The 68,938-nt window shown below is 39.7% G+C and overlaps 4 protein-coding genes across 5 annotated transcripts; 3 read left to right on the top strand and 1 right to left on the bottom strand.

Annotated features, from left to right (window-relative positions):
* Positions 1–8,903: 8,903 nt before the first annotated feature.
* On the top strand, positions 8,904–10,647 carry LOC149228277 (disease resistance protein Roq1-like). The gene is made up of 2 exons (XM_089378140.1): positions 8,904–9,705; positions 9,798–10,647. Exons 1-2 carry the CDS (start codon positions 9,164–9,166, stop codon positions 10,645–10,647), a joined length of 1,392 nt encoding a protein of 463 aa, XP_089234266.1. The 5' UTR covers positions 8,904–9,163.
* A 114-nt stretch (positions 10,648–10,761) lies between these two features.
* LOC149228276 (uncharacterized) lies at positions 10,762–13,274 on the top strand. 2 transcript variants are annotated; one of them, XM_089378139.1, is made up of 3 exons: positions 10,762–10,892; positions 11,021–11,250; positions 11,332–13,274. In XM_089378139.1, the coding sequence occupies exons 2-3, from the start codon at positions 11,050–11,052 to the stop codon at positions 13,114–13,116; spliced, it is 1,986 nt and encodes a 661-aa protein (XP_089234265.1). In that variant the 5' UTR covers positions 10,762–10,892; positions 11,021–11,049; the 3' UTR covers positions 13,117–13,274. The 2 variants fall into 2 exon arrangements, with proteins under 2 accessions (XP_089234265.1, XP_089234264.1); XM_089378138.1 differs by lacking the exon at positions 10,762–10,892 and having other exon boundaries at positions 11,008–11,250; positions 11,332–13,273.
* A 14,795-nt stretch (positions 13,275–28,069) lies between these two features.
* Positions 28,070–28,883, top strand: LOC149228275 (uncharacterized). Its single transcript, XM_089378137.1, has one exon. The coding sequence runs from the start codon at positions 28,101–28,103 to the stop codon at positions 28,641–28,643; it is 543 nt and encodes a 180-aa protein (XP_089234263.1). The 5' UTR covers positions 28,070–28,100; the 3' UTR covers positions 28,644–28,883.
* An 8,528-nt stretch (positions 28,884–37,411) lies between these two features.
* On the bottom strand, positions 37,412–40,597 carry LOC149228274 (uncharacterized). Its single transcript, XM_089380723.1, has one exon. It carries the CDS (start codon positions 40,595–40,597, stop codon positions 37,412–37,414), a length of 3,186 nt encoding a protein of 1,061 aa, XP_089236849.1.
* Between the last annotated feature and the right edge of the window lie 28,341 nt (positions 40,598–68,938).

Here is a 68,938-nt window from a genome sequence, read left to right as displayed (position 1 = left end):
TTGAAACACATCGGCAACTCCCTCGGGAAATTCATTGACCGGGCAAGCAACAAGGATCAGTATGACTGTGCCAGGATCTGCGTGGAGGTAGATTTAGAGGAAGGTTTACCAGAAGTAGTCAAAATTAAAGTAGGCAGCTGGTCCCACGTGCAGATCTTGGATTATGAACAACTGCCTTTCAAATGCAGGAAATGCCATGTGTACGGGCACTTTGCTAGAAACTGCCCGACCAATCCAGAGCCAGAGAAAGGAAACGAAGAAGGATGGAATCAAGTAAGACGAGCTAGAGGCAATCAAAAGGGACAGAAGCAGGGTGGGCAAACAGGCAAATCTAATGCTCAGAAACCCCCTGCAAAAAAGGCGCAAGAAAACAAATTTATCCTCCTAAGTCAACCGACAGAAGACACTCCAGAGACAGAGACTCAAAAGCCAGAATCCTCAAGGAAAAGCACACCTCCAACTTCTCCAAAAGAAGCTGAGAACCCTAAAGACATGGACCCAGAAGATGAAGAAGAAGATCAAGAAATAGAGGAGTCAGAAGAAGAAGGCGAAATAGGAGATTCCCAAACCTCGATAAGAAGATCAGCAAGAGGGCGCAAAATAGATAAAGAGAAAAGAGAGCAGCAGACCTACAAAGACAAGCTACAGGGCAGCCAACCAACGCTGGAAAAGCTCCTCGCTTCAAAGCCTAAAATGATGAAAAATCAGCCCCAAGGCTCCAAGGGAGCCCACCAGAAACATAAATAATGAAGGTCATCTCCTGGAACTGTAGAGGCCTGGGGAGCAAAGTCAAGGAAGAAGCCGTAAGGAATTTAGCAAGAACAGAAGCCCCAGACATACTTCTCATCCAGGAGACCAAACTGGAAGACAAACTCTTCCTGCAAATCAGCAAAAATTTATGGCCCAGAAGCGAAGCAAGAGCAATCTCAGCCAGGGGTGCTTCAGGAGGGATCGGAATCCTATGGAATCCCAACATATATGCACTTAGGTATGAAGCAAGCAACACCCACTGGTTGATGCAAAAAATGCAGAACCTTGACACAAAGGAAATCATTACGCTTTTCAATGTATATTCTCCAGTCAACATAAGGGAGAAAAAGGAATGCTGGGAAACTATAAAACATCAAGCAGATCTGACAAGTATGGAAAATGTAATCATTGTTGGAGACCTAAATCTCACTCTCCACTCATCTGAGAAAAGGGGAGGAAGCACTGTTCGAGACCAGGCAAGAGAATGGGCGGAGGATCTGCTGCAAGATTGGGACTTGCTAGACATCAAACCCTCATCAGGTAAGTACTCTTGGTCTAACAAAAGAATAGGTCCTGGTCATATAGCTGCCAGACTTGATAGATTTTTCATCCAAAGCTCCTTTTTGCTGCTTGGTCTAGAACCTAGAATGCACATTCTTCCTTGCAGCATCTCGGATCACAGGCCGGTAAAGCTAGAGTTGTTGGCCCACTCAGATCTGGGACCCATCCCCTTCCGATTCAACCCTCTCTGGATAAGGGAGCCTCTTTTCATGCAAACAATCAAAGAATGTTGGAGCCAACCTGTTAAAGGCTCACCTTCCTACATTTGGGAGGAAAAACTCAGAAGGGTAAAAGGAGCCTTGAAGCGTTGGGCAAAAACCCTTTCAAATCCAGCAACAGAAAGGAAAGCCATCAAATCCTCCCTAGCCTCTCATCAATCTTGCATGGAGAGCGCCATAATTACAAAGGAGATGATGGACCAGGAATTAAATCTCCAGCAACGCTACCACAAAGCCTGCCTGGCCGAAGAAGAATATTGGAGACTAAAATCGAGGAATCTCTGGTTAAAAGCAGGAGATAGGAATACGAGTTTTTTCCATAAGCAAGCTCAAGCTAGGAGATGCTTTAACACTATCTCTGAGATCAAGGAAGATAATGATACGCACAAGGAATTTCCAGATATCAAAAAGGCAGCCTATTTACACTTCCAAAAGCTTTTTACTGAAGACCAGGAGCCGCTTCAGCACCAAGAGCTGCTAGGCATTATCCCGCAAGCAATCTCTCCTCGTATGAACGCGGCACTAGAGGCTAAAATCACAAAAGAGGAAGTTAAAAAAGCCCTCTTTGACATGGAGCCGGACAAGGCCCCGGGGCCAGATGGCTTCTCAGCCAGTTTTCTCCAAGTCTGCTGGCCAATTGTGGAAAAGGACCTTTTTAAAATGGTTCAAAAGTCCCAAAATTCTCATGAAATAGGAGGTAGCACTAATTCCGCTTTCCTATCTCTCATACCAAAGGAGAAAGGAGCCAATAATTTCAGCAGATTTCGTCCGATTTCGCTTTGCAACATTGGGTACAAAATAATCACCAAGGTCATTGCAAACAGGCTGAAGCCCATCCTTCCAAAAATTATCCTGGAAAACCAAGGAGGCTTCATTCAGGGAAGGCAAATCGTGGACAACTACACTCTCGTTCAAGAGGCAATTCACTCAAGCCTCCACCGAAAGGAACAAGGTATGGTGATCAAACTCGACCTAGCAAATGCCTTTGATCGAGTCAATCATAGATTTCTATGGAATGTCATGTATAAATTTGGTTTTGGGGAAAAATTTATAAAGTGGATCCAGGCTGCCATTTCAGAGCCTTGGATTGCCCCCCTAGTAAATGGAAGAGCCACAGAATTCTTCAAAGCCTCGAGGGGACTCAGGCAGGGATGCCCCCTCTCCCCCCTGCTCTTTGTCATCCAAGCCTCGGTCCTCAGTTTCCTGCTAGATAAAAAAATGCATGACCAAGAAATCAATGGCCTGAGTATAGCTAGAGGAGTCAAAAGTTTAAATCATGCCTTATTCGCTGATGATACCCTGTTATTAGGCAGCGCCACCTACTCCACCGCCTCCAAGTTCAAAGCCGCCCTGGATGTCTCCATTAAGGCCTCTGGTAGTGCCCTCAATAAGAATAAATGTCACATTTATAGCTGGAATACCCCGCCAAGGGTTCTCTCTGTCAAAGACTGGCATCCACAGCTTGAAAAGTTCAAATCTAAAATTCAATCCTGGGGCTTCCGCTGGCTCAACACAGCTGGCAAGACTGTTCTGGTGAAATCTGTGCTCTCCAGTCTTCCTATATTTCATTTTGCAGGTCTCATTGCCCCTCTAACCATTTTGAACAAGATGGAGGAGCTCATGCGCAGATTCTTCTGGAAAGGCGGAAAGCAAAATGAAAGGAAAATCCCCCTCATCAGCTGGGAAACAATAGCCAAGCCTCTGTGGGAAGGTGGACTGAATTTCAAAAGCATCAAGCACCAGAACGTGGCCATGGCTGCAAAGATCATTTGGAGGATCATTGCGCCCAAACCAGGATGGGCTCAGATCGCCTTATGGAAGAAGTACTTCAGGGGATATCGGCTAAGATGTCTAGAAAGTAATCCTCAAGCCCTGAACTCTACTCTCATCAAACAGAACTCAGCATTCCACAAAATCCTAGCTAAAGCAGGCCCCCTAATCAGAGAGCACTCCTATTGGGTCCCCGGAAACGGCAGAAGGATAAACATATGGACAGATCGGATTATGAATCAGGAGCCTCTGGAATTTAGGCTGGTCTCCAGGGATCTGCGCAGGTGGATGGAACTCAAAGGGCTGCGTACACTCTGGGACATCTCACGGTGGCAAGATGAAAAATGGGCGGGCTGGAAAAGAGAGACGGTGCCAGATCACCTTCAAACAGATTGGAAGGCGCTGACAGACCACCTCCACGGTTTGGCCCCCACGCAGAAGAGCAGGCACGATCAAAAGGGATGGGGGACAAACGTTAAAGGGTATACAGTGGCCAGCGGATACAGAAAACTGATTGAGATACCTCATGTGCCGCCCGATCCAGCACCGTGGCATGGGGTATGGCGCACCCCATCTTGGCCGAAGACCGATTCATTCGCATGGCAGCTCTGTCATGAGCGCATCCTCACGCAAGACATTCTCCAACGAAAAGGGATCTACGGCCCCACTATTTGCCACTTATGCAAGGCAAATTCTGAGACAACAGTACATATCATGCTGGAATGTATTTTCGCCAAGCAAATCTGGAGCTCCTTCGTGCAGAACCTGAGCCGCACCTGCTTAATGCCAAACACCATTGTGGAGATGTTCACGAAATGGACAGACAGATATCCAGGTCACCCGCCAAAAAACCAGGTAATTAAAACAGCCTGGGGCATTCTACCAAAAATAATTTGCTGGCAAATTTGGCTAGAAAGAAATAGAAGATTATTTAGGGGCACAAACCAGAACAGCAAGGTTATAGAGGGCAAAGTTATAAGTCAAATTAAGGAATGCCTGGCTGACATAAAAGATGATGCAAATCTCAGTCCACAAGATATCTCCTGGGGCTCAAACATTGGCCTACAGTTTCACCCAGCGAACAGAGCTGTCCCTCCTCATAAAAACTGGCACATAAGGAAATCAGAAGATGAATTTAAAGATTGGCTCAAAGCGATGTCAAGACATACCCTCTTCTTTGACGGGGCAGCAAAGAGAAACCCAGGCAAAGCTGGTGCAGGAGGAGTCATAGTAAATCCAAATGGGGAAACATCTCATTCCTTTGCATGGGGGCTGGGACACACAACCAGTGTGCAAGCTGAGGCGCTAGCTTTATATCAAGGCCTCAAGATCCTCCAAGAAACAGGTATAGAGACAGCCAACGTAATCGGAGACTCCCAAGTTATTATAGATGCAATGAAAACCAGCATTGAAGTAAAGGATCTTAAACTTTCTAGGCTGATAATCAGAATCAAGGGAATAGGAAAATGCTTCCAGAATTTAGACTTTTTTCATGTGCTGAGAGCACTCAATAAAGAGGCGGACAAAGAGGCCAATAAGGCCACTCTACTCTCAGCAGGAATCAAGCAGGAAGATAAAGAAGATTCATGGGATCCCATCCCCTAACCTGTAGGCTCCAATGTTTTATTGCCTCATTTTAAAGAAATTCGTCTGTATCTCCAAGTGGGGGAAACAATAAAAACCATGCAATCTAGAGCAAAGAAGAATTTTGTAAGAATAAGATGCAGGCTCACTCACAAAAGTGACCCGCATCAGAATACAGATGACCTCAATGTAATAAGTTTACTGGCTTTCAGTCCAGCAGAAATATAAATAACCCATACCCGTTTTCGTAAAGAAATATATATATATAAATAATCTGGTTGTTAATATTTATATAGTTATTAATAATCTTAAATATTGATAATAATGTCTTGTATAGTTATTAATTATCATAAATAATAAATAATTGGCCTTTATTGTTCTTATTATAATAATATATAATAATGATATTGATTATATTATTATTATAATAATAATTATATTTGTATATTATTATAATAATATAATATTATTATAATATTATAATCAAATATTATTAATAACTATATAAATATTAACAAGAAGATTATTTCTATATATTATTATATTAATATTATAATAATAATATAAACTCCTAATAATATTATAATATTATTGATTATATTATTATTATAATAATAACTATATTTGTATATTATTATAATAATATAATAATAATAATAATATTACTATTATTATTATTATAATTGTCGTTATTTTTTTTATAGTTTTATATTATTAGATTATTTAAATAATATAATGATAATCTAATATTATTATCAACTATTCTTATTATTAATTAATATATATTAGGAGTTTATATTATTATTATAATATTAATATATTATTTATATAATAATATATAGAAATAATCGTTGTTAATATTTATATAGTTATTAATAATTCTAAATCTAGTTGATAATATTTATATAGTTATTAATAAACCTAAATACCCATAATAATTATTAATGTGGTTGATATAAGCCTATCTGAGTATATCAACCACATTGGAAAATGTAGTTGTATATATGTTTCGTATAGGCCTATTGGCATTTATCAATCACATTGGTAAATGTGATTGTGCTAGTTATATTATAATCATAAATAATTACATATTTTGATAACAAATAAAATATTATTAACTATCATACATCTCTAAATCTATATATATATATATATATTTTTTTTTATTTTTTTTTCAGAGGAAAAATCAGCATAGTATTATATTAAGTAAATATAATGAGCATTTACATGAGAACCAAAATATGTCAGCGGCCAGAACAGATAGCTGGAGCCTGATTCAAGCTGAAACTGGGACAAATGCCGATAGAGATCATAACAAAATCATATGTGTAGACCCAAAATCAAGACAAAACAGGTAGACATCCAATAAAGATAAGGAGAGGCTGTAGAAAAGGATCAGCATAGTTCAGTGAAAGAGGCTGAGAGGGGAAAGAAGCAAAAAGTTAGAAAAAGAGCCATCATTGACAAGCGGGCTCGAGCATAGCTGAAATATGCACCAAAGTGGAGCTGATAGGGGCCTTGGAATCCTGAAAAATACAGGCATTCCTCCATTTCCAGAGGCACCAACACGTGGAAATAAATAAGGATCGCCATAGAGGGCGTTGAGCGCCCCACCACCGAAAAGCCTCTTGAACTGTAGGGAAAACCTGTGGAGAAAACCCGTGAGCTGAAGATAGATCATGCCAGATGAGAGCTGATGCTGGACACTGGAAAAATATGTGGTCATTGGATTCAGACGCATGTCCACACATTACACATCTGCTCGGTCCAGACCAACCCTTCCTTTGGAGGACCTCCCAGGTGAGGTTCCGGTTGAAGAAGATTACAAAATAAACCACAACAGACAAAGATGAAATTCAAGCACATTCAAACCCTACCAGCTGTCATGCTACTTTCTACAAACGCAATGGCCGTTTGCTTAAAAAAGCATTCGAGCTCTTGATGCATTTGCTTATCAATACAATTAATGTCCCAAATTTATCAATACAATTCCTCTGTCAATAAGCTTGTCAAAATGTGCATCTATGGAGGTCTACCAATCAAATTTCAAGACGGAATAGGTATTGCCTTCCAGGTCCGAAAAGAGCAAAAATGCACTTAAATTGTTTTTAATTTGTGAGCCTTTTACCGTCCGGAAAGGGGTTAAATTCAATCTGATGTATTTATAGAGTTAGGCAGTTTTAGGTTTTTCTCAATTTAACGTTTTTAAAATTTTATATTATTTCATTTATAGAAAATATAATTTTGTAATAGATTTTTAACACAGAAAATTTGGGAAAAAAAATAATAATATGAAAAATTGATTAGGTAGATGGATATCCATATCAACATTGGGCTAGACTCACAACTTTTTTTTTAATTTTTGAAATGTTTGATTGTGTAAATTTAAAAACTAAAAAAAGCCAAACAAACAAAATATCACCTCATTATACTATTACTTCTTAATATAATTAAAAATTATCTACTCTATTATAGTAAATAGCAAATTTCATAAAAATAATTCTCATGATAACATATTCATACAGTTTTCACAGGTAAATGCAAAGAGCTAATTATAAATTTACATCTGAATAGATTGCAACCAATTGACAAGTTGGAGCTGATAAAAACACCAACATTATAATATAGCAAGTAGGATTTCAATATAGTTTTGTTAAATGCCAACTAATGGTTCGTAGTTATATTTTCGTGATGATAAATTACGAGCAGCTTGAACACAAGCTTGATACGTTTATTGGAGCATTAAGTTCTTAATCAGTAAAAAGTGAGGGTAAAATGATTTTTGCATGGTTTAAATTTTATAGATAAAATATTTGAATAATATTCTTTAAAAACTACTTATACATATATGGGTTGGATAAGAAATCTGACTTGACTTTATTTTAAATGTCACATTTTATCTTTAATTAAAATATTTAAAATAATAAAAAATATATATATATATATATATATATTTAACCTATTTAAAAAAATAAATGTGCATGGAAAAATGTAAAAGGTTCACGAAGATTGAAAGTAAATATAAGTATGATTGTGGTCAGAATTTCTTGATTAAAGATAAAGTGAAAGTAAGTAGATGACAGAAAAAGTGATTGTGGTGAGAATGTCTTGATTAAAGATAAAGTAAAAGTAAGCAGAGAACATTTGATTAATCGTAGATTGAGAATCAATTTTATATTTGGATGTTGGAATTTATTTTATTTTAAAAGGGAGGGGTTAGTTATGGGTTTTTTTTTTTTTACATATATACTATTAGGGAAGCTTTTTTGTACATATATACTATCAGTGAAGCTGATCACTGTCATAGCTAATCTATCACATCAATCGGAATACATTCGCAATGGAGAAGCATAGACTGCAGCGCAGCAACACAATGGAGGATCGAACCCGGGCGGGGTGCGAGTTAGCCGATTACCCCGACGACAATGGAGGATCGAACCCGGGCGGGGTGCGAGTTAGCCGATTACCCCGACTGCACTCATGTGCGAATTTGGACGTTGGAATTTAATTTAATTTTTATATTGTTTTTTTATTCAAGTTTTTGTTATGGTTTGTTTTTTCATCTAGTATCGATGATAAATTACTTTAGTTGATTAGAAACACATTAGTTAAAATTTGATTTATATTAAAAAAAATTATTTAATTTATTATAAATCACAAAAACCTAAATACAAAATTTAATTATATGGTTTAAATCCACCCTAAAACATTTTAAATTTTTTTACCTGAAATAATATCTTAGTGAAAAAGAGAAAAACCCAAAAGTGAAAACGCAGTTATTGAAAAATCTGCAGTGGGTGTGAAAAACCCAAAAGTGAAAGCGTAGTGGGTAGGCACGGCAAATTCCATCGCTCTCTGAACTGGCGGCCCACAGGTTGTTGGCTTCTGATTCTACCTACGCGGTAGAGCACGCGAAACTTTACATGTGCGACTATCACCTCGTATTTTGTCTTGGTGCACAGAGTATCGCTATCCAGGCCCCACTGGGTCTACTTTTTCTCATTTGAGGTTGTACATCATATTCACTTCAACCCATTCACGCAGAGGCAAGGTTCGTCTGTGAAAACGGGTTGAAACATAAGGGAGAGAGAGTTGGGAATATAGATCGCTCAAGAATTCAATCTCTGTAAATTCTGTGCAGAGCACTGCATTTTTCATTGCAATTATTCCCAGGATTTTTTTTTATTGTGTCAGACTCCTGGCTGATTTCCACCCTTTAACCTGATTCGGCAGCATCGAACATCCTTCGGATCGCCTCCATTTCTATTTTCTAATCGGCAATGTCTGAATGCTCGGCCTCCACCGCTGCTAATTCCAACCACGATGTGTTTATTAGTCATCGTGGTCCGGAGGTAAAGAAAACTTTTGCTAGCCATCTGTACAGGCGCCTTCTTTCATGTGGGCTGAGAAGCTTTTTGGATCAGCCCGAATTGCAAGCTGGAGAACCTTTCCCTCGTCAGATTGAAAACGCCATTAAATCGGCCTCCGTTCATGTGGCCATTTTCTCCCCGGGATATGCCGATTCAAGATGGTGTCTAGATGAGCTGGTCCAGATGTTGGACTCAAAGATGCCCATAATTCCAGTGTTCTACAACGTGAAGCCCGCTGAGCTTCGGTGGACGCGGGGCAAAAAGACAAGGTATGCTGAAGCCCTGGAGACACTCGAAAAGAAGATTGATTATGACCCTCAAATTGGTACTGAGTATGACCCTCAAACTGGTAAAAGGAAGTTGCGGTATGATTCCAGCATGATTGAAAAATGGAGAACTGCTCTTTCAAATGTTGCAGATATAACCGGTTTTGAGCTCGAAGCCTGTAATGGGTCAGAAATCAAACTCCTCTCTATTATTTTGTGTTAGATGTTATAAACATAGGCTTTTTTTTCTTATTAGTTTTATTTGTTTTTTTCACCAGCGATGAGGGCGAGCTGGTAGAAAAGGTAGTTGAACGGGTGCTAAAAAAGGTGAAAAAACCAGCCTTAGCCTTGGACGTAGCTAAATATCCAACAGGGTTGGATGATAAGGTGAAAGATTTTGAAACTAGAGTTTTATTGCCACAACAGCAGAGAGGGGAACCTCAGATCTTTGGGATCGCGGGATTAGGTGGTGTAGGAAAGACCACTTTGGCAAAAGAATTATTCAATACTAAGAATTCAGATTATAGTAGTTCCTGCTTCTTATTTGATGTAAGAGAAAATGCAGGTAAAGGAAGTTTAAGTTTGTTGCAGAAAATACTTCTTAAAAGTTTGACAGGATTGGATCATCCAATAAACAGTGTTGCTGAAGGTAAAGGGATAATCAAGAAGCATCTCTCATCATCTAAAGCCTTAATAGTTATAGATGATGTAGATCATGAGGATCAGGTTGATGCACTTTTGCCACATCAGACTGTAATCCACTCTGATAGCTTAATTTTGATTACATCTAGGGACAGACATGTTCTTATCAGCTCAAAAGTCGAAGACTCGTCCATATATACCCTAAATGGCCTTAGTCAAGAACATTCTCTTGAACTCTTCTGTTCTTATTCCTTCAACCGCCCACATCCACCCCAAGATTTCGAATATTTGGTAAAGCAGTTCCTAGAAGCCTGTGATGGATTGTCTCTGTCTTTAAAGGTGATTGGGGCACTTCTCAATGGAAGAGACACATTTTATTGGAAAGACCAATTGAATAAACTTGGAGGCACACTTCCTAGTGAGATAAAAGAAAAACTTAAAATCAGTTACGACGCTTTGGAGGAGGATGAAAAAAAATATTCTTAGATATTGCCTGTTTTTTCATAGGAGAAGACAGGGATATGGCGATCAGAATATGGGGCGAAGGTGGTTTGTGTGGGTTTCAAAATATAGAGGACAAATGTATTGTAGAAGTGGATAGTAGAAACAAGATAAAAATGCACGATCACCTTAGAGACTTGGGAAGAGAACTTGCCAAAGCTTCAGAATTGCCGCGTCGTCTGTGGCGTTGGACAGAGGACGACATGGATGATTTGTTGCAGCAATCATCGGTAAGTGTTAAATAGTGTTCTATTTTTTAAGTTCCCTCATCATTTTACTAGAAAGAATGGGTAATAACCGTCATGTTTCAAGATTGAATACGTAACAGCCGTGCGAGGATTTAAAATGGTTGATACAGAATACACTCATATTGATGACAATATTTGTATGAGGAGGCTTCAACTTCTTGATGCTGAAGGTGATCAAGTGGAACACATTTTGACAAAGGTGCAGTCTCCAAATCTCATATGGCTGCGCTGGAACAACTGTCCTTTCTCTTTCCTGCCTTCCTCTATTTCACTGAAGAATTTGAGGGTTCTACACGTGCGGGGGAGCAAATTAGAAACGTTGTGGGAAGAAGAATCACAGGTAAATCAGCGTTTCCCAGTTAATATTGATATTGTACCACATGGTCTCCAATAAGCTCTCAGAGCTGTCTTTTGTTTGCAGGCGCCTTTACAGTTGAGGGAGTTGCAGATTGATGCTCCCTTGTTGAACATTCCAAAGTCTATAGGGAGATTGAAGCACCTAGAACGGATTGTTATTGGTCCTAGTGACAAAGTGGAGTCTTTAGTACCTCTCACAGAATTGCCGGAAGGATTTTGTCTTCTGCAGTCGTTAAAGGCCTTGGTATTAGAAAGTTGCTCAAAAATTAAGTCACTGCCGGAGTGCTTTGGCAAGTTAACCAACCTCCACCACATCCAGCTGTTTGGGTGGTCCGCTTTAGAGAGGCTGCCAGAATCTTTTGATAATTTAACCAACCTCCAGCAGATGAAGCTGGTCCGGTGCGGGGCTTTGCAGAGGCTGGCAGAAACTTTTGGACATTTAAGCAACCTCCAACAGATCGAGCTGTCTGGATGCTCCGCTTTGGAGAGGCTGCCAGAATCTTTTGGTAATTTAAGCAACCTCCAACAGATCGAGCTGTCTGAATGCTCCGCTTTGGAGAGGCTGCCAGAATCTTTTGGTAATTTAAGCAACCTCCGGCAGATCAAGCTGTTGGGGTGCAATGCTTTGGAGAGGCTGCCAGATTCCTTCGGCAAATTAATTAAACTCCAATATCTTGATTTGAAGGGTTGCACCAATTTAAACATGTCAAGCCAAACACTAGGAGATATATGCACACTTGAGTACATAAATCTCACTGGCTGTGGAAAAATTGAAGTACTCCCTGCTCAAGTGGCATGTCAGAGTTCGCTTGAACAGTTACGTTTGGGAGGTACAAATTTAAAAGAATTGCCCAGTGCAATTGAAGAGCTAAGTGATTTGGAAGTTCTGGTGGTGGGAGGGCCTTTGCTGGAAACGTTGCCGCCTTGGGTATGTGGCTTAAATAACTTGAAGGAATTGCAGCTCTATGAATGTAGAAAATTGAAATGTTTGCCGTCGTCCCTGGGTGAGTTAAAGAACTTGAAGGAACTGAGGGTAGAATACTGCAATGCATTGAACTGTTTGCCGTCGTCCCTGGGTGAGTTAAAGAACTTGAAGGAATTGAGGGTAGAATACTGCAATGCATTGAACTGTTTGCCTGCTTCGCTGGGAGACTTAAACAACTTGAAGGAATTGACAATATGGTGTTGCCCTGAATTAAAATGTTTGCCAGTTTCCATTGGAAGGTTGACTCAGTTGACTGACTTGTACATATATGATTCTCCGTGGATACGCGAACTACTGTCTACATTGAATGATTTGAGCTCTTACATTCACAACTGCATACTTCCGCGGCTTCATCTGTTGTCTCTTGCCTTAATAGGGATATCAGAAGTATCATTTGCCCAAGGGGTTTGCTCCAACCTTCAAAGTCTTCGAATAACAAGCTGCGATAGTGTGGTGGAGGTTGGAACATTGCCAAATACACTCATATATTTAACATTCTTAACCTGTTATAATTTGAGGAGAGTAGATAAGATTTGTGGTCTTGCACAACTTCAATATCTGGACATTAGGGGTTGCATAGAATTGGAGGAGTTACCACGTCTTGAAACATTGGTATCTTTGAGGCAGTTGAGAGCAGGTGGATGTGTGAAGTTGAAGAGCATTCGGGGATTAGGGCAGATGACACAGCTCCATAGCCTGGCGGTTGATAGGTGTTCTGAGTTGGAAGAGCTGGAAGGCATTCATGATTGTATGTCGTTGGTTCAGGTTTGTGTCGGAGAAACTCCCAAACTGCAGTGGGGTGCAGGAGTATTGGAGCAACTGCGCCAAAGATGTTCGGTCTGGGATTTTGACCATCTGTTGTAATAAAAGGCTGTGCCACTTTACACACCGCCATAGAGGCTTTTTCCATCACTTCTTTGTATATAAATTTGAACCCATATCAATGGGTGGGGTGGATTCTGGCGGTACAATTTATGTGTCTTTCTTAGTTCTATTAATGAATCGATCAATCATATTAACAAAGTACACAATAGTTATAATATTCGTAAATCGGTTAGTTTTTTTCCCTTTCGGATCATACTTTACTGAACTGGGAGAGGCAAGGGCATTATGGGGACTTTTCTAGTTTGTTCTTTTTCTGGATATTCTATCAAAATGATTCACAGATGCTATGTCAGCCATAAAGCTACCATATGCAAATCGTTCTACAACGCTGGTTACAATAGATCACAACGCTTTGGAGTTCATTCCAGCACTTTTCAATTCAGCGTATTAGTAGGGAGTTCAATATAAATGTGGACACTCTCTCCAAAAAAGGCCTCATGGACAAACTGGATGGTCTTCACATAGAGATCAAGATGGGTGACATTTGGTTGGAGGTCGGGATGCTGCCACTACCAGGATAACTTTCTAATCCAAATATATATTTTTTTATCAGATAGATCTTCTCTATTTTTTATTAACTAGATACAACATTTCATATATTCCATACAATGTCTATTATCAGCTATACATGTCATTACTGTTATATTTAGATCTTTCTGAAAATCCACTATTATTATAGGTCATAATATTGCTACATGGACTGGTTATAGGGATTATATTTGTATGACTGCATGATCGCTAATATGCACTTATATAATATCTCTGATATTGCTGCTGTTTTGGATGCTTCGCTATGAAGAAAATGTAACTATTTTATGACTGAATATAAATTGAGCCATTTTATTTAAAAGTAACAAATAAATTGAAAAAAATTATATATAAATCTGCGATAATATTTTATTAAAAAAAATTATTAATATTATTTTATATTATTAAAAAAAAATTAATATTATTTGACTTATGCAGCTAGCTCTTGGGATAATCTATTTAGCTAGGGATTTGTCCAGACACTCGAGCATTTATTGTGAGGGTTCAAAAAAAAAAGAACCGATGACATCAAGCACATGAAGAAGTAATATGTCCTATACGCTATCTTAAAATAATTTTCTTTCCTTCTTTTAATAGAATTTTGAGAATTATATAGGTGAAAATTATAAAATAATTGGTTTTTAATTTTTAATATTTAAATATTAAATTTTTTATTATTAAAATTTAATAGGTATTAATTTTTTTTTTCAAAAACATTTATAAACAAGGCTATATAGTAAATAGTAATTGCCACTTAGCTTAAAGATAGCTTAATTAAACAAAAAAACAAAATAATAACACCTCATAATAGCATAACACAACAAATTTTTTAAATAAATAAGGTTCCTAGAAAAAGAAAGAGAAATAATTAATATAATAAATACTAAGGAAACAGTAGGCAACACCTTACTCTTGAAAGGGAAGATTAGTTTCACTATTATGAAAAAGAGATGTCCAAAGGATGAAAAAAAGATGTCCAAGTTGTTCTCAATCAAAATCCAAATGAAACACAAGAAGGTAAATTGTTTCTTTTTTCCTAATTCAAACTCAATTGTTTCTTTTTATCCTAATTCAAACTCTAACAATTTTTTTTTTTTCGCCGTGCTGTCGCTCAAGACCGTGCTCTGCCTGCGCGCGCCCCCTGAGACTGCGCCCTCTCCCTAGCTCCGCGGCCGCCTAGGCCTTGGCCTCCTGCCATGGCCCCTTCGGATTCTTCACGGGAAGGAGTCGACCCTCAGAGAGCCTTCTCAGAACTTGTGAAGTCCCTCCCTCCGCAACGCCCACGACCTGCACTATCAAAATTTGTTAAGAAATTGGATGTTCTTCAGGAAGTTCAACTACCTCCAGTTCTACCTCGCATGGCAACTTTATCTCTAGCTGAAAAAGGTCTAATAGGTCAATTTACAGGCCTTTGGCCCTCTCCCAGAACAGTCCAACGATGGGTCGAAAGAAATTGGTCTGACAAAATTCAAGGGAAAATAGCCATTAGGTTTTGTGGGAAAGGTTATTACACATTCCACTTTGAATCCAAAGAGGATAAGGACTTAATCTTCAGGAATGGGCCCTATTTCATGGACTCTAGGGGCCTCTACCTCAACAAATGGACCCCAGACTTTGATCCCGAACTGGACGTCCCCAGTGCTATTCCGGTTTGGGTCCGTCTCCCTCACCTCCCTCTCCACTGTTGGGGAGATGAGTCTGTTCGTGCTATTGGGAACGCTGTTGGCAAATACATAGATCGCAGCGAACCGAAGGACAACATGCAGGCATGCGCAAGAATCTGTGTCGAAGTGGATCTTGGCAGAGGACTCCCCGAAGCAATAAAGCTGAAAGTGGACGAATGGAGCCATGTCCAGCAACTGGACTACGAACAGATACCATTTAAATGTAAGGTATGTCACGAATATGGACATTTTGCCAATAGATGTACTAAACTTGTTGATGCAGAGAGCGGCGAACAAGAAGGCCAGTGGGAAACAGTTAAAAAGAAGAAGTCTGGCCCTCCTTCCAAGCCATCCTCTGAATCTGATCCTCCCGCTCCCTCTGTACCGCGACCCCCTCCTTCCTCCCCTTCTCCATCTGCCCTCCCCTCTCCTGATCCGCCCCTCCCCTCCTCTTCTAATCCCTTTCTAGCCCTTTCCTCCCTTGATCCTTCTGAGGAACCCTCCCTGCCCCCCTTGATCATATCCGAGCTCTCTGATCCACACCCCTCCCAGATCATCTCATCGCAGGCCTCCCTCGAGCCCCCTCTCTCCAGGATAACCAGAAGCTCTTCTAAAGACCATGGAACTTCCTGTGACAATCATAAAAAACCTGGACCTGGTAGAAAATCAGCCAAGCAGCACAGGGATGAGAACGCCCAGAAAGACTTAGCCATGGGAACGCAAACTCCAATAGAATCTTTCATTTTGGGACACCAAGAGAAAGAGACAAATCAAAAAGACAAAGAGAGGCGAGCACCTCTCCACACGCCAAGTACCCAATGATGAAAATCTTGTCTTGGAACAACAGGGGTTTAGGGCACCCCACTAAAGTTGCAGCCCTCAGAGATTTAGCTCATAATGAAAAGCCAGACATTTTATTGATACAGGAGACAAAACAAGACCAACAAGAAATGAGAAGAATAATAGATAAGCAGAAACAATACAAAGGATGCGCCAATGACTCAAGAGGAGCTTCCGGAGGAATCGCCACCATTTGGGACCATGGAAAATGGAACTGCACTGCAACAACCCTTCACCAGCATTGGATTAGAACTGCTCTGGACAGCAGAATAGATAATCATACAGTAATTATCTACAATGTTTACGCCCCCAACCACTACAGAGAAAAGGAAATCTGCTGGGAAGATCTTAAGGCCAGCATCGATGGGGAGTCAAACTCAAACATCATAGTGGCAGGTGACTTCAATCTTGTCCTGCATGCCAACGAAAAAAGGGGCGGGTGCTTCACGCCAGATCCCTTTAGAGGTCGACTGGAGGCTATATGTCAAGAGCATGAATTAGTGGATGTTGCTCCTAAAAATCGCAGGTACACATGGAGCAATCGCAGGATTGGCATCGGCAATATAATGGAGAGGCTCGACAGGTTTTTAATCAATATCTCGTTCCTCTCTTCCTTTTCAGTTGGTTATGCCAACGTTCTTACTACCTCAGCCTCCGACCACTACCCTATTACTCTCACTCTGGAAGCTCATCGCCCCCTAGGACCTATACCTTTCAAATACAGTCCCCTCTGGAGTTGGGTTCCAGCAGTCAGAGAAATTGTTCAGGGGGCTTGGATTCAGCATGTAGAAGGCTCCCCAGGCTTCATTTGGGAGACCAAATTAAGAAGAACCAAACAGGCGATTAAGGAATGGGCCAAAGAGAACTACAAGGAGCCTGAGGAGGCTAAAAAGAAAATTAAGAACGATTTAGAGAATGTCCAACGAATGATAGAAGAACATGGTCTTTCTCAGCAAAATAAGGAACAAGAAAGCGTGCTCTATACACAACTGAGCCACATAAACAGGGAGGAAGAATCCAAATGGCGCTTAAAATCTAGGCAGCTATGGCTCCAAGAGGGAGATAAAAATACAACTTTTTTCCACAAACAGGCCACAGCTCGAAAGCTCAGGAACAATGTAAGCTCCATCTTGGACAATGAAGGAAATCTGCACAACACCCAAGAGGCCATTAGAAAGGCTGCCACCGAGCACTATAGAGACCTCTTAACTGAAACTAAAGGAGAAGAGGACTATACTGATTTGCTCCAACATCTACCTAAAGGAATCACTAAGGAGATGAATGATAGCCTAAATAAGGAAATCGAAGAAGAGGAAATCAGAAGGGCGATTTGGAATCTGCATCCCGATAAGGCCCCTGGGCCTGATGGATTCCCAATATGTTTCTATAGAGCGTTCTGGGGATTAATCAAAAAGGACTTGATCAAGATGATTAGATGGATTCAGAGAAAAGGCAAAATAGGCGGCTACACCAACGCCACCTTCCTCGCCCTCATCCCTAAAGAAAATCGGCCCACCTCCTTCTCCAGATTCCGTCCCATTTCCCTCTGCAATTCCTCCTATAAAATTATGTCCAAAATCTTAGCATCTCGCCTCAAACCATTCCTCCCCTCTTTGATTTTTGAAAACCAAGGAGGTTTCTTGCCCAACAGGCAAATCACTGATTCCATTCTTCTAGTGCAAGAAGCCATTCATTCGAGCCTCTCCAGGAAGGAGAAAGGGTTTGTTCTCAAGCTTGACCTGGCCAACGCCTTTGATAGAGTTAGGCACTCCTTCCTTATAGCTGTCCTAAAAAAGATGGGGTTTGACTTGTCCTTCATTAGCCTAATCACTGCTTGCATCTCTGGGCCCTGGATTTCTCCCCTAATCAATGGCAGACCAGGTGAAGCCTTTCAATCCACACGGGGTCTTAGACAGGGCTGCCCCCTCTCCCCCTATCTATTTATCCTTATGGCGGAATCTTTTAGTCAAGCCCTTGACTACAACAGAAGAGCGGGCCTCATCACCGGAATCAAATTTGGGCATGGAGCCAAGAACATCAACCACTCTCAGTTTGCCGATGATACCTTGCTTATTGGAGGAGCCTCCACCACAATAGCGAGAAGGTTTAAGAAACTTCTTGACCAATTTATGGGGTACTCTGGAGGCCTGGTCAACCAGCTCAAAAGTTGCATATACGGATGGAACTCTTCAAATCAGGTTATTCATAATATAGCAAATATTTTTGGTGTTTCCTGCAACCTGGAATGGACTCATTTTTCTTACCTGGGCATGCCTGTGAGCCTAGGACCACTAAAGGCAGGAACCTGGGACAGTATCATTGATAAAGTGAAGCGTAAGGTGCAGCAATGGGGCTCATTGTGGCTCAACCCAGCTGGCCGTCTTGTCCTCCTCAAATCAGGTATTTCTTCTCTTCCTCTTTATCGTTTCTCTCTATACCAAGCCCCAGCTACCTTCCACCACAAAATGGAAGTTGTTCTCCGCCATTTCCTATGGCAGGGGGGGAAGAACGAAAAAAGGAAGTTCAACTTAGTCAGCTGGAAACATGTCATTCAAACCCAAGACAGAGGAGGTCTTGGTATCAGGTCCCCTAAGTTCTTAAACCTTGCCTTTGGGGGGAAGATTGTTTGGAGGCTCATAACAGGTCCTTCTTCGTGGTGGAAAAGGGTGTTGGAAGCCAAATACTTGAACTTCCCCAGACAGCAATTACTCGACACAGCTATTCCCAACAGAGACTCCTCAAAAATCTGGAGATTATGCAAAAAAGCTATTCCATTCATGATTTAGAACACATCCAAAGTCCCCATGGGGGGAGCGAGTATTAATATTGGGGCTGATAAAATCCTGGGACAGCAACCAATGAACAGGCATGAAGAAACAATTCCCATTCTAAATTTCTTCAACAACAGGGGTATCCAATATCTGGACCAAATCTCTAATTGGGATCCACAATCTCATATCTGGCTAGGGTGGTCTTTTCCGGTTATACCCAATGAACTTAACCCTAGTCTATGCTTCCTGCAGTCTCTCCTTCATAGTAAAGCTCCCATCAGGAAGAATGAGAGGGATAGCTTTCGTTGGGATTTGACTGGATCCAATTACACAGTCCAAGCGGGCCACCAGTATCTCTGCAACAGCACTTTCCCCATGACTCTATGGAATCATTGGAAAATGGTCTGGAAGTCAGAGGCACTTCCAAAAATCAAATTTTTTATTTGGGCTCTGCTAAAAGGGAAAATTTTAACAGCAGAGAATTTGCAAAAAAGGGGTATCAATGGCCCATCTCGATGCCCCAATTGTCACAACGCTGAAGAAACGATGCATCACCTCTTTGTAGACTGCCCCTTTGCTGTTAACTGTTGGAAAAATTTGTCTCCCACTGATAACTTACCTTGGAACTCTCAGCATTCTATAGGGGAAGTGATTCACATCTGGAAAAAAAGCTGTCCCTGGAAAAACAAAAGGAGCAATCTGGTGAAGAGAGTATGGAACACCCTTTCTTACACCATGCTATGGCGTATTTGGCTAGCGAGGAACCGGAAAATCTTCAAGAACAAGAGCTCAGCCATAAGAATAATTTGCAATAAGGCCAAAAATCTTGCCCTGGAAACTATCTCCATCAAAACTCATAGCAGCATAGACGCAAAAATGTATAGCTTGGAAGAGCGAAATTTCATAAGTTACATCTTGGATAAAAATAACATCGCTCAAAAAGGCAGCATGGTGAATGAGCAACGCAGCCAGGAATATCACTCCTGGAAAATAAGACTAAAAGAGGAGGAGTTCGTAAGCTGGATTCAAAAATGCAATAGCTTTTATCTTTTCTTCGACGGGGCTTCTAAATCAAACCCAGGGATCGCTGGAGCTGGGGGAATGATCTTCAACGCTAATGGGGAATGTATTCTATATTATGAATGGGGCCTAGGGAACATTTCGAATAACAGGGCGGAAGCGTTAGCCCTATACCAGGGACTAACTCAGCTAAACAGATTGGGAATAAGAACAACCAAGATCTTTGGAGACTCCTTTGTTGTCATTAATCTCATGGTTCATCAGAAAGAGTCACCCAATGTCCTTCTCCAGCAAGTCATATGGAGAAATCAACTGCTGCATCAGACAATGGACAATCTACAGTATTACCATATTCTTCGAACTCTCAATAAGCAGGCCGATAGACATGCCAACAGGGCTTGCGAAAGGACAACAGGTAGCCTACGTTGCAACGATGAGGAGAGCCAATAGGCCTTGCCATGATTCGAATCAACCCAATCAGCATCAAATTGAACAGCTCTAACAGAAAGGAGTGGACTCAGATATCCCAAATCCACAACATGATCACTATCTGCATAGAGATTCGACAAAGATATTATCCCTACAAAAATCTACACATTCTCAGTAATCCCTCCGGCTTCTCTCACTTCACCCTTGGCAATCGGGCTCCCCAGGACAATCATTTGATCACCCTGTGCCATACTATGGAATCCCGCTCCTTCCCCGTGATGGGTCTTCATCCCTCCTGCCTCACCTTATATTCTCCTCCCCTCATCCTTCTTCATGCGTCCCTATTCCTGTATGCTGCTCATAGCGCCCTCTTTCAGCACTCTTCTCCTATTTCTCTTCAGAGCCCCGCTGCCTGCGCTGCATTTTTTGCCCGAATCCGCAGACAGCTCCTTTCTGCTCCTATCCGCCTTTTAAATCTCTCTCCCCCGCCTACTTCAATGGCTCGCAATGAGGATTGTTTGCATTGCTCAGATCTTCAAGCTGAGCTGGAAGAAATCAGAGCCCAACAAAATATTTTGGACAACCAGCAGAGGAATTTGGAAGCAAGAGTCGACAGCCAGAACCGCGCCATCAATGACAAGTACCGAGCAGAAATTGATCTGTTCTTGCACAGGGTCTCTTCCCTTCATGAACAATTCAACCATTTGTCCAACAGGTGCAGCCACGCAGAGGAGTCCATAACGATCCTGAAGTACATGATGGACAAAAGCAACAACGCAGTCCCAAGCTCTTCAAGTGCCAAGCAAACAGAAGGGGATGCAAAGCCGGAGGAATCCACAGCAAGGCACATTAGTCACATTAACATAGATTAGATATGTTTTGCAAATGTCAATTTCTGTTGTCCCAATATGTAAGAGTCTACTTTAGTCAAGAGTTTCTCAAAGACAGAACAAGGAGGATCAAGGAGAAAGTCCTGTTTTGTAACTCCATTGATCCTGGCATCTTTCTGCACTTACTGTACCTCAGGAGTCCAAACTCCCCTTTTTTTCAGATATCAATATAGCAACAGACTTTGTGAAAAAAAAAAAAAAACTCCAACATGAACTCTAAATAATCCCTAAATGACAAGTACGAAGGCAAGAGAACTTAGTTTTTATTAGACATAGGCAAATTCAACCAGGTTCGGGACTTCCACGTACTACCTGACCGTAGACATGGTTGAACCAAATCTTTCTTTCATCCAGTCACCCCCATGCCATATTCCAAGCATGAATATGAGATCTCATGGATAAACCAATCCAAAAACAACCAAGGGAATCTAGAGGTTAAACCACCTCCACCCTCACCAAACCGCGATCACACCAAAACCGATGCTTTGATCACAAAATCGAACCGAACTTAGAATGTCATCCAGAATCCATCACTATCCTTGAGGAATTTTCCATCTCCTTGTCTCTCAAGCTTTACCACAATCCAATCCTAGATCACTAGGCCCTACATCGAGACACCTCCCTCAGGGTTTACCGTGAATCCTGCAAAACCTGGTCAAGGGATTCCTAGGCCTTTAGGAATGAAACTTGAGACCACTTCCGCCCTGGATTCCGAAATCCCTCTGCCAATTCCAAAGCTCAAAACCGAGATCGACATCCCAACACACCATGGCATCCGGAAAAAGGCAAGGCTAGGCTGAAAAGCACTGTCATAGCCCGCAAAACCATGCCACTGACAGCAAGAGAACCATACACCAACATGCAAAGCCAGGCATGTCAAAACCAGCTAGGAAATCACACATGCAATATGTTACCTACAAGTATTCGTTCTGAAGTTACTTGATCCTGCTCTTCCTTGCTTTCCTTTTGCTTGTTTTTCCTTCATTTCATTTTGCTTGCTTTTATTTCCTTGCTCCAAAGCTAAAGTGCTCAAAGAAAACTCTAAGTGTCCGAGAGAGAGAAAGAGAGAGAGAGAATAATGAGAGAGCTCCAAAATTGAACTGACAAAAGGTTACAAATTGATCCCCAGAAGCCTTTTTATTAATCAGGCCTCTATTTTCTTCATTTTTTATTTTCCTTCAATTTCCTCCTCACATGCAACATGTGACCTTTCACCTTACTTTTCTCCCATTTTCCTTTATTTTGATAAATAAATGTTCCAAAAATGCCTTTTTGACTTTTAATGCCTTTGTCTTTTCCTTTTCCAATTTCCTTAGCCATAATAAACCGAATGAACCCCACACTGGATGTCCTGCCTAACATTCAACTTGGAATACGTGTCCCTTACTCGTAGTCTTATTTTGCCTTTATTAACTTTTATTACATGAAATTTTCACTAGGGCTGCTACATTGGATCATTGACATTGTTGGAGATTACAATGATGTTTTATCCAGAGGCGAGTGTTGGGGGTTGAAGTGTCATGACGATCCTCTCTCGGACCGACCCAACACACTCTTTGATGACAACCATTTGGTGGACATATGCCATGTCCCTCTCGAACCCACTTGGAACAAAGATAGAAGTGGCAGTGAATATATTGGGAAACGACTAGATCAATTCATGGTACATCAAAATTCGTTTGAAGTTTTGGAAATTTAAGATCTAGGGTCGAGAAGATTTATATCTCTGACCACTGTCCAATTGTCCTTCAATGGTGAGTGAAATCAGTCAGGAGGGGTATTCCCTTCAAGTTCAACAATATATGGCTGGAAGACGAAGATTTCAACAAACTGGTCTCAAGTGTATGGAAATATTTTGATAAATAGTCGGGATAGTCAACTATGGATTATATTACTTTGAAATTATATTTCCTAAAGAGCCAGGTTCACATTTGGGAGTGAAAGAAGAAGGCTAGTCTACATAAGGAACTAAAGGCTTGGTTGATGAAATCCGAGATATTAGAGAGAATCTGTCAGTCGTGCCACCCTCCGCGCATACATTAGAAAGGTTGAAGACTTTAGAAGAATGAAAAAAGTGCACATTGTTGATACAGGAAAATATTTCGAGATTAAAAAGCAAGGCCATTTGGATCTGTGAGGGGGATCACAACACAAAGCTCTTCCATCATTATGCCTGTCACAGGAAGAATATCAACACAATATGGAGCATAAAGGGGGCAGATGGTAATTATATTTATTCCAATGTCAGATTTAGAAAGAAGTAGTACATTATTTCTAGAATCTTTTCAAGGCCAAAGATGAGCTGCTCATTAAAAACCAACTCTGGGGCATTGAGGAATACCCTCAGATATTTGATTACGAATATAATGTTGCACTTTTTAGACCTGTCTCCAAAGAGGAAATTCTCTCGATATTGAAATCATTTGCCAACGACAAGTGCCCTGACCCTGATTACTAGACAATTGAATTTTTTTTGAACTTTTTTGAGCTCTTGGGTCAGTGTTTGCTCGATATGGTCGAGGAATCCCAAACAACTAGTTCATTTCAGGATCTATAAAGTCTACTTTCATTTCCTTTATTCTGAAAGTCACTGCACCTGTCTCTTTTTCAAATTTCAAACCAATCTCCATATGCAATATTATATACAAGCTCATCTCGAAGGTCATTGTGGAGCGGATCAAGGGGACTCTCTCGACTCATATATCCAGTGAACAATTTGGATTTCTTCACAACAGGTCTATCCACGATGCAATTGTTATTGCTCAGGAGTGCATCCATTCCATTTAGACTAAAAACCTGGAAGCAATAGTAATGAAGATCGACCTGTTGAGGGCATACGATTGCGTCGACTGGGCTTTTCTCAGGATTATACTTCTGAAGATCGGGCTTGAGATACAAAATGTTGAATGGATTATGGCATGTGTGACAAAGGCTTGGCTCATTGTACTTATAAATGGATACCCCACTGAATTTTTTCGAGCGGGCAGAGGACTGAGGCAGGGCTGCTTCTTATCACCCCTCCTCTTCATTCTTGTTATGGATGGGTTTGAAAATGGCTTAAGAGGTCATTATAACTCATCTTTTCTTTGTTGATGATATTCTTACATTTGGGATGATTTCCAGGGCACAGTGGGAGGCATTACACTATATTTTCCACCGATTTGGAGAGGCTTTGGGACTTAATGCAAATGGTCATAAGTCCATTCTTATTTTCTCATCCGGGAATGAGGCAAATATAAACTATATTGCTGGTGTTTTTGGGGTGGGTACCAAGCGTCTACAAGATGGTTTTACCTATTTAGGATTTAGATTGAAGCCAACAAACTACCATTTGGAGGACTGGTCATGGTTTCTCTCTAAATTTGATAACAAGCTCAAGGGTTGGACACATCATTGGCTCTCACTGGGTGGGAGATTCACCTTGATACAATCAGTACTACAACAATTGTTCACTTACTGGATGCATCTATTTTCTCTTCCTGCTCATATTATATCCAAGATTCGCTCTATATTGGCACGTTTCTTATGGTCTGGGGCCGATAGGGAGCACAAATTTCATTTAACATCGTGGAGCTCTATTTCTAGACCTAAAGAACTTTGTGGTTGGGGATTTTAAACACCTAGGTTTTCGGTTGGTCACTGTTAATGAAATCCCTATGGCGGGCACTGTTCGGTGATGGCATATGGAAGCAGATCATTTTAGCAAAATATCATATGAGAAGGCCCATCATCGATTGGATCATAATGGGTGAGATTGGGAAAAATGAGGGGATCGTACATCGGGTCAAGTTTTCAGAAGATAAAGAAATGGTTATTGCAGTGGTTAAAATGGTCTTTCGGGAGGGGAAACATGTTGATTATTGGTCAGGGCATGATTTTTGGTGTTCAGGACTCCACACGACTTTCTGAAGGCACAACCGTGGCTCTTCATCAAAGAGGTATATTCCTATTGGATCAAGTAATCCACAGTTGGAATGGAATCCTTCCGACTTGGAAAGAGGGTGTGCGAATTGGATTGTTTGGGCAAATGGCTTTGGAATGGCACAATTACATCATAGCACTTAAAAGCGTTGGTTTATGCAGGAACGTGAGAGGTGATTCACTTTCATGAGCTGGGACTCTCAGAAAAAGGTATGGTGGTGGTTGTAGATAATTATAAGCATATCATGTACCTTGCACAAAATTCTATGTCGGCGCCATGGTTTCATTCTATATGGAGATCGAGTGTCCCTCTAAAGATCATTCTTTTCATTTGGTTGATGTGGAAAAACAAAATATTAACTTGGGACAATCTTTGTAAACATGGTTTTTAAGGTCCAGGATGGTGTCCCTTGTGCAGTGGTGATTATGAATTTTTTTTACGTCTTTTTCTTTTTTGCAGCATAACTCTCCAGATTTGGTTTATGACTCTTTCTTTTTTTAAGATCCACTTTAGACAATTCAAATCTATGGAGCAGTGTTTGCAATGGGGCTTGGCGAGGCATGGTATACACAGATACATCCGCTGTTTACAATATGGGAAATTTGGAAGGCCCGAAATCACCTCATTTTCTGAGGGCTTCAAGTTAGTGTTTATAAGATTTGCTCAAAAGTTCTTGCTTGGTTGGAGAATATGGAACCCCATATGATGACTTCCAAGAACAAGTTTGGTTGATATTTACACCCTCAGATTATCTTGTTGGCATAGTTTTTTGATGGTGCATTACAACTGGGGCGATGTGGTTGTGGAGCATGGCTCTGCATCAGTGATAATTCTTCCTATAAGTTACACTGGTTTGGGGGGATGGGCACAAATTCTAGGGCAAAGATGGTGGCCCTGTGGGGATTTCTCTGGTTTGCAAAAGAAAAACAAATCCAGAACATCCATGTCTACGGTGATTTGAAGACTATCATTGATGGCATTATGGGTAACACAACTTTTGATACTCTAGATCTTAGAGGATGGCGGGACCGAATCAGTGCACTCACTCAACTTTTCTGAGTTTTGACATACATCATAAATACAGGGAATCAAATGGGACATCAAACTCTCTATCCAAAATGGGTTTGAATGATGCTAAAGGGTACATTTATTTTACCTTTGTATCATATGGTGTAGTTCAAGAGGAAGGGCGCTCTGCTCTCCCATAGTGACGCCCGTGTCTGGAATACTAGATGATTACTTTTCAGTTCATATGCAGGGTTTTCATCATCTTTTTGTTTGTATATCATCCCGAACTTTTTAGATGATTTTGTTTTGAATAATATTTTTGGTAGATGTTGATTCGAAATGTCTCTAGAGTAATATTGTGATCATCATATTCAGAGATAGGATGGCTTTCGCTGGATGATCAGGAACAATATTGTATTAATGACAAACATAATATGTAACTAGTTTTTAGTTCTCTTAATAAAATCTAGTATCAGTTTTTTTCTTCTGTGTATATATATAACATTTTTTTAATTGAAATTGAAAAGTAAAAATGACATACATACCCTTGAGATAAATCTCAACCTCCTTGAGTGGACCTAATAGTTAAGAGCATGTGTTTCCTCATAAAAGTTCACAAGTTCAAAATTGGACGGGGTAGAGTATGTATGCCTTCCTAGACAATCACAGTGTGGATATATTTTTTGAATATTTTAATGTTAATATACACCTTTCCTATGCAAACTTTGATTAAATCATTTTCTTCAATTTCCAATTATATACTGTCCAACAAAAATTTCCACAAGATATAAAAATCAATTTGAATAAATGTGGAAATATACATTCTCTCATCCCTCCTCCTATGGTATGTTTGTACATTAATATTTTTTTAATCCAAATCTTTGTCTTATAATAATAAATAATTGCATATTTTCATAACAAATAAAGTATTAAATATTAATTATCTTACATCTCTAAATTTATATTTATTTTTTTCATATTTACTTAAAACAATTATAAAATTACTATTACAAAATAACTAAAATATATTCAAAATAAATGAAAAATGATATTAATAAATATATTTGAAGCAGATTTACTAATATAATTATGGTTGTCAGAAATGCATTTATATTTATTCTTATTTAGATTTAAGACAATGTCCATGTTATTATTATTTGTTAATATTGTTAACATAAAATATTGATTATGACGAGTGGTATGAACTTTTGTTTGGAGGATGAATCATATTAGATTTAGAAAAATGTCCATCAAGACAATGACCGTGTGTTTATTATCGTTTCTTAATATTGTTAAGATAAAATAATTGGTTAAAATTATTAACATAATATTGTTAACATAAAATATTGATTAGGCCTAGTGGTATGATCTTTTGTGGTGATGAGGATGTTATAAAGATAAACAATATTAGTTGGTTAAAATTGTCCATCAAATTTTAATAATATAATTAATCTTAAAAACATCAGATTAATCCCAAAACATTATTTTTTACTAGGTTAAAAATGTGTATTAAAAAAATTGAAAAAAATATTAGCATCCGAACCTTATACGCCTGGAGTATGCCGTAAAACTGCTTCTGCTTGGCTAAGAGCTCGTCTTCCTCGGACGTAAGGAAACAGTTTAACGGCCCAAGACCCAGAGGCATCTGGCAGGAGTGAAAGCCTGCTCCCTTACGGACCACCAGCGGGTTATTACAGGTGGCGTGGTTTTCCTTGATAACGGTGATGAGTCAAACCGACATTCGCGGATAGCAGCCAGAGATGGCTGTCCTCACTGTTGGTTTGACCCTGAGTTTGATAGGTTTTGCCACCTTCGAAAAAAAAAAAAAAAACACAAAAAAACAAAACAAGAATAAGCAAGTCGAATAACCCAAGGCCGAACCCATGGCTTTATGCATTTAGGCGAGCAAACAACAAAGGAAGAAGCAGGATCAGTTGCTTCAGATTCCCCTAAAATCTTTTTCCGGCCAGCCAAATCCTCAGAGGCCCAGCGATTAGCCATGGCATTGAAGAATTTAATAGCCAAAGTGAAAAGCTTCGAGGTCCCGACTTCGATCTCTGAGGCGAAGGGATTGATAAAGCTGAAGATGCCATGGCAAATAACGGGCCCTTGTTCAGACCCCGAGTACGAGAACGCCGTTCCTAATGCGCTGGATTATCGTCCCTTTTCACCCGCTTCTGCCCCTGTTCGCGTTTACATTCCCTCTTCGGAACCGGAAAACGTTTTCGACATCAAGTATTTTCCCCGAGACCACAAAAGGAATTCCAGGGACCGGAAAAGGGTTGTGCTCAGCAAGTCTCAATTGGAAGAGGCCCGGCAGCAGAAGGAGGAAAATGTTTTCTTCTTTGAGGGGGGAAATGTTTTTCCGTCCAGCTATGTGATGAAGACACAGATCCTCGAAGATGACAAGCTGCCCGGAAATGGATACGAGTAGTATAAGGAATAATCAGGCATGCAGGTTCATTATGCTTTTATTTTTATCTCCTCTGGCTCTTCTCCGCTTTGTCTGTTTTAATTTGGATTATTTTTGGATCTGCTTGGTAACGCAGAGAACCTTTTCAATATGAAAACTCAAATTGTTGCTTATATGAATCTGCCATTTGGAATTTTTGGAATCTTTGGAATAAGGTATTTATTGCAGCCACTTAGCAATGGGTGGATAGATTCTGGTTTCCGTGCGTTTGTTTTCTTTATATTGGTATGCATTTTAGACAAATGGATTGAATTCACAGATACTTCCAATTTTTTAACATTTAAAAAAAATGTTTATCTGGTTTTTTTAATCCTTGGGAGCTTTGAACCCCAGCCGTGTGTTAGGTGAGGATTCCACGAGATTTAATATTTGAACATCTGCCATGAATGGTGAGTGCTTTAACCATCAAGCCCTGGGCTAATCCCCGATTTCACAAACACGCATTATAATATAATATAGATTACATTTACTTAATTCAACTACGCACCTCAGTCACTCTCTGGAATTGCTCCCACTACCCAGAGCTCCAATTCTTCTGGAACTGCTTTGATCCTGGATTTTTTTGGGAAGGGCCGCTCCTGCTCTTTGCTCTCCACTCTGGTCTGCTCCACGGAAGCATGGAAATGAAATGAAATGAATGATTTTAATGACGTCCACGAGGCTGAGCAGCCTAAGGGACCCAGAGAATAACAACCTTAACTCATCTTCATATTCCTTTCGATGTCGGATCTTTTGCTATGAGTCTTGACTAGAAGGCTAGCAATCTGATTGATCTTATCTTTGTCAAATAGATGGTGCATGTTGTCAACCTTTAGATTGTTTTCATATTGAATGCGGATATCCTTATATGCTGCACACTCCATGACAAAGTGCCATTCCGTCTCCACCACACCCTTATTGCAAAAAATGCAAGTTCTCTCTTCCCAAACTTCCTTGGGGTTCTTCCACCTGCCAGTTTCACATCTAAGGTGATGTGACCCTGTCCTCAACTGTGCCACTAGCACCCTTGCTTTTCCTTTAATAGCTGCTCCTAAATATGTTTTCTCACCATGGTCACAAGTTGGATTGAACTCTTTGATGTAGTATGTTTTTTTACGCCCATTGTGATTGGTCCACATGGCAGTCCTAAATTTTTCCATCACAATTTTTTTTTTCCTCATTGGTGCTAGGGCATTCATGCAGCTTGATATTCCACTTACTCAACCACTTTCTGTTTTGCTTCATCCAAATTTTCTTTCTACGATCTAATCCCTCTTCCATAGCTATCTTGGGCCAATGTTGGCTATCCATGTTCTAGTCCTCTTTAAATAGCTTATTGACCTGGTTATCGCCGTTGCCTCCAATGGAAAAGTGTCTGCTTCAGCCAAAAGGATTTCTTAAGGGACTGTGGCTTTAACTTTGAGACTGCTAGTAATTAGTTGTTTCTGTATTATTTTTAACTGCCTCCAGCTGCAAGTTGACATGCTGCTTCCCCATACTTCACAACTGTAGAGAACAATCGGCGTAACCAACAAACCAAAAAGGGTTTTCTTGGTTTTCCAATCCCAAAGTTCAGCTTTTCTGCACCTATTTTGGAGTAAGTATGAGGTTCTCCATCCTCCCTGAATCCTCTTCGTCCTACAAGACTCCCAACTGAGCTTCTTGTGGAATTGAATCCCAAGATATTTGTATTCTTTCACTATCTCTAGAGAACTACCTTCGAAAAGAAAAATGTTTGGTTTGTCTTTTCTACTTAAGGAGAAAATCATGATTTTGGTCTTGTTAATGTTCGCTTGCATCCCCACCTCCTGAAAAAGTGTTCTAAGACCTTTAAGTGTTTTCTTAATCCATGCACTGTTTTTGAGATTAGGATAAGATCATCTGCGTATAGAAGCAACTTTACCACGTAGCTTGCTAGATGAACCCCTTCTCCATCTGCTTTGCTTAACCAAGCTTCCAACTTATCGATATATAAACCGAACAAAGTGGGGGATAGAGGACATCCCTGTTTGACACCAATGTCACTACCAAAACATTCGGACATTCCTTCACTTGTTCTGATTTTAGCTCTAACCTTCTCATAAAGTCTATGAACTGCTGCTCTATACTCATCTGGGATACCCAACTCTTCCATCCTGTTCCATAGTTTGTCTCTAGGCACTATGTCAAAGGCTTTCTTGAAGTCCACAAAACAACAATAGGTTGTTTCACCTTGCTTGTCCCAAACTTTCTCTATCAAATGTCTAAGGGTGACAGTGGTCAATGGTAGAGTGTCTAGGTCTAAAGCATGCTTGTCCTTTTGCCCTTTTTCTCTTACTTTCTGCCCAACTGCTGATTCTTCACTCTATCATGCTCCCAAAAATCTTGCCCAAAAATTTTGCCCATGAGGGGGTTGACCATAATAGTGCGGTAGTTAGAGGGGTTATTGATATCTCCACTCTTAAAGAGAGGAATGACCACACTAATAATCCACTCTCCCGGAAAGCTGTCCTGGATGATCCCATTGAAAATTCTTTTTAAATGCGGAGCAAGGAGCTCAGCTCCCCATTTTAGGAATTCAGCTTTGAGCCTGTCTATGTCATCTGCTTTACCGTTTGGAGGATATTGTATTTCAAATCAGCAGGACGTCCAACATAAAATGTGCATTTGAAAATACAGACTACATGCTTTATTACTTAGGCTTCATATGGGACAAATCGGGCTTAGACTCACTACTATCCTTGTAAAATTCCGACCTTTATCAATTTGGAAAAGAACACTTGTTCTGTTCAACCGTAAATATTTTTAAGAACCAATCATTCAATTTCGAATTCAAAGTGGCTCGCTCATTACTTTTCTGTGCAGCAGGAAGATACGAAGTTCTCTTTAATCAAACTTTGTCAACCTCATCTGCTATGACCCTTATTTTCCCTCAGCCTAGTAACTTATTTTTCCTATTTTGGATATTCAGAATAAGCAATGTTGCAATTCCCAGGCAATAGCTATGCTTTATCTACATTATCATTGGACTCGGAGCAGATTTTGTAAGTCTTATCTGCCCAAGATGCCATGCAAATCACACAAGGCACAATTGTGAGTTCTACGCCATTGTTCAAGCAGTGTGCCAGTGGGGGCATTATATATTGAGAAAGGAAATAACAGTACACTAAAGCCAGAAGCCATTTCAGTTTGTTTAAACCCAAAGTAAGATGCAAAATACACATCATTTTAAATAGTTGACACAGCTACGATAGTTCCTTTATGTTATCGAATGCAAAGACAGATCAACAATCCTTTTGAGCTCTGCTTAAATCATCTTTTTGTCAGTGCCCTACTAACTATATTGGGAAAGGAAATGATAGTACACTAAAACCATAAGACATTTCAGTTTACATAAACCCAAAGTAAGATGCAAAATACACATCATTTTGAAAGGATGACATAACTACAATAGTTCCATTAGCTTATTAAACATAAGCACAGATCAACAATCCTTTTGAACTCTGCTTATGTCATCTTTTTGTCGGTGCCCTGCTAATTATCTTAAGTAGTTGTGGTCACAAGATTGGTGCCTAATCGAAATTCTATGAAATTGATCCACCTTTCACTCTGATTTACCAGAAACTTTTCTCAAGTAACCTGGTTGCTGGTTTCTATTTGCATGATAATATTGCCTTGGATATCTCTGGGTTCCTGAAGGAGAATGATGTCAAAAGGTCATATGGAAAGCACAATTTCCCAGTTCAATGGGTCGTTTGGGTGTCCAAAAACCTCTTGTTATCTTGCAGCAATAGTTCTACTGCCAAATCCTTGTGCCAATATTGAAAATTAGATTCTTTTGTGCACATGCCATCACGAAATTGACCAACATGAAACACGCTTCTACATGCTCTTGCCGATACCATAATGCCCCTGGAATTTTGTCCGGATGTATTTTCTGATCAGATTGTCAACCACCCAACACAAGTTTGGCAATGTTTATATGGTGGCTGATTGCTTTTTTCAAGATGGCAGTAGTTGTGCCATATGACAATACTGATACTGTGCATGACATAGCCAAGATATTCTTTATGTAAATGTGGGGAAACTTGAGATTGCCCCAATTTAATTTTTTAGACATCGATAACAAATTATTCAAACTCTTATTGGATAACCTTGTGGAATGTACTGGATTAAAAGCTAAATTCCTCTACAACATTTCATCTTCAGATCAAGCGATAATAGATATACAAAGGTAGTCAATTGCACTGTTGTACAGCTAATGTGAATGGATAATCATAAACAATGGGGGATGCATATTTCTTTCTCATCCAACAGAATGACAACAGAGCTAAGCACAAATCTATTGGATGTAGCCCTTTCAAGGATTGCCCCAGTTTTCAATTTGCAAGGTCAATTGATGTTTCCTATCTAGTGGCAATGATTGTAGGCACTGGTGCAAAAAGAGATGGACAAAGCAGTAAACAATGGGATACTTGGGATGCATATCTCTCTCACCCAACAGAACTAGAACAGATCTAGGCACAACTCTACTGAATGTAGCACTTTCAAGGATTGCCTCAGTTTTCAATTTGCAATGCCAATGGATGTTGCATTGGATTGTAGGCACTAGTGCAAAAAGAGATGGACAAAGCAGTAAAGTCTGTCAGACAAGTTGAAAACATTCAACATCAGGTGCATGGTGTACCTAAGTGAACCATTGTGAAGCATAAACAAAAACATGATCAATAGTGTTGTACTATTACCAAGTTTGTGTTAAGGTGTGGTTGCACAATCGCAACAAAATGTTCAAAGCTAAGTTGCATGAAATGAGTATGAGTTTCCAAAATGAGTACAACATAGAAGTATGGCCCTTCAGAATTTTGGAAAATTGGTAAAAATACCAAAATATAAATGTTTCAAAAAATAGATTTAGAAAAGAATAGCAGGTTATCTTGAAAACTGGAATAATTCAACAAAATGATCAAGAAAATTAAAATGATATACATAACTGACAATTTGGTGGGAACCATGTTTATTATGTAAACTCCCAAAGACTATTTCATTTTGCAAAATCCAAAAGTAACCTTTATATACGAGGCTATATTCAAAATCAAACCTTTTATGTATTCAGTTCAGGCTATATATCCAAAATCTGTGTTGCTTGATTTAGGAGCTCTAAGTGCAAAGCAAGCACCACCTCAAGAAGCCATTGATGCCACAAAAACAAGAAAGAAAGCTTTTCACCAAAGATAAGGAAGCCCACAACTGTCTTCATGCTGCCCACAACTGTTCTGTCTGGAAGTGCACTGAAACTTGCTCCTAGTGTTCCAAAACACAGCAAAACTGCTTGCTGTCGCTGTAGGAAAGCCTTGTTCTTGAAGAAAGTGAGGATTGAGTCAGAGCAGGCTTCTTCTTACAGGAAATTAGGGCTTGCTAGTTTTTTTTAAAATCCGATGTAAGAACAAATCAATGTGTTTTAGGTTTGAGGTTAGTGTCAGTTCATCATTGCTTAAGGCATGCATGGTGTTTCAGTTTGTGTGCATCCTGTGGTTTCCACACAGCTTGTAAGAAAGTTTGTGGACCTGAATGTGCCCTTTCGTCAAAAGCACATTCAAAATGCGGGCCTGTGTTTTAACTTTTGGGCATGTACCAAATGAGTTTCGGGCCTGGACACAGGGGGCCCACATTTCTACATATATTCAAACTTCAAAGAACCTTATAAAAGCTGTGCATTAGATATGGAGCCACCATGATCACCAAGCAAATTGAGAACATGGCAACAAAGCCATTCCTTTGTCTTCATTGTGAAGATCAGCTAGTACTCCACACAGTCCAAGTGTCTAACATTAAAACATGTTATCATCCAATATTTTATAAGGTACTCCATCCTAAATTTTATAACATATCCTACATGCAACTTTGATACAAGGAAGTAAAATATGAGTTGGTATAAATACCTCCTTAGGATAGGATATCAGCATACTTATTGTGATAGATAATTTCTTGGTGATGTTGCTCATGGAATGCATCCATCTTCAAGCATATTCAATGTGGTGTAACTCAACCTCGAGGGTGTTGTAGATATGTAATGATATTGTTGGGGTTTATTTGTTTGCCTCCTCTCTTGTCTTGATCTTAGCTATTCTGTTTTTGCTTTTGTTCTGATTTCCAAGAAGATTGTGTTTGTAGTGCCCATTTGTAGCTTAGGGTCTCTACAAGTGATATTAGAGCTATATGATGATACCATAATAATTTACAACTCAAAATGTTTTCTTTTGTTCCTGCTCTCTCTCAATTAATTTTTTTACGGCCCAGTTTCTATTGGAGAAAGGCTGAGTTTTACGTCCTACTTTCTTAGAGAATAGTGGAATTGTGGCTAGTGTGAAGTTTACACAGATTTGTGTTTTGGAGCTGTTTGTAGGAAGGATTTTGTGCAAGTTTAGCATTGAATGTAGTTTTCTTTAAGAAATTTTGCCTAACACTTTTGCTGTGTATAATCTTAGTTAGTTGAGGTATTTTGCGAAACAGCCTCTCAATTATCAATTTATGGCATGTTCTGTTACCCATATGGAGAATGCGAATGGTTGTGAGGAATTTTTGAATGCTTATAGATCTTTATTGTTGTTGCTCAGTAAACTAGCTGATACCCCTGCATTTGGCATTGAACAGTTTCAACTTTGTTATGTTGATGTTGCATTGTTGAATAGTGAAGGTTTGGACAAGGGCTTTTCAGTGTTGCGGATATGGTTGTAAAAACAATGCTGTGATTGTTGGTATTTGCAATGTTGCATTGTGCAGCAATGAAAGTCAAATCTTTTGCCTCGTTCCATTTTATCTGTTCATGGTCATGATAGTGCACACTGTAAATGTTGTATTACTGCAGTAATTTTATTTGTTGTGGTGGGAAAATTAATCTGAAAAGTGCTGAACTTATTGTATGTCAATACTGAATATTACTTTGTGAGAACTGAATGCTGCTAATTTAATGCGGCTGTAAAGAGAAGTTCATGCATACTGTTTGTATTGGGTGCCTTTTGAAAAACTCTTTTGTATCCCAAACTGGGTTTTAAATTACTATTGCATCCCCAAAAATGTGGATGAGAGCATGTTGTCAGGATGGTCTTGTAAACCGCTTTTGAAATTGCTACCAATTGTCTCTGAAAAGTTTTTTATTGATGCTGAAAAAATCTCTCAAGGGTGCTGGATGATGGTAGATGCTCTGGACCGTTGCTAGAAACAAATGTTAAGTGGCATGCATGGAAGCTTTGTGCAGCATCAAATGGTTTTGTTATTCTTTTTTTTTGTAAGTCAGAAGATTATATTATATAACAAAATATAGTACAAAAAATCCGCCGTAGCAGATCGAAAGCAGGGAATAACAGTGAGCCATGTCTAAACACCTGCTCAGAGAATTCACCAAAACGAGACTGTAAACAGCACACCTCGCAGGGTGGCTCGACCTGAGCTTGTTCCTATTATCCGACACAACCAAGACATTACATATCATGACATTTACATAGACAGACTTAGACAGAAACATATATAAAGCCGGAGAAAACAACACAGGGTGCTACTCTAGATGTATTTTCCCATTTGACTTATGGTGTCCAGACCCATCTGCCGCATATGAGTGTCCATCCTGGCTTGCACTGCTGCCATGGATTCATTCTCCTGTACCTCAGTTGTGGCAGGCTGCGGGGTGCCGGGAGCTGTGTTGACCGTGTCTCTCAGAATCCTGATGAGCAGGGTTAGCTTCTTGTTGACAATTTGAACTGCTTCATGCACAGTGTTGATCCGTCCTTCCAGAGAGTTGTTGTAGTTGATAACTTTTGCCATCTGAGCCTCCGTGAGGTTCACTTTAGTTGCTATGTGCTGCTTCTCATTCTCCGTTGTTTCCAGGGCTTTGGCTATAAGCATTTTGGTGCGCCAGCTTTCGGCCTTTGTTCTAACAAATTGTGTGGCCCTTTTCGAGGGGGTTCCCGGGTCCCTCAGCCAATCAACCTCCTCTGCAATCTCCTCCTCCGTGCGCCCTTCTTCCGCTTGCTTGACCTTAGCCTCCAGCTCAGCCACCTTACGCTTGTTCCTAGCTGCAGCACGGGTTTCATATCCATTCTTCGCCTCAAGCAGGTCCTGATTTGCTGCAGCACAGCGACAACCTCCCGCTTCCATCCTTAACTCTCTGTGCTTCTTCCAGCCAATATACCTATCGCTCACGGGAGCTTGCTCTTCACTATGAAAAGAAACTGTGGGGAAAACAGAGTGAATGCCCGCTGCTTTATAGCGTTTTCGAATATGGATCCTCCTGAAATTGGTCTTAAACCGGCTGTAGGTAGGAGTACTATTGCAATCAATTTGATTGAGGTCCACACACGCGAGGCTGATGCAGGTCGACTTAGAATGATTGTGGCTGCTCATGAGCCATTTATCATTTTGCCAAGTGTTCTGTACGTTTAAGCGGTTGCTATGGATGCGAATGGTGTCGGACAGACCCTGTTTGCTTTCCTTTCGATTCTCCATGCGCTGAGCCTTGATCCACCCTGCCTGATTTACAGTGAACATAAATGTTACTGATGTCTTTTTATACGGCTCCCTTCCAAGTGTCCTGTTATTAGTTTTGCTGATGCTTTGAGTACTGTGGCTCGATCTGTAATGATCGCTTGTTTGGCTGGCCTGCCGCCGCCGATAAAGCCACCTCCCTATTAGTCCTGTCATGCCGTTACTTCGGTAGCGAATGTTCCTTTTACCGGATTTCTCAGACCTCCGGTACCGATTGTCGAAGCCATTATCGGCTAGGATGGATCGGGTTGATTTGAATCGTTTTCCGCCAGCTGTGCACATGTCACCTTGAGGATTGGGCAGGTTACCTCTTGCCAACCACTGTTTGTGGTTGTATTCGGGTTGTCAGCACCGTGGTTTGCCAGAAAGTCCGCCAACCCATTAGCCTTTCTTCTCACAGATTGGAAGACTATGCCTCTCAATTCTACTATCATCTCCTCTATGCTTTCAGTTGCCTTAGCTAGCCTCCAATGCTTGGTGGCCTTATTGGCTTTTGTGCCTGCTTGCAGGCGTTTAGCCGCCGAGATGGCCAAAGCAGAATCCCCCTCCACTATGACATTTCCTCGTCTCATGTTTCTTAGAATCTTCAATCCTTGCTCGAGCGCAGCAAACTCTGCTTCATTGTTTGTGCATTCTCCTAGAGCCCTGCAGTAGATGTGGATGATATCTCCATCTTGGTTCCGAATGGCGCCTCCGATACCTGCAGTGCCTGGGTTGCCCCTCGAAGCCCCGTCGAAATTTAATTTTAGGCTGCCTTCTGGTGGGCGAAGCCATCTGTGAATTTGTGAAGAAGGTTGAGCTCTGTTTCCCCCCAATGGTTGATTGCTGGAGGTCTCCAATTGAAACCTTTTTAATATGCGCAAGTCCTGAGCGGTGGGTTTTTCATTCGTATCAGCTTTGCATTTTACCTGTATTAGCTGTTTGATGTTGATAAAGATAGATTCTTTTGCACATTCTATGCTTCTAACTTCCTCCATGAAAATTCTTCGATTTCTCTCTTTCCATATTGTCCAAGCTATAAAGCCCGGGAAACATTTCCATATACTATCCACTCTTTGAATTCTGGAAAAGTTCCTCCTCCAATTAATGATGGTCTCCTGAATAGAGTCCCTGTTCCTATCAGACGATTCCAGAATATCTTCCATCCATTGCCAAAGCTGGGATGCCCATTCACAGGAATTGAAAAGATGATTCATTGTTTCCGCTTCCTTTAGGCACATAGGGCATCTAGAGGGTCCCGTGAATCCTTTTTTCAACAAGTTTTCCCAAGTTAGGGTTTTCTTCTGCATTAGAAGCCAAAGAAAAGTTCTAATTTTCGGCCATTGAAGGCTGTCCCAAACTTTATCGGTCCAGGGTTTAATGTCAGGCTGTTCTTCCCTCTCTATGATGCCTCTGGCTTCTTTTAGGGAGAAATCCCCGTTGCCTTTTGGTCCCCATCTGAGCTTATCATTTTCAGCAGCTATTCGGATTTTCCTTTTGAGGATAGTTTGATTTAAAGCTTGAATGGTGTCCTGGATGTCTTCGCTGTGGGTCGAGTTGAAGATAGTCCATTCCCTCCATTCCGGGTCTTCACTGGTTGGGTTCCAGTATTGGTTGACTCTGAATTTGCCCTGATTCTGAGAGTGATGTTTCAAAGGTTGGAATTGAGGGGTATCCAGTTTTGGGGATTGTTGCCAAGCATCCTCCCAGAAAAGTGCTTGGGTTCCATTTCTTATCTCCCAGAAGCTGTAGTCCTGAACAATATCTCTGTTGGCTTGGGCATGATTCCATATAGGAGAGCCGGTGGGGGTGTCCTGCATTCTTATTAATTCTAGATTGGAGCTATTTGGCCTGTACTTTTCCTTCCACAGAGTAGCCCATGGCAGGCTAGTGTCCGATATCCACCTCCACCAGATTTTGGCCCCGCAAATCCTGTTAACCACTGAGGGATCAACCAAGTTCAGACCTCCCCTATTCTTAGGCCTACACAGTTTCTGCCAGGCAACCAGCGACCACTTCTTCTTTTCACTGTTTCCACTCCATAAGAAGGAGCGCTGGATGCTTCTCATGCGATCTAGGATTCCTTTCGGAGCAGGTAAAATTGAGAGCATATACTGAGGGATAGCCTGCAAGACCGCTTTTGTTAGAATTAATCTGCCTGCAAAATTCAGAGCCCTGTTAGTCCAATGTTTACATTTTCTCTCCATATTGTCTAGGACTTTCTCCCAGTGGTCCTTTTGCCAAGGTTTGAGAGTGAGGGGGGCGCCAAGATATCTAGAAGGTAATGATCCTATTTTAAACCCCAGCAGCCTAGAAAGATGAGATTGGATGGCCCGATGCGTGTTGAAGAAGAAAATGGTTGATTTGGAAAAATTTATCTCCATTCCTGAAGCTTTGCTGAAAAGATTAAGAATGTCTCTAAAAGCCAACGCTTCTTTTACTGTAGGGGTACCATGTAACATGGTATCATCTACGAACTGTTGATGCGTAGTAGCAGGGCTAGATCTAATAGGTTGCAGTCCTTTTATCAGTCCCTCTGCTTTCTTCTTTGCAATTAATCTACCTAGGCCCTCCATAAGAATGACAAACAGGAAAGGGGATAACGGGTCCCCCTGTCGGATGCCTCGGGAAGGGCTGAAGGGATCAGAGGGGGCACCATTAACTAGGATAGAGTATCTAGGAGATCTGATAAGGGCTAAAACCCATTTGATCCACTGTTTACTGAAACCAAAAGCTTTTAAAACAGCTTCCAGGTAAGACCAACTTACCTTGTCATAAGCTTTGGAGAGATCTAATTGCATGAGCATTCCGGCTTCCTTTTGTGAATGGAGAGAATGAATCATCTCCTGGGCCAGCAAAATATTGTCTAGAATCTGTCTTCCTTCCACGTAGCCAGACTGTTCTTGTGAGATGATGCCAGGGAGGATAGCCTTCAGCCTGTTAGCTATGACTTTTGATATGATCTTGTAGATGACATTACAGAGGGCTATGGGTCTAAACTTTTCTGGAGTGTTAGCTTCCTCCACTTTAGGTACAAGAGCAATGAAGGTTGAGTTTAGAGATTTGAGAATCGTTTTGGACCGTCTTGAGTCTTCCACGATCTCCCATATATCTTGTTTTACTATGTTCCAGCAGGCTTTATAGAAATTGATGGTAAACCCATCCGGCCCGGGAGCTTTGTCGTTGGGCATGCTTCTGACAGCTTCCTCGACCTCTTCCATAGTGATCGTTCTTCTTAGGGCCCAGTTTTGCTCATCTGTGATTAACTTGGGTATGACAGTAGTTATTTCTTTGATAGCTGCTTCTCTGTCGATCCTTGGTTCCTGCGCTATGAGGCTAAAATGATCCAGCAGGGAGGCTGATATCTCGCTGTGATTCCTGAGGAATTCACCCTCACTGTTTTTCAGTTCTAGGATTTTGTTGGCACTTCTGTAGTCCATGGCTGATCTGTGGAAAAATTTGGTGTTTTGCTCCCCTTCCTTCAACCAAAGGATTCTTGATTTCTGCTTCCATAGAGATTCTTCTTGCTTACATCTATTGTGCCATTGTTGGGTCAGCTCTTTTTCTAGTTCACAGGTTTCCTCAGTCCTAGAGCCTGCCGCCCCGTCCTTGTGAATTTGCTCCAGCCTTTGTTCGATGATAGCTTTCTCCTGAAAAATATTACCAAAAACTGTTTTGTTCTAGTCTTTTAATTTCATTTTGATGTGTTTTAGTTTCTTTTGCAGGTTGAACATTTTGGATCCTTCTTCCTCTAAAGGCTCTGACCACCATTTTTCCACCATAGTGAGGAAATTAGGGTGTTCTATCCAAAACTTCTCGAACCTAAAGGGTTTGTTCCTTGGGGTCCCCTGAAGCTCGACAGCTAAAGATATCGGCCAGTGGTCCGACCCTCCGCTAGGGAGGATGTTCGACTCAACTGCTGTACCATCTAAAATAAAGCTCTCCGAGATTAAGAAACGATCCAATCTGGATGAAATTAGCCTTTCACCCCCCCTTCGGTTGTTCCAGGTAAACTGACCATTTTTGGGGTAAACATCTACCAATCTTGCATTATCAATGAAACTTATGAAGACTTCCCCATCCCTGTTTAGTTTCCTTAGTCCTCCTTTTTTCTCCAGGAGGGAGGTGATCATGTTGAAATCTCCCCCCAAAATGAAGTTGGCACCAGGGTTCCTTTCTATAAAATTGTTTAAAGATGCTAGGAAGCTTATCTTGTCATCTAACCGTTGAGGACTGTAGACATTTATACATAGGAAAGAAGTGGAAATACCTGTAGGTTGCATTTCCAATGCTAGGTAGTTCTTGCTTGCTTCAGCTGTGAGGATTCGGTATCTTCTCGTATCCCAGAAGGTTGCTATACCTCCTTCTCGCCCTTTGCTTTCGATCTCTAAAGCTTCAAAATGTCTTCCTAACTTGACTCGTAGCTTTTCTATGAGGGCTCTGTTGCATTTGGTTTCTTGTAGAAATAACATATCCGGATGGTTCTTCTCCATTTGCCTTTTCAGCAGCCTTTGTTTGGCTTGGCTGTTAATACCTCTTGTGTTCCAAGATACTATCTTCATATTTAAACGATTTTAGGGAAGGACGGATAATCACTTAGCTGCCTTATCTGACCTGCGTTGATCAGCATCTCTCCGAGCTCCTGCAAGTGTTCCTGGGAAGTCTTGCGGCCTCTACGACGTTTGTGCCTCGAACCAGAGGTTCTTCCAAGTATTGCTTTGTAGTGTGGGATGTTTCCTTTGATAATGCCTAACTTGTTCTTCTGTTTCTCAAATACTGCCTTCTGCCGCGCTATGAAGAGGTCCCTGACCTTCCTTATTTCTTCCTCCGGTACTGCTTCAATCCCTTTAGCTCTCCATCTTTCTACGAGCTGCGTGAGGTCCATACCTTCCCTAGCTAAGGTATCTTCGAATTCCAGATCCTCACTCCCTGCCTCACTAGTTAACATCTCTGTTTCTTCGTCCGTTTCCGCTGTTCTATCTTGCATGTGGATTTCACCATTGAAAGCCTCCTCCTCAGTGCCTTCCCCTGTGAATTTTTCCGGTTCCTTTTGCTCTGCCTCCCCGTTAAGTGTGTTCTTCTTCGCCTCCGAGTCGGTATCTAGATCTAGGATCTCAAAGGGGTTACTGAAGTAGTTTTTTCCTATATTCCCTTTGGTATTCCTTCTTCTATTGGCACGCTGCCTGTTCTTTGGTTTTGTGAAGTTGTTCTTGTCTTTGTTGCTCTGAGTCTTTTCTTCTTCTGCCTCCTTTCTGTTCAATGGACAATCCCTTACCAGATGTCCATGCTCATGGCATTTCCTGCATCTGAAAGGTATTTGCTCATAGTCTAAAGCTTGGAAGTATTCCTCATCTCTGTACTCCAGCCACAGACCTTCATGTAGTGCTCCAGACACATCCATCTCCACGCATATTCTAGCATAGGTAGTGTATCTTTTCTGGATGGTTGCTTCTGAAGCTTTGACAAACGTTCCCAACTTATCCCCTATTTGCTTCAAGGCAGTTAAACCCCAGTAATCAATTGGGAGAGAGAAGAGTCTGATCCATACCGGGACTTGAGTGAAGGATTCCCTTTCCGGTACGAAGTTCGGCTTCCATGGTCTCATATATAAGCCAGCTGCGGCTAAGAAATAAGGGCCACCTTCGAACACCCTATCCTTATCTTCTAGACTGGTAAAGACCACTGTAAAAAACCCTTTGGCGCCCAGATGTAACTGCACATCTCCTTTTGGCTTCCACTGCTGTCTTATCCATTGACACAGAGTCCTCTCGGAAGGCCATATTCCCATAAATTTACAGATGATGGCATGTTCAGCCATGTGCTCCCTATAGGCCTGGATATCGGGGTCAGTAATGGTCACCCGTAGGCTGTCTTTTTTCTTTGGCTTACATGCACTGCTGTTCACCGGGTTTCTGTTGGGGTTTGCGCTAGACTCCCCTTCCTTCTCCGGCTGGATTTTGTTTTTGTGTTTTGGCACTTTGTCGTCTTTCCTTCCCTCATCCTCATTTTCTGAGGGCTGAGATTTTGCATTTGTTTTGTCTTGAGTGCCTGCACGATTCTGCCTCTCTGTATCTCTGTCTTCTGTTGTATTTTCTGTCCTATCAGACATCATTGGTGTCTTTTCCTTTTTTTTCCTGCTGTTCTGGATCGTGCTGTTCAAACCCTCTATTCTGACTCCTTTTGTCATATTCTGTTGTTGTTTCTGCAGGAGAGCTTGCTTAAACGAAGGGGTCCCACTGGACCCCTCTGCCCCCATCCAGTCCGACAATCGTTGGCCCTTTCGATACAATGCTGCCAGTTTGAGTTTGTAGTGCTCCAGTGCTGTCACAGACGTCGTCACGTAGAAACCCTAGCTGCGCAGCTCGCCCGCCATCGCTGTCGTAATCACATCTCTGTATGCTCTCATCCTAGGATCAAATGGTTTTGTTATTCACTTTGGGTACTGGTTGGAATGATAGTGTTGCTAGAAACAGATGTTGAGTGGCATGCATGGCTCGCATTGTGGAGCATGAAATGGTTTTGTTATTCACATTGGGCACTGGTTGGACATGACAGTGTTTATACTTTATTTTAAATTTATGAAAGTTGTATCAAATTTAACAAAATTGTATATTTGGTAAGATCTGCAACCTTATGAATGCTCTTGTATATATGAATACAAATAACAGTGAGTGAAACATGCTTTTAAAAAAAAAATTAAATGGAATGGGTAGGGACTTTTATATTAAAAAGAAAAACTGGATTCTGGGCCAGTACATTTATATTTTCAAGCTTCTTAGAAATTTCACTGAACATTCCCCTCCAAAAACGAATTTCCCTACATCTAGAAGATCTTCTGTCTACATTCCAACACTGATATCTACCATAGACTCTAAAGAAGTCACCTAACAACAGAATGTACTTGCAATACATCAACTAAGTCTATAGGAGTGACTTGAACCAGATGGACCAGCTTGCGGGTCTGCTTTGCTTGGATCTGCAGCTTGATCTGAAACTTCCAGGGCTCGATCGGCAATGCCACGACTCCTTTTCCTTGACTGGACTGCACTTGTCTCCAAATCTGCTTGGTTGTTCTTTAATCCCTGACTGAACACAGCTTCCAATCTACCCACTCTGATGTTTAAGACTGTTGCCTCCGCCTCCATGAAAGCCTGATGTTTTTCAATTTTTGTCTGGAGCAGCTCAAATTTCTTGTCCAGAAGAACCAGTTTCCATGCCCTTTCCTTGTCTGCCAAATCGAGTTAAATGATTTTAAAAGGTGCTTAAGTCAGTTCTTTTTAATGTTTAAAGGCTGTTTAACTCCAAAATGCCAATTTTTGAGGCTATAAGATTGTACATTTTTGCATCGTGATTATGTTGAAGCTTGTCAAGGTCTTATAAGAGAAAAGGGCTTCTTTAGGAGGGAACCAAGAACAAACATTAAGCCTCTTATAAACTAGGCTGAACATAGTTGGTTGCTTGCAGGTATATTTTTTTTTGCCATCGACATGGGTTACACTACAGGTGGTTCTAATTTATCCACTTTGGTCACAATCTTCCTATCATCACTTGGTTTTGGTGTTCCAGAACTAGCAAAACATGATGAATGGGGATATTAACTGACATGCTAGAGTATTTTCAGTGGCCCATTTTGCCCCTTTACCTTGTTTACAATCTTCGTATCTTCACTTGCTTCTGGGGTTCCAGATATAACAGAACAAGATGAATGCGGAAATTAAAGTGACATTTTGGAGTATTTTCTACAGCCCATTTTGCTCACTGTTGCAAGTGCAAGGAATCACTCGGGGGAGGCTATTGTTATCTCTATACATCCATCTGAGAAATCTGAGAGACAATAGGATATGCCATTTTGGAAAACAAGCTGGATATTCCAGCAAGAAATATGGAGGATGAAACATGTGTTTAATGATCTCATAATCTTATTGATAAATTTTTTATACATTCCAAACTGTGTTGGATGTATAGCTGATAAATAAGATACTATCCCTGGTGATAAATAAGATATTATCCCTGGATTGCCATGGCTGGAAACTTAGATCACCTTTCATTTTAATATGGAAACTAAATTTATGAAGCTTGTTAAACCTATGAAGGAGAGAACAAAGAGAAGAAATAATGGCTCATACTTAGAGATAATGTACTTAGAGATAATGCTTACACGTTGAGTTTGGAATTGGTTTGAGATTTGTAGGAGGTAGTTGAGAGATTTTCTCAACTTCTATCTCTAAGGTTAGAAGTAGTTGGATCTAAGTTCAACTATGTAATTGTATTGTAATTGAATGCAAGTGCGCAATAGAAAATATATTTTTGTGTACATGGCCGCTCTTCCAATTTCTTTCTTGGTATCATAGCTCATATGGGCCTGACTCCCTCTCAAGGGAGGGCCCAGGAAGATGGAAATTTGAGGATTGCATTCTTACTTTGTACATAGATTAGTATAGGTGTGAGAGAGTAATATGTTTGTGTGCTGTGTTTTCTATGTGTTGTGAATATGGTGGATTTGTGTGCAGAGATCATTGAGTTTCTGAAGTTTGGTCCATGGTTTCTGTGGAAAGGGGGCGTTGTTTTCTATTTTCTTTCCTTGTTAATTTTGCAGTGGAGGTTCCTGTCTCTTATAGCAAAAGTAGATGGAGCCTGTGAGTTTTATTGCAATCCCCACGACACGTGAATCAATGTAAATCCATGGAAGGCGACAAACAACATGCCATGGGGGCTTCACTCAATGAACCTCTAACATAGCACGTGCGTTCGTGGCATACTAAAAAATACCCTTAATTTGACTACATATTGGAAAATACCTCTAAAAATCATTTTATTTAACCCCTTACTAATACGAATCCAATACACCTTTCCAATTTAAGAATCCCCTACTTTCATTAGATATTGTAGGTATCCATTTTTCATTAACATTTTTTATACCCCTTTATACTTATATCCCTTTATTTTCTTTAACAATAGTAAGCATATTTTGCACCTAGAAAGAATAATCTAAATACTAGGTAGTTGAAAATTTGACAGTTTGAATAAAAAAGAGGCAGATATAAGTTGGCTGATTTACAAATACATATTGTGGAAAATTTGAATGAAAAACACATAGATTTGAACTTTCAATTGCATCTATCTTCTATTGAATACTGAAAAAGATACACTACAACAGGTCAAAACAAAACCTCGATAACCAACACAATGGTGCACCTTTCATCTCTCTTATAGAATATGAAGAGGAGAGAAAGTACAATTAATATGGACACATGCAAAATCCTATCTGGTTGGACTTTGTCAAATCATAGCCCTAACTTGTTCACTTATTGCACCATAGTTGCATGGTAAGAGTGCCAAGTAAGTGTGTCTCCGTGAAAAGATGATCTCAAGCATGCATCCCTTCCTTGAGATCTATGTGCTCTGCCTAAGATGGGAATTTCTCATGCATAAGTATTCTAATTGACCAAGGATCTGCACCCTCTTAGTAAGAATAGATCATGCATGCTAAAAATAACAAAAGAAATTTCTAATAATAGAAAAACTCTATCCAAAATTGAAATTGCTAAATTTGAAACAACATCTAAACTGGAATTCACTGAATGTGTGACATGTGTACCTTTAGCATGCATGCAACCTTTTCCAAACAATAGTCTATTTCACTATCTCCTTCACTTTCATTCAACGTGTTCATCACTAATGTCAGGAACGGGTGAAGGTGCTGTATCTGTGGTCTTCTCTACTACCCCATCATTGGGAGGATCACTAGTTGAGCAATAGGTAAAAAATCTTAGCACACACATTAGATAGATCATACAAGTATTAGTTATGTGATGCATGTTTGTTCTCTTGCAAGGTTGCTTGGGAGCGGGAGTGGGATTGGAAGCGGGAAGTGGGAGTAGAAGTAGGTAGTGGGAGTGGAAGCAGGAGCGAGGAGTGACATTTTCAAAAGCTCCTAGGTTGGAAGCGATTTTGGAAGTGAATTTTATATAATATATATTTTTATATATTTTGATGCATATATGTCAACAAAAGCATGTAGAATGATGATTTTTTTTGATAAAAAACATAAAAACATGGATTAAACCATATAACATCATTCATCTAGTAGTTATAATCAGTTAAAATTGGCAACTAGGGCCAAACTCCATATGGGTCATCTTATTTATGGCCGCTGATATTTTTCTTGGATTCCTCTCGTTGAGAGGTGTAGGATTGATCTAACGATCATCTGATTTCGACAAGTATTTATGGAGATATGAATTTATTTATATTTATATGACAAATTGTCAAGGTCGGCTAGCAGCTAAATGTGTGGCACACATCCTCAATGTTTCATATAAATACAAGTTAGGTTGAGGCATTATTCACTCATCTCATCTCTCACATTCTTCTCTCTCCTTAGTTGATTGGGTTTACACACAAGGAGCAGCTCACACGCGGGAAGGAGGACGTAGAAGGACAAGGAAGGAGGACATAGAAAGACGTAGAGGTTGCAGAAGGTCTCTTTGACCAACGTTGACCAATGTGGACTTTCTAGGGTTGCGGTTTTGGTGTGGCTGTCTCTCCTAGGCAGGGTGCAAATTCTGGCACGCAAACTGAGGCAATCTGACCTTAGGTTTGACCAGTGTTGACTACCCTAATTGCTGGCAACAGGGTGACTTCAGTTGACTGCATTTGAATGAGTTTTTCGGATTGTTTTTGGGTTGCCTCTTCTTGTTGTTGGAGGCCGAGTTGACTGGGATATTGACCAAGCTGATTAGAGGTCAATTCTATCTTGTTTGGCCAACTTTGACTTTGTTGGTTAGGGTTTGCTGCTGCTGTCATAAAATTACAGATTTGTATATATGTACTATTTCTCTCTCTATTGAACTATTGACGATTATAGAAGAATTGATCAAGGGGTTTCCCCACATTGGGGTTTGTCCCTGGCTAGCCGCCACATCTAGTGTCTCTTGTCTTGGCTTGTTTTCTGTCGATCTATTAATGTTCTATCAACATTTTACTTTATGTTAATGTAATTACTAAACAGTGGCTAATAAGAAGAAAATGAAGTAAACTGCACTAAGCATAGAACATACCATAAATTAACATAATCTTCATCAACCACAGGTCCACAAATTACAAGTTCTCATTTATATAGCATGTAAGGGTGCACATAACTAAAATAACATCGAGTGCGATTTATTTCTGAACCAAAAATACCTCAACAAATAAGCTCTGGATGGCCTTTAGAATCCAAAAAAATGCCTTTAGAATCCAAAAAAATCATTCTATAACAAATACCTACATATCATCAAAATCATTGCTTATATTGGGATCTTTGTCATTAATATCACCCTCTAAGCATCAACATAAGATAGAAAAAACGTAGCATGTCAAGTCAAGATTTTGTTTGAGTGACGGATACATTTTTAGTAGGGTCATGATAGAGGAGTTCGACAACCAATGCCACTAACATTAAGGTACATAGAGGGCTTGGTTCTCTTGATTAAATACGAGTTCCATACCCTAGTACATGACAAAATCCAATGGAAACATTGTAATCCCCCCAATCTTGAAATCTTGAAAAACTAATAAGTTTGTTGGATTTTGAGTGAAATCTAAAATTTTACTTTCTCCATATGAAATCTAAGGAAGTCAGAACCACTCTTAAACATCCCGAGTCATTTCATGGAAATGTAAAAAATTTCAGTAAAATTATGAAAATGAAAGATAACGAGAATGCCACTTTTACTTAGAATTTAACATTACCATGAATTGCATGCCAATACAAGGGCCATAGGTTTGAATATTAGGTTACTATGGGCCTAATATTACCATAGTTTTTTCTTTCTCCCTTCCACTCTTAATACTCCCACAATACTCCTCAACCTCTATTTCTCCATCCCACTTGTTTTTCGCCTCCACATGGCCAATGTATTGTATAAACAATACCTTATAATACACATATCACTATATAACATATAAAAACCCTTTACCCCCATATTATATGCTCAATATATTATTTCATTTTTCCTCATTTTTAATGCCCCAATATGAACGCACGTGATATGGTATTGCTTTGTCAGTGAAGCCCCAGTGCAACGTGCGACAATGGCTAGATAGGAAACCCCACCTCGTCTGTCATATACATTCTCTTCGTCAACATCACAATCATAAACCCGAAGCAAATTTGTGAGTTGGCCTTGGGAATTGAGAACAATCGTCAAAATTTATTGTGGGTCATTCGACCTCTAGTCATTTTTTCTTATAGTTGCATTCACGGGGCTACTATGTTCACGAAAATTGTGGTGACCAACAATTGTTGATACACAGTCTGGGAGGCCAGCAACAATTTGAATGGAGGCCAAGAAATCCTCAACTTATTCAAATTCCTTGCACCCAATTCATTTCCCTCATAGAAATCATCTGTGTGATATTCCCACTTAGCAATATTGCTAAGGGAAATATCAATCTTGCCCAATTTTGTCTTATTTCGTGTTTGCATTAAGGAGATGTGGGTTCAAAGGTCTCACATGAATTTTGGGATCAAGTGGTGGTCCAAACATAAGGAAGGAGGGGAAATATTACGGCTCTAGTGGAGCGTGGGGGCCACCCCATGGAGAATTACGGCTCACATGTGGAAGACACTCTTATTGGAGCGAAGTTGGTGGGAAAGTCGAGCTAGGCCCACATGGGCATCTTGGAGGCTCTTTGATTAATAGAGCAAGAGGCACTCATTTTGGTCATTCATTCATCATTTGCAAAATTGTCTATGACAAGAGCATGCTTGAGCTGAAGCCAAGTTTGCAAGTGCGGTTTAACACACGAGTGTCTCAGAGCAGAGATCTCAGCCCTTGTTTCGATGGACTTCGAGAGCCAGCCCAAAGAGGGAGTTTCACCTTGCCTTTTCGCACTACCAGCAGGAGAGTCGATTTTCTGAGAGAGGAGCAGCGACAATAGCACAAGGATTGCGTAGTTCTTGGTGGGAGCACTCCGGGAGGTGGAGGAGTGAGTAGTGATTGGAGCTGGAACTTGGAGTGAAGGTTGTAGAAGATTTTGAGGAGTATTGCAACCATTTTGGAGGTCTTTTGCAACAAAATTTACAGGGGGAAATAGGGCGGAATTTTTGAAGTCAAGTATCGACCAAATCCTTTGTGGGTTATTCCAGGTATTTGGTGGAGAGGCCAGGGTTAAATTTCCTAGAATTTTCTGAGCCCCAGAGAGGGCCCTAGCAACAAATCTATTCAGGCAACAACATATTTATGGGCATCTTCAGTGCAGAGCTAGAGCAACATAACAGTAGATCAGAGGAGGGTGTCTTATTTGTCATTTGGGACTTTGCTAGCTTGCCTTGAGCAAGCCCAGGTGCATTCCTTCCAGCACCTTATTGTACACCCATATTTATTAATAAAAAGAGCTCAACAACGCAGTTTTTGGTGGAATTTATGGTATGATTGTGTGTTCACTGTTTTATGGTGTTTTTGTTTATGTTCTCTTTGCATATTTACTGTTAATTTTCCTTAGGAATATTATAATGGTACGAGAGCATGATTCTGGCCAATTGTGGGTCTAAATCACACAAATGCTCAAGTGCTATTGTGGACTAGAATTCCAGAGGCTAAAACACTAGTCCCAAATTATTCTCCAGATTGAACTTATGCCTAAAAATGTCTCAACAGGAAAAATTTGAAAATGTTACTAGGAGCATTGAGAGATTGGTGGGGCTTCTCAAAGAGTGGTTGTCAGCGAAGGCAACAAGAAGAAATAGTAGTTGTCGACCCGCAGATGAAGGAAATAAGAGGAGCATGATTGTTGAACAAAATGCTAGTAGAAATACTACAGTGACGAAGATGGGAGGCAAAGGTAGTGACAAGAGGAGAGAAAACATACGCCTGGATGAGGGAGTTCATCTCGATACGTTCCAGTCGGTTGAGCATGAGGCTAATGGCATGCAGGGGGAGCACGAGGATACACCTAGTGTGACGTAGGAGTCACCCTTGTTGGAGTTTCCTTTGGTAGCCCTAATAGACAGATTAGAGGAGGCAATTGAGCACATATCCATTGATGAGCTATCCTGGTCTATGACAAAGCTTCAAAACGAAAACCACCTACAACTGAGTGATGATCATGTCTTGCATGTTGGATTGTCTATGGAGCAGTTGGAGGCTCATGTTGAGCCCATGATGGGGGAAGATGTGCAACCATCCCTTGGGCTAGCCATTGATGAGGGGCAGCATAGAGACCACACATTGGTATTCCAACATAGTTCGCTTCAGAGGAGCATTGATAGGATCTACAATGTTATCAGCCCCCCTCCCCTATGCATTGGATTGAGAGAGATGGAGTTGTCTAGACATACCAGAGGGGATGACCAGGTTAGCAGAACTATTGGGTCACCTTTTCCCATTGGAGAGAGGGAGATAGAGCTACCCAGTCAGATCTCATGTGTCCACCTGGATAACGGGATGAGACGATTGGAGTTGCACAAGGTGCAACATCTAAATGTCAGGGTTGTTCTATGTGTGTGAGTTTGTGCATTCGATCCCTCTCTTGGGGTTGGATGGTGAGAGATTCTGAACTGGTACTCGGTGGAGTGGACTGGACTCATGGAGATGGTCATAGTTTGGAGTAAAGCTCAGTGGGAGCTCTTAGACACCGAGGGCACTGGAGGCCCAAGTTGGCATTGGGATCCAGGTGGAGCTCCTTATCTGATATCAGACATGCGGGATGGCTATGGCATTGATGAGGTAGTCGACCCATTGATTGAGCACATACATTCCCTAGGGGAATTCTAGTCGGCATTGCCAGATAGGCGGTTTGTGGGCATGCTCCATGCATTGTATTTGCATGTTGGTTGTGCATGGGTCGCAAGATTATTAGCATTCTCTGGCAGGAGTTGGTGGGAGGAGGTGGCATGGGTAGGCCACTGGACCAGACATTGTGTGGAGACCATGTTATCCCATTGGGGTATTGGGAACAGGAGTCACCAAGGATCGACACAACAGAGATATCCCCTCTAGAAACTATGGAGTTAGGCCGCTCAGGATTACTAGGGCAGATGAGGAGGTATAGATCACTTCGTGTTAGGTGCACTAGCAATGTGCTTGTTGCATGGGCACACCTGGGATCCCTATGGTACATGGGTGCATGGCATTGAGCGTTGGTATTTAGGGGTGCATGGATTTGTGCCATGGAGTTCAGTGCTATGCAAAGGAGTGTGTGGTTATGTACTTGTGTGCAGTCGAGCGAGATGATGCACAACAAGTTGTCAGAGTGTTGCTGCTAAAGAGATATCTTGGTGAGGGCATCAAACACACCATTGGGTTTGGCATACCCAAATTTGGAGAGCAAGTTGATCACAGGGTCGATTGTGAGGTTCCATTTATCACTCTTCTACATTGCACACTGACATAGGGGACTTGGATATCATTTCTTGATGCTCTCATCACGAGCAACAACACCCATGACGTTCATCTGAGACAGTTGGATGGGACACAGTGCATTGGGAGAGAGGCCTTCTAGTTGTGGCATATGGGCAAGATGCGAATTGGTGGATGCAGGCTTGGGGGTAGTCCAATCTCCTGCAAAGGTAGCACTTGCACCACCCTTGAGCTCACACTTAGGGTGATACAAAATCCCCTTTTAGTCAGTCATTCCGAGGTGTCTCTAGACCATCTACAACGGTTGTTGGACCTTGCTTACTGGCAGATGTTTAGACTCCGGGCAGCATTGGGAAGCACTTTTAAGAGGCAGGATGATAGATCCAATTGTGTGGTATGGACGACACAGGGTTGTGTAGCACGCACCAAATTGGTTCGTGATGTATGAGTTCATATATTGATTGCACGCAGGGACCTGAGACGTGGTGCAGGTTGGTTCCATCAAATGTCAGAACTATGCCGCAGTTGTTCTGGATGTGGGATTCAGGGGTTTGGTTGGTCAATTGGGCACTCTGCTTCGTGGTGAGTGGGATCAGGACGAGGGATGACCCAACCCTTGGTTTGATATGTAGGGGAGCATTAAGGCCTCAATCACATGGCAAGGTTGGTTTTCCTTGTTGCCACTACGAATCAGGGTGAGTATTGGATGGGTAAGAGGTGACATCGTGGAGGTGCTTGGTCCAGATGCGTTGGGACTCCATAGATGTTTTGCCATTAGGTCCCTGGAGAGGTGGATACAACTTGAGCTTGAGGGGCAGACTGTCATGAATAAAGTTGCGCAACAACAACATAGTGGCACCCTTTTTAGACTAGCGTGGGATTTGGGCATCATAGGACTTGGCAGTACAACTACCCTTGGATCCATCCTTATTACTCATAATGGTGCTATCTTTTCATAGTCTTCTCACATTATTATTTTCCATCGATTCCATGTGTGTCCATCGTTTTATATTTTACGCTTCTAGAAGCGTGGGTGTTGATATATACCACCCTTTCAATATCTGCCATGTTGTCTTGATTGCTCTCACATGATTGTTTTCAATCGATTCCATGTGTCCATGTTTTTTCTTTTTGCTCTTCTAGATGTGTGGGTGTTGATATATACCACCATTTCAATATCTACCATGTTGTATTGATTGTTGACTCTCACGATAGTGTGGTTGTTGATACAATTCAACTTTTGTAAGCTTTTACTCCTACTTCGTGACTTCGATGTCTTTAACATTGACACCAACTTATTATGTTTAGGTTCCTCTTTAGGTGTTAGAGTGTGTGGAGGTTTTATGCCTCTTTAATCTAGAAAGTGTCTTCATTTTGCTCTTCATCTACATGGATGAGAGAAAGAAATTCGAAGAGCAGTCATATACACAGAAATAAACACAAAATTATATTCTCTATTGTGCACTTGGATTCAATTACAATACAATTATATAGTTGAACTTAGATCCAACTACTTCTAACCTTAGAGATAGGAGTTGACAAAATCTCTCAACTACCTCCTACAAATCTCAAACCAATTCCAAACTCAACATGTAAGCATTATCTCTAAGTCCCTCCCTTAATGCTTACATGGAAAACATTGCAAACACACATTACAACAACAAGAATGATATTTGTCTAACTAGTCTTCATCAACACTCACATCCACTCTAGAATCTTGTAGACACCGCTCTTTTTTCACCACCACTCGAGCTACCACTTGACCTCCATTTAAAACATAGTTGCCTCTGGCCATCATTGATGAACTTGTAAGATGAACAATGTTGACAGACTCGGCTCGTCGAGGCTTCCACGATAAGAGCTATCAAGTAATGAACCGCTCTATGGACCTACCACCATTTTGTTGGGAAAAACACTGAGAGGGGGGGTGAATCAGCGTTTTAACTTTTTCTTTTTCAAACTGTATACGCGATTTTATAGAAGCCAACCAATGTATATCCGCGACTACAATGAATGAAACCAATGTATAGATAATAAACTTGTGAAACAATTAATTCATTGTCTGTTGAGCTTAAACCAGAGTGTGATGCATTTACTAAGCAATGAACAGATGCAGTAAGAATAGAATAAATCAACACACATAAGTAGCACACATGAACACCAAGATTTAAGGTGGAAACCAAATGCAGGAGAAAAACCACCTACTGCTGTCGTCTTTGTCTTCTCTTAATATATAGAAAAACTATTTACAATTTTGTATTGGTGAAGACTCATACCAGTACGCAGGCACCCACCTGCAAAAGGCTACAACTTTCTCTTGTTCTCCAGCTTCCACTGGAAGGGAGCTACAACCCCTTAGCTCTTGTACTGACTGATATGTTTACCAATACGTAGGCGCCAGTCTACAGATAGCTACAACTTTCACTCTTCCTCCAGGGAACACGTTTCATAAATTTTCAAACTGGATACTCTTGGTACACATCAACAAAATATGTAGGCCACGTTTCATCAAATTTTCATACTAGACCCATCGGTAACATTGAAACTAAAAATCAATCACCACATCAAATACAACTGCATCTACCAACAATCAGTCAATCTGTTTAGTAAGATCACTGTCACCAGACCACAGAGCTAAACCCAGAACACTACATCGACAACCAGAACCAATTTCAATCTCAAAAATCATGTCAGAATGTATACGCTACTTCAATAAAGCCAACCTGCATGTATACGCTACTTTCTGGAACCCAATCTGTGTATACCTCTAAAGATATTGAATTATTAAACTTATGAACCAAAAACTGTATTACCCAAAGACATTATGAAGATCTACTGTCATGTTACAGAGTTCTAAACAAATAACATCAAAGATCACCTTTCTTAATCAATCAATCATTCAGATTCAATCTCCTTATACAATCAATTTTACTTTCAGATCTAATGAAGACATCATTGATAAACAACAGTAAAACAACAACATTGATCAGATAGATCAGCCATCTATGAACAATAAGCTTTTCTTCTGCATACGTTATTTGGAAGTGCCGAACTAGCATGTATACGAGCCTTCACCAAGGCGAACCAACATATAGATATGCAAATAATAACTTATAACTTCACAACTATTCTAGACTTCAGATATACCCAGATCATAGCATATAAAGGATAAAACATGAGTTAACAATCAGATCTAGACTATCCATTATCAGATCATACAATGATAATTCATTTTAAGTCTTATAATCCTGATCCAACATTTATCCAAGGGTGCACAAGACATTTCAGATCTATATCATAACCATAGCCCTTACAACACATAGAAGTATTCATGAAAAACCCTTTCACTTGCACACTTAGCCCTTTGATCTTCTCCTCCTTATATGTCTTTTTCAATGCCTTGGACGAAAACAACACTAAGAACCTATGGTATTCTTAAACGGAATCAAGTAACCCTTATTCTGTTCAATATTGTGGGCTAATACCATGGTATGGACCTTTGGTATTCTATAACCTTAATTTTTCATCCCTTACGTGCTTTTCTTCTTGTGAAAGTGTGTGCATAAGTATACGCTACTTTTATTCTGTGTAGCTGTTTGTATGTGCACTAAGGAAACCAACATATACAACTTAAAACATTCTCTTTCCTCAATTTCTTGATTCTGATTTGTAATCTTTTGTCCCATCATCCTGTTGCACTGTGAATTGCCATCATACATCATTGAATCATTTTTGGGTATCATATATGTGAGTTGCCATTAAGGACAACACCTGTACCATAATGCCAACAATCTTCCCCTTTGGATTTGATGACAACCATATTGGTGTTTATTATGTCAAGATGTAGAACCTGTTAGATATATCAAATAACACCAGGATACTCTCCCCCTTGGACATCAAGGGCAAAGGGCGGACCAAGATATTCTCCCCCTTAGAGATGCACTATGTTGTCCATGCCCCCCCTGAGCACATGCAGAGTCTGCATAAATATTTTTGAAAAAGAATAACATGACTCTATAACTCAACTATGTGAGTATGACCTTATTATCACCAATGACTCATACATAGATCAATCACCCAATCAAGTGGGGATACATATTTGATTCAACCACCTAACCAAGTGGGATTACATATTTGACATGATCTCAAATGTTCATACATGTCTGAATATGACAATTATTACATCATCCTTCCCATGCATAGTGGGGGTACAAATTACATCATAGGGCTTTAAATGACCTTTACATCAAATGATATTCATGAGATCAAAGACCAAGGACTTGTCAATGATAGTTATCAACAACTATGATACATCATATATGATCCACACCATAGTCGTCTGTTAGCAGCATCAACAACAACAACCTATATATGTCCATCATCAAAAGAATTATCTGAATCATCCATATTAAAAACAACTATGTGGCTCAAGCAATATAAGGTCTTCTAAAACAAACATAATGCCAACAATGCACTATTAGAAGCATAACATATGCTCCCCTTGAACCTGTGCCAACTGTTCACTATCAGATCTGATCATTGCATATGTCAATAAGAATCATCAAGGCATCATCATCAACCAGATATACATCAAATTATCAACAACTTAGGAGGTCCAACAACACTTCTACATATTATCAACATTCATTAAAACAGAAAAGACAATTGATAATTGATTGAACCATATTAGACACCTTTTCTTGAGTCTGTCCCACTGCTTCTTTATCAAACCAACATATATGCAACTGTGCAGTTTCCAACTCGCGTATAGACGCGACTTGTCTTCATAATAATTGCATATGAGAAGTGAAACACTGAAATTTCACACATTCATCTTCCTCTAACTCTGTTCTGACTGTACCTGATCCTAGAACATCATTGCCATGATGGTTCTTCATTAGAGACTTCATCCTTCTCTTGTATTCATCTTTGTCTTTGAAAGAGCAGAGAGCACGACCACACCTTATCTGATTTTCCTTTTTTTTTTAATTTTTATTTTTATGGATTCATCTTTTAGATAAACATAACCTTTACCCTTAATGACAGCTGGTGTGTCATTTCCAAAAGAGACATTCTTTTCCTTTTTTAAAGCATTGTATGAAATTAGTTTTTCTTTATCACCTGTCATGTGTTTTGAGAATCCACTATTAATGTACCACTGATTTTCTTGATCTTTTGTAAACAGAGCTATGCCACATCTTTCTCACTCTAATTTCACATGTTTTTCCATACCTTGGAGTTTGATGATGTTTGCTCCTTTTGATATGTTGGCCGAAATTTGTTCCTACATTTAGATTCTTCATGACCAAAGTTATTGCAAAATGAACATTCAATTTCATCTTCAAGAGGTGAAAAGTTATTATAAGAGCTCTTCTTGATCCCTGTCACGCTCTTTTGTTTTCTTGCTTTTCTAGTCATGATAGTTTTGTAAGCAACACATTGAGTAGCTTTATGACCAAAGTTATGGCATGAAAAACATTGTCCATTAAAGAAGAAGTTTCTGTAACCATAAAATCTTTTGGTATTGTTCACCTTTTGGTTAGTACTTATATTGATGTTCACCCTCGGAGTAAAATGAACATCATTTACTTGGGGAGTACTTTTAGGTTTTTGCTGAGGATTGACACATAGTTCACTGGTTTTCGCTGCATTAAGATAACTTCTAGTGATGGCCGAAGATTTTTCTGGTTGGGATGTTTATCCAGTGTATCCAAGACCAGTGTTTATACGAGGGGAACACTCATCTTTGATGGTTTCATCTAAGGTTTCCGATCCTTAAGCAAATCTAAGATTCGGAGTTTTTGTCCTCTTAAGTTCTTTCCTTAGACCTACTACTTCACCCCCTAATTTTTCATTGTGCTTATCCTTTCCATGAGTTGATGTGTCACCGTGTCTATGACTATATCCTTTTCTTCCAAACATATTTTGAGTTGAGTGATTTCTTCAAGAAAATCTTATTCTTCTAAGGCATCATTTTCATATCCCATGAGTAGTTTAATATCTTGATCATCTTCATCACTATTAGACAGGTCATCACTATCTTCATGAGTATAATAACTTCTTCTATTATCTTCTGCAGAAATCTTTCCTTTGTCATGGTTGTATTTATAAGGACATTTAGCAGTGTAATGACCAACTGTTTCACAAGAAAAACATTTGAAGGGAAGCTTACCTCTGAATCTTCTGGAACCCCGCTGAAGTTTCTTCACAAATTTTACCTCGTCTTTTTCTGATATATATCTTGATTCCTCGAGGTTTTCTTTTTCTTTTCCCTTTGTAGAGGCTTTGAAAGCAGTTTTTTTGATTTCTGATGGACCTCATTTCCTCATTTCAAAGGAAGTTAAAATTCCATGAAGTTGAACAACAATAACAAATTGTATATCTTGCTTCTCTTCAATCGTAGATACTTTTGACTCAAATTTAGAAGATATAGATCTCAAAATTTTCTCTACTATTGTAGCCTCCTTTATTTCTTTACCTAGATTATTCATATGATTTACAATCTCATCTACTCGTAAAAAGTAACTAGCAATATTTTCATCGCTATGCATCTTGAGAGTTTCATATTGAATTCTGAGGGTTTGGATCTTAGCACGTTTTACCGTGGAGTCTCCTTTGTAGCTTTGAATGATTTTGTCCCATATTGCTTTGGCTGCGTTGAGCTGCATGATTTTGATGAATTCTGATTCTGATAGACTTCCCAATAATACATTGACGACTTTGACATTGGTTTCATATGCTTTCTTTTCTCCCGGATCTGTGGGGATTGTTGCTGGATATTGGTATCTTCCCTCCACAATTGCCCAAACATCAATTCCAAGTGACTGAAGATAGGCTCTAGTTCTTGTCTTCCAAAATGTTAAGTTATTTCTGTTGAAGATTGGTGGTATGATAGATCCCATTCATTTGTGATTGCTCATCTTGAGAGATCTTCCTTCAAACGATCAAGCTTCTTTTGAAGAACTTGCTCTGATACCAATTGTTGGGAAAAATACAAAGAAGGGGGGTGAATTAGTATTTAAAATTTTTCTTTTTCAAACTGTATACGTGATTTTACAGAAGCCAACCAGCGTATACCCGTGACTATAATGAATGAAACCATCGTATAGATAATAAACCTATAAAACAATTAATTCATTATCCGTTGAGCTTAAACCAGAGTGTGATGCATTTACTAGGCAGTAAACAGATGCAGTAAGAACAAAATAAATCAACACACATAAGTAGTAGACATGAACACCAAGATTTAAGGTGGAAACCCAGTGCGGGAGAAAAACCACCTGCTGCTGTCGTTTTCGTCTTCTTTTAATATAAATAAAAACTGTTTACAATCTTGCACTGGTGCAGACTCATACCAGTACGCAGGCACTCACCTGCAGAAGGCTACAACCTTCTCTCATTCTCCATATTTATTCTCCATCTTCTACTGGAAGGGAGTTACAACCCCCTAGCTCTTGCACTAGCTGATATGTTTACCAGTACGTAGACATAGAAGATTACAACCTTCACTCTTCCTCTAGGGACGACGTTTCATAAATTTTCAGACTGGATACTCCTGGTACACATCAACACAATATGTAGGCCACATTTCATCAAATTTTCATACTGGACCCATCGGTAACATTGAAGCTCAAAATCAATCATCACATCAAATACAACTACATCTACCAACAATCAGTCAATTTGCGCAGTGAGATCACTATCACGAGACCATAGCGCTGAATCCAAAACACTGCATCAACAATCAGAACCAACTGCGACCTCAAAAATCATATGTTAGAATGTATACGCTACTTCAATGAAGCCAACCTGCATGTATACGCTACTTTTTGTAACCCAACCTGCATATACCTCTAAAGATACTGAATTATTAAACTTCTGAACCAAAAATTGTATTACCCAAAGACATTCTGAAGATCTACTGTCATGTTACAGAGTTCTAAACAGATAACAACAAAGATCACCCTTCTTACTCAATCAATCAATCATACAGATTCAATCTCTTTATACAATCAGTGTTACTTTCAGATCTAATGAAGACATCATTGACAAACAACAGTAAAACAACACTGATCAACTAGACTAGTCATCTCTGAACAACAAGCTTTTCTTCTGCATACGCTACTTGGAAGTGCCGAACCAGCGTGTATACACGCCTTCAATAAGGCGAACCAGTGTATAGATCTACAAATAATAACTTATAACTTTGCAGTTATTCTAGACTTCAGATGTGCCCAGATCGTAGCATATAAATAATAAAACATAGTTAGCAGTCAGATTAAGACTATCCATTATCAGATCGTACAATGATAAGTCATTTCAAGTCTCATGATTCTGATCCAACATTGTATCCAAGGGTGCACACGATATTTCAGATCTATATCATAACTATAGCCCTTACAACACAAAATATACTTCAGATAGAAGTATTCATAAAAAACCCTTTTACTTGCACACTTAGCCCTTTGACCGTCTCCTCCTTATATATTTAGAGCCTTTTTCAATACCTCGGACCAAAACAACACTTAGAACCTGTGGTATTCTTAGACAGGATGAAGTAACTGTTATTTCGCTCAATATTGTGGGCTATACCATGGTATGGAACCTTGGTGTTTTATAATCTTAATTTTCCATCCCATACGCGCTTTTCTTCTTGTGAAAGTGCGTGCATACATATACGTTACTTTTATTCTGTGTAACTACGTGTATACGCACTAGGGAAACCAACGTATACAACTTAAAACATTCTCTTTCCTCAATTTCTTGATTTTGATCTGTAATCTTTAGTCCCATCATCTTGTTGCACTGTGCACTGCCATCATACATCATTGAATCATTTATGAGTAACATATGTGAATTGCCATCAAGGACAACACCTGTACCATAATCCCAACACATTTGACAAATATTTCATTTTCGACTCTTCGTCAATTGCTAGGAAGGTGGTCTAGATACTGAATGTGTTCAGAATATGATCAAACAACTTGACCTCTTAAACACATAAGAATTGATTTTCTTGAAACCGGGGCTTCCAGCTTAAGAACCAACAATTTTTTTCACAAACACACAATAATAACCTGTTTCACACACATGGATCTCATAATCACTGATAGCTATTTTAGAAAAGTTTGAGAGGTTTTGCACTTTTACAAATACGATCAAAGAAACCGACAAATATCACAACAACAAAACCAATGAAACTATCTCATATAAAAAACAAGTCTCCCTGGCACAAGTCAACGATTGTGTCAATTTTGGTTCAATCTTTTATCTTGCAGCTTCTATTCTTTAGACAACAATTGTTAGAGAGTCAATTCTAACAAACTCTCAACCACATTGAGTTGACTAGACTCAATATGTTGTTATACAAACTCCAAATAAATCTCAAAAATTCCAGCAAGTGACAACAAACAAACTTAATGAAAAAAGGGGACTCACATCTACCTTCAACAATTAGTGCTCAGTGATTTGCCGCAATATGTGTGACAATTTTATATATCATCCCAATATGTTCTACAAAATGACATTGTTCTAGGCCAATGTCAGGCTCAATGAATTCATCTGCTTGATTGCCCTATCTTTGGTGACTTTACACTATTCTCTTCAACGTTCACAATGAACTCTAAACTCTGATTTGCAGAGGAATCCTTGCTTATCACATTCAATTGACCTTGTCCAACGATGACTTCATCCCAAATTTTCTCCTTAGCGTCCTCGAGATCTCAAATTGAGTCCCGCTGCAGCAGTAAGTAGACTGCAATATCCCGAAGGAAAATTAATAGTAAATATGCAAAACGAACATAGAAAAAAGCACCATAAAACTGTGAACACACAATTAGACCATAAATTGCACCAAAAACTGCGCTACTGAGCTCTTTTTTATTAATAAATATGGGTGTACAATAAGGACCTAGAAAGAATGCACCCGGGCTTGCTCAAGGAAAGCTAGCAAAGCCCCAAATGAATCTCTGTAATACACATGTTAGTATGAGTCTTAAAAGGAAAAACAATGGGCATACATGGAATCGATGGAAAATCAATCATGTGACAAGACACTTTGAAAAGCTAGCAACATTGCTAGTCATAAGGATGGATCCTCAAATATGATGATTGTTCATTTGCATTCTAATAGTGTTCTAATACATTGTCCCATCTTATGTGGGAGGGCATGTTCTGTTCCTAAACTATGATATCTTAATGTACTCCATCCTAGTTTAGGTGGTTTGGTGAGATGGATGGGAGGTAGGTCTTGCACACTCCTAAGTCCTCACTTAGGTTCAAGTCCTCGATGAGACTTTGACCCTTTGTGATAAGGCTAGAAGGGTAGACACCCTTGGGATAGAAGTCCACTTAAGCGTGCCTCAAGATGTCTCAATCCTTGCTAAGTCATAAGTTATTGGTATATTTGGTTTGTGATTTATTGGATATAATATTGGGTTACAGTGGCAACTAGTTGGTGTGATCTTAGGCCTAGCCTAGATCACTCTAATGAGTTATTGGATTCCCATGGCTTAAAAAATGTACTCCAACCTAAGTGGTATAGCGTTTTTGACATGTAAAATTGATAGAAGGGCATGTAACAAATGTTTTTATAAATACGTCTTCAAGATAGAATATAAACATATTATTTTAGTGGATGATTGCTTCTTATTGAAGTTGCTTATGGATTGTATACGTTGAATGGTGTTGTCATTGATGCCAGCGCCGAGTCTTGAACACTCTTAATATTTGTGTAGTTTGCATTAATTGAAGCTCCAAATGACTGGAAAATCTTAAAAGCCCGTGAAGCTCCAAATAGCCCCGTACTTGTTGACAATTGGATGAAAATTTGTGTATTTGCCTCCATGACCATTGTTGGTTGCTACTCATTGTCGTGCCGACTCCAATGGTATATGGTACGCCTCATAGTTCATCATGGTTGGAGAGGTATGCCCTCTTAAAGATGATAACCCCATCTTGTGGGAAAAACCCAAGGGAAGATGATGTTGCATTATTCTATTGGTTAGACTATGGTGCTTCTCATAAGTTCAAGAAAGAGGATAAATTAATTTCTTCCATGGTTAAAGATTAAAGAGGATAAATTAATTTCTTCCATGGTTAAAGATTAAAAAATAAACCTTATTAAAATAAAGGGTTAAAATTATTCTTGGGGTCAACAAAAATATACATCAAAATATCCCATGTTATTATCCGTTTGGGGTTTTTGGCTCATTCTAAAAGTCAAATTATTATGGACCAAAATAGAGGGCAAGATGGCCTCATTTAAGCATGGGATTCTTGGCTCCAAAACTTGTTTTAAATTAAAATTAAAATTTTAAATTGATTATTTTTTGGCTTCCCCTAATGCACCGTATCTCATCTACTTGGAATGGATCTAACGCATATTATCTGAAGCGATTTGTTCTGAACGGCTGCGGCCCCGAGGAACATTAGAAAACTAGACGAGAAGGCCAAGCTTTTGACTAAATTTGTGGCTCAAGGGATTCGTTGTTTTTTTCTAAGAGCTAAAAGTTATTGGCAGATCTATTTTTTTTCTCTGCCGTTTTTTGTGAAGGAGCAAGGGCATCGTTCAATATTTTCTTTTGTTGTTTAATGGGTTTCGTTTGAACTATCCAGGACAAATTGTATTGGAGATTAGTGGTTTGACATACACACAGAATTGAAACAAAAGTGGTATTTTTGTTTATTGTTACGTTGGAAACTTCTGAAGTTTTCTCGGACTTCTTAGGGCATAATCTGTGGTACAAACTAAGGTCGTATGGACAAAGATCTTGTACGGTTTTGAGAGCATCTTAATAGTGGATCATTTGGAGATGTCTTCCTAATTTTTTTGAAGTCTTCTTTGCGATTGGTCTCTCACAATGGATGTTGGAAACTTCATTCTTAACACAAATTTGTGATGTCTTCAATACTTGAATACACTGAGTATTGATTCTATACTTGAACAATCGCATTAGATCAAAGACTTGGTTCTTCAACCAGAAACAAGGTTTAATTCTGGTAGACAATGAGTTAATATGACACAAAATAACATTTCATTTCATTGTTGATGATCTATGGTTTCATAAGTTATGGCTCGATCACTTGTTCATATGCAGTACCCATTTGTGATTTAATCAAAACAATGATGGAACGATTAACTGGCTGCACAATTTCATTCTGGTTGCATTATTTCAGTGGACAACCGAACTTGTGTATGGTGAATCTTACTGACACACTAAGGGTGCCCTGAACTGTAATTTGGTTATAGATTGGTCACGTTACATTGGAACAACTTAATTCCTTGTGTAGCAACATATTGAAGACTTCATAACCTGATCGAAAGTTCAAATTTATGAGAACTAACTTGGCAAAACGCGATTTAATATTATGACCTTAGCAAATCACTATGTTGCTTGTATTCTCGAAGTGTGGCAAGTGTATTTCTGAGCAATATTTAAATATTCTAGGAACCGTTCAAATAAAGGCAAGAATGATAACCAGAATTGCAGAGATATCCTCTTATGTACCTATGGCATCATTAACTTGAAGATTGCAGTAGACAACTCCAGATCTTATCTAGGGAAGAAACTTCATCAGTGATATATATGTATATGACAATGCCCTTGATCTACATAACAGTGTCGTTAATCCTCATGACAAGTGTTTTTAGTATATGATAGAGAACCTTGATATGACAGTAACCCTTGTAATGGTGATGACCCTTGGTGTGACCAACAATTAGCATGACAGTAGCAATATATGGACATGAATGTGTAGCAACTCATATGACAATGTTTTTGATGTAACAGTGATATGAGTGTTTTGTTCTGCAAGGTGAGATGATATCCATTAAGTTTTGATGCAGACGTAGATTTGATTGTGCGAAGTTGTAGCATCTTACTACCAAGGTTTGACAGAGCTATTTGTGTCCCCTGAATAGAATATGTATGTCAATTAGGGTGCAACTTGATGACTGCACGAGTGAAGGTTTGACTACACAGAGCTTCCTTGACATAATATAATTTGACAGTTTCAGGGTTACATGTTATAGATCTAACAGTGAGAAACCTAATGAGCTAGGGTTTGACATGATTGATAGCAAATGTTTTGACTTGAGTTGATGCATTAGGACAGTGTAGACTATTGTGAGACTTTTCCATACATTGGGCAATGTGCACATGTTATTGTTGAGATTTAAAAGTATTTTGAACATGGTTATATAATTGAGTTATGGGCTGACAATACATTATTGCAGAGCAGTGAATTGGTCGAGTTTGATGTTTGTGATTGAGCATAGGCAGATTTGATTGATAGAGTTTGCGTTGTGATTTTATTGTATCGCAGTTTCTTTTATATTGATATTAAGCGTATGTGGATCTAGTTTGAAAAATTGTGAAATGTTGGAGACTGCATAGGGTGTTGGAGTGTTCTTCTGGTTGCAACTGGTAAGCAAGGTGTTGGAGCATCTTTTAGGTTGGAGCTTGTAAACTAGGGCATTGGAACATCCTTTCGGTTGTGGATGGTAAATAGGGCATTGGAGCATTCCACAGGTTGGAGCCTGTAAACGAGGGGGTTGGAGCCTCCTTCAGTTGGAGCTGAAAATATTGATGTACATTTTATTGAAGACAAATATTAAAAATCATTCGATGGTTTTTGTCTTAGAGGGGTTTCCACCTAAAAATTTATTGTCTATTGTCTTGATGTTTGTGCATTGTTGACTGGTGTTGATCACTGTTCATGTGATGTATATTTATTTTATCTAATGATAATGATAATTAATGCTTTGTGAAGTTAAAAGTTAACTAATTTAAATAAACACTCATTCACCCCCCTTAGTATTTCCAATTATACCTTTCTTAAAGGATATTTTGGCTATAGTAGGATATTGTGCTAGGATTTATATGCTTGCTTCCTTTCTTGTTTTGATTTGTTTTCTTGTTTTTATTCATAATTACCAAGATGATTTTGATTGTAGTGCCCATTTGTACCTTGGGGTTTCTATAGAACAAATGCAACAATAGTTTCTTCATCTTCACCAAGTTGTAATGAGGACCATTGATAATTGAGTGAGGATGATTGGTTCAAGCCTATTCCAAGTGACAACTCAGTTGGCATTTTTGTGTAATTTCAATTCTCTTAATTGTTTATGCTAACATTTAGTTGGATTTGTGCCAATGTGTTGTTGAGAAATTTGAGCATCAACTATGCGCTAGGTGCAAGCAATACCAATCCACATTGGATATGTCACACAATGTAACTTGAGAAGATCAAGACCTCACAAAACTTTGCACTATAGCACCACATGCATATTATATCCATAGTGCGAACACCTATATTCTTAATTATGGATAATGTAATTATCTTGTAATCAATTCTTGAATACTCATGTATATATTGAAGTCATTATCCCCATTGTACCTTTTAGTTTAAGTATTTAGGGGAAATTCTCTATCTTCAAATTATTGTATTAGTTTATCTTAGCCTCATCACAAGACTAACCTTTTAGAGGACCTTTGATTTATCATAGGCAATCTTTGGGCCAATATTCTTTATTCATTGTAACATATAATAGCAAATGAGAGCGGGGTATTTGTGTTCATTTTGTGTGTGATTTCCATGGTGCTTGCCTTTGCAGTTGAAAATAGTAGCGAGAAAGGTTCCTTGATTTGTGCCCTAATCAAAGGGACCTCAACGAGTTTCTTCTTGACATGTTTGAGTTCCCTATAAGTTAGGATAAATTATGAAGCAATTAACTAATGCGTTGAAGTGGAAGGCCGAGTTTATTGTCTTCTAGTGCTAGTTAATTTGGGAAAATGACAAGTGACTAAATCTCAACTTCTAGAATTGAGATGAGATGAGTTGCATGAGTTAGTTCAACTCAGTTAACTCAATAAATCACAAAATCAATTTCCTAAAATATAATTTGCCAGATTTAGCCATTTGAATTGCTTATAAGGAGGAATGAAGGCACAATTGTATTCATTCTTGAGCACAAGTTTTGTGTGTGAGCTTGTGAGAGAGCAAGTCAAGTAGGAGGCTTGTGTGAGTTGATAGAGGGAAGAATTGCCTTGGGAATGTGCTAGGAAATAGGAGGAAATTCCTAAGAAATAGGAGTTCCTCATGCGCTAGGAAATAGGAGGCTATTTCTAGGATTTGCACAAGGATTTCGAAGCTCATCCAAGCAAGGCAAGAAGGCATAAGGATCAGGGGTATTGTAGATTGTTTCAAGCCTAGTCAAGCAGAGAGAAATCAAATTGGTTTATATTGGAACAACGTTGTATTGTAAGAGATATATTTGCTCATTCTTCTATCAATAAAATTCTCAAGCAAATAGAGGGTTTTCCCAGTTGGGTTCCCTAGAAAAATTGTGTTGTGTGATTGTATATTTATTTATGTTCCTATTCCGTTACAAAATAATTAGAGAAGTTATGTGTCTATATGAAAAGAAATTAGTTTTAGATTGTTCATATTAGAAATTGCATAATTTCATGGATTTTCTACATGGTATCAGAGCAGTGAACATAATCAACCAACACACAAATTTTAGATTTGAGAGATGGCCAAAATAGGGTTGAGATATTATGATAGACTTGATGGCGCCTTGAACTTTGGTGTTTAGAAAGTCTGGATGTCGTTTTTGTTGGACGAGTTTGGAATGAAGGATTATGCAGAGAAAGGTGTCGCAAAACCTTTGGATTGAAACCAGTTACAACAATTCCAATGGGAGATGGCCAAAGCCAAGAAAATGATCCTAGATGGACTCCAGGATCATATAGTTCAACATGTTTTCAATAAGAATACCGCAAAGGAAATGGAAGATGCTATTGTGAATCTATACCAAAGATCCATATGAGAATCGTAAAGTGATTCTCAAGGAGAAGCTGAGGGTCACCAAGATCCAAAAGGGTGAGAACATAACCTCCTATCTCGCCAGAGTTCAGAATGTTCATGATGAGCTAGCAACTATAGGAGAGAAATCAAAACAGTGAATTGGTGCAAGTCACTATAAATGGGTTTACCAAGGAGTGGGTTACTTTCATCAAGGGATTGTTAGACGAGATAAATTCTAGGTTGGAAACGCCTGTGGAGTGATTTCACTAAGAAATAACTCAGACTCAGTCTTGTCAAGAGCAGCAGTGGCAAGGTGTCGAAGGTTGATAAGGAAGAGGAGAATTTTTCTATTTCATGTAAGGTTAAGGGCAAGAAGGACCAAGGAGATGTCGAGTCAAGTAAGAAGGGTAAGAAGAAGTATCCAAGTAAAAGTACGAGCGTCCATTTCCATGAGTTTGGACACTATGCCACTATGTGTCCTAAGCGGAAGAAGGAACCCAATAAGGATCATGTAGTTGCATTAACGGAGGTAGATGCATTTTTTGCTCAGTTCGAGAAATATTTCTCATTGGTTGCTTGCATGGAAAGCTCAACAGATTGTAGTATATGGTATAATGATTCAGG

The sequence above is a fragment of the Pinus tabuliformis genome, chromosome J (assembly GCF_031772625.1).
Source record: "Pinus tabuliformis cultivar Carrire ecotype Pingquan chromosome J, CPIR1, whole genome shotgun sequence".
In the NCBI taxonomy this organism is placed as follows: Eukaryota; Viridiplantae; Streptophyta; class Pinopsida; order Pinales; family Pinaceae; genus Pinus; species Pinus tabuliformis.
The sequence above is the reverse complement of the archived record's forward strand: the minus strand, read 5'-3'. Positions and strand labels throughout refer to the sequence as shown.

What these genes read in the sequence shown, in the direction of transcription:
- LOC149228277 (XM_089378140.1), top strand. Translation starts at nt 9,164, where the DNA reads ATGTCTGAATGCTCGGCCTCCACCGCTGCTAATTCCAACCACGATGTG. An exon ending in GAGCTCGAAGCCTGTAATGG is followed by an intron (nt 9,706 to 9,797) that starts GTCAGAAATCAA and finishes TTTTTTCACCAG; the next exon opens with CGATGAGGGCGAGCTGGTAG.
- LOC149228276 (XM_089378138.1), top strand. Translation starts at nt 11,008, where the DNA reads ATGGTTGATACAGAATACACTCATATTGATGACAATATTTGTATGAGG. An exon ending in TGTGGGAAGAAGAATCACAG is followed by an intron (nt 11,251 to 11,331) that starts GTAAATCAGCGT and finishes TTTTGTTTGCAG; the next exon opens with GCGCCTTTACAGTTGAGGGA.
- LOC149228275 (XM_089378137.1), top strand. Translation starts at nt 28,101, where the DNA reads ATGCATTTAGGCGAGCAAACAACAAAGGAAGAAGCAGGATCAGTTGCT.
- LOC149228274 (XM_089380723.1), bottom strand. Translation starts at nt 40,597, where the DNA reads ATGGACTACAGAAGTGCCAACAAAATCCTAGAACTGAAAAACAGTGAG.